Source organism: Parus major, chromosome 4 (assembly GCF_001522545.3).
Source record: "Parus major isolate Abel chromosome 4, Parus_major1.1, whole genome shotgun sequence".
Taxonomy (NCBI): Eukaryota; Metazoa; Chordata; class Aves; order Passeriformes; family Paridae; genus Parus; species Parus major.
Genome location: NC_031771.1, coordinates 39,494,824 through 39,552,999, shown reverse-complemented (window position 1 = coordinate 39,552,999; position 58,176 = coordinate 39,494,824). Strand labels below are relative to the sequence as shown.

Genomic DNA, 58,176 nt, shown 5'->3' with positions numbered 1-58,176 from the left:
AATTGCCTTTGTGACAAGTACTTCCAAAATACAGCCCCTGGTATCACAGACTGGGTACCAGCTACACACCACAACCTACTGCCTGTGCAGCACCTGGCAGAACTGGGCTGAGTTTAGTGGACCCAGTAGGTACTGAGATGTCTCTGGTCTGTAACATCACCTCTTCTCTTGCAAGAGAGATGTCTTGACAACTGGAACAGGTTTCTCCTTTGGTATGCCGTTCTCATTCTTCACAGGAACACAGCCCATCCTGTGCAGCGAGTCAAAGAGATCTCTGTAAAGGAGATTTTGGGATCATACAGACTGTATCTGATTCAGTTATAATATGATAAAAGAAAGGCTTCTGAATGAACGGTTTCTGTTCTTCTGGCCACTTCACAGCCTGAGTATGCTCCAAATGCAATGTACCTTGATTTTAAATCTAAGGAGCAGTTGCTTGATATATGTATTTTTAATTTCAGCATTATTTTCTTAAATAATCACTTTAGATCTACTGTCTCTCAGCATAATTTGAAAATACTTTATAACAGCAGTTGCTGCAGATGAGGAAGCACGTTTTGGTTGGAGATTCAGCTGACAGCAAAGGATCAGTAGAGGAGCATACTGAAGTTGCTAGATCTTCATAACCCGTCAGTATTGTCTGTCTTCTTGTGCTGTTTTACTTCTCTTTCCTTTAACATCTCCTGACACTGGCTCCTGCTCCTTTCACTTTTTTTTTTTTTCCCTTCCCCATTTTCTCCTTTCCATCCAGTCACTTTAACTTCTTTTTCCCACTTGGTTCACACAAAAGGCATGAAGGCTCATGGAGATGGACATGGCTGTCCTAAGAGAACTGTTTCCACCTGTCAGGGGATGGTGCATGGCATGTACACCTCTTGCAGGAATGTAAATGTTGCATTGATGCAAATTATATGTAACTACTCAAAGGTTTAAATACTGGTGCAATTCAGATGGTGGGTGTAGCCTGAGAAAAGACTGTGTCTAATCCAAACACCTGAATTAAAGTTCCACTTTAAAAACAAGATGGCAATGCAGCACTTTGCTACGACTCAGTGCTTGTGATCTAACCTTTTTTACTGCAGACAAAAAAAAATCTTACTGAGATGATCTGTTTTCACTGAAATATAAAGAGAAAAAGAACTATAGATGGAGTTTTTTTCTAAACTGTGTATCTGCCAAATAGAGAAAACTTAGCAAGTTTAAATGAAAGACAAGACTAATAGTATGAAGCATTAAGCAAAGACTAGAGTTACTTTAAGTGCATAATCTCCAGCAGAGGCAGTCTCACTACTGGGATCCTTCTATTGCTCATGTGTAAGCCTTGAGCTAGAACAAACTTTGCAAATCAAATTAGACTGAGATTGTCCCATATACAATTAATGTAATTCAGAGCTGATTCACTGTAGATCAGAAAATGTCCTGGGTATAGTGCTTCTTGGTATGTAAACAGGCTAGCTCCTTTTTAATTATTGTCCTCTCCTGCAACTGTGTGGGAGCAGACATAGCTACAAAGGACCATTAAAATCTTTGATTCTGCCAAGTTACAATGGTCTGAAAAACTAGTAGGCAGAGCCTGAGGTAACAACCGCATGGTCCGCTTGGTTCTAGATCACAGCCTTTGGCCAACTGGTACAGTCACTTTCCAGACTCTCTTAACTGTCAAAGGCTGCTTCTTACAAAATGCATAAATATCTGCAATTTTCTTCCCAAGGCAAACTGTGGCTTGTGCCACTTCTTTGATTGAGCATTACTCCTGGCTCATCTTGTTCTTCTGGTCCAAAGGATGAAAGGTTTTACTGCTCAGACAGCTTGGGTGTGCCCTTCTCACCAACAGTTCTGGTTCTCCAAAAGCAGAAGAGTTAATCTGATGATCCATGCCATAAGCAGGATCTTGCCATAAGCTGCTGCTGCCAGTCACTGAGGTGAAATCCAAGCTTTTTCTTTGCACTTTTTTCTCCTTGCACCAGTAGCCCGAAGAGCTGGCTACGTGAAAGCAGGACCCATGTTTGTGCTGGGAGGAGGGAGTACTTTGTTGTTAGTTGTGGAGCACGCATGAAGCTCTCACCTCCTTCTTGTCCATCCACTCTCCATCATGCCTGCTCACTCCAGTGAAAATTTTCATTTACTCTTGCTCCTTTCCTTGCAGGTATTTGCCAGGACATCTATGGGCCCTGTTCTGGAGTTTTGCTTCTAAGCAAAGCCTTGACTCGTAATTGACTAAAGCAAACTCACTTGCACACATGCCCCAGAACTACTGCTTGATTTTGAGATGATTCAAACTCCCGCCTTTTTCTGTCCTCATTAACTGACATTTTGCTTTTTAACATGGGAGATGACATTCTTCCATCCTCTGAAATGGTATGGGGCTTCACTGCACTGGTGTCTTGGCAACTTGACTTTTTTTTAAAATTTTATTTTAATCCCAAATATTTTGGTCTCTTCTGTAACCCCTTATTTAATCTAGTTTACAGTAAACTGGATTAACTCTTTGTATTTACATAAACAGTAAATCTGCTAGAAGCTAAGACTGAAGCCGGTTTTTCTAGAACTAGGCTATGCAGTAATAACCAAAAAGTAAGTATGTTTTTCCTGTTGCTCACATACTGATTTTTTTTGCAACAATTTGATTGTTTTTCACAACAGAATTAGGGAAACTGCATAAATCTCTCACGTAAACTTGAAGAGAAAAATATATATGGCTGGTTACTTGACCTGGGGGAAAAAAAAAACTAAGAAAAAGTAATCAGACCACCCCTGAGTGTTTGTGAGGTATTCCAACTATGTGTGCAAATTAATATGACAAAACCCACCCACTGTCATTGTGTCTTTCTATGTAAAATAAAAGGCAGCTAAATCCCAACATTGCAAGTAGCTGCAAACATTCCTTCAGTGAAATGGTCTTAGTTTCCATCACTGTGCCTAGAGCAGCAGCAGCAGGGGGAAAGCAGTAAACTGACATTTAAAATAGATATCTTTATCTGTAACAAATTAAAATGCAAATTAAACTTTTTGTCTGGCTTGAGAAAACTTGGTTAAATGAATAATGAATTGTTCACATTCATCCCTTTTTCTATACTAAGGCAGACACAGTAAGACAGTTTTTGGGGGTTTTGTTTTTTAATAGTTTTGTTTTAGTCAATAGCAGCATAGGCTCTGGACAGACAACCATGGAATTTAGATGTCCTTTTGCAATTGTAAAGCAATTTCAAGTGTGGAAATGTGGATTGTCTTGCACAAGGGACATTACTTAATAACTGTAAATAGTCTACACTGCCTTGTTCTACATATGCTAAAGTGGGACAAGACTAATTAAGCAAGTAAACTGATTTTTAAATTACAAAGTAATTTGATTATGGCTGTTACGCAACTTCATTCCACACAAATCCGAACAATCCCCTACCAGGCTGAGGTGTGCACTCAGAAATATGTGATGGACTCTTCACAGTATAGACTGCAATATCTGACTTGGTTTAATTGTCTTTTATGAATCAAATGGCCCAGGAGCTGCATTTCACACATGCATTTTTCACTGATTTAACCTGTGTTGTTATATTTGGTTTACATAGATTCAATATTATTAGTTGAGATTAAAAATGGACCCTGGTAGTACAGTCATGCTAAAACATGCTTCAGTTAAAAAAGAAATTAGATGTACAACTAGACTGGCCCTTGTTTAATCAGTGGGATGTTGATTTCTGTGCGCTCTCCATTTGTCAGTGTTACCTCCCTCTGAATTGCTTCTTGCTGTGCTGCTACAGGCATTGTTCTAAGGCCTATAATATCAACCAGAAGCTGTGTTTCTTTTTCAGCTGCTAAAAATATTTAGTAAATAGTTTCTGCATAGGAGAAATGCAGTAATAGTTATTAGAGGCTCCTGTTGTCCCTGCCTCTTCCACTGCTGTTGGAAGAAGAGCCTGTAATAAAAACTGAGTTTGCAGTAAAATGGTAACCTGGCTATTGAAAAAAAGGCATGATTAAAGGTTATCTTTCAACCATAAAACATGGAGCTTAAAAAATCTGAAAAGGATCAACTGGTCCAATTTTTTTGGCAAAAGCCCGATCTAGACAAGAAGGCCCAGCACACTGTTCAGCTGACTCTTAGGTATCCAGTGTTAGGGAATCCACTTCTTCCCTGAAGAGATTACTTCCAGCAATCACTTGACTCCTCTTCTGTAGACTTCTTAGTGTTAAATTTCTAATTATGGGGAAAAAAAATTGAATACCCTTCAGTGCTTGGAACAGGAAGCTGTAGTACACTGTGTTCTCAACTTCTGCATTACATTAATACTGTTATTCATGTCCTGGCTATCAAGAGTCCCATTATGACTGGATGTCATGAACTTGCAGGTTTTAATCGGAATGCCTTATCCAATACTCTCTCTGTAGACACCAAAGAGAGAGGAAACACTTCCCTTACGCTCCTGGCAACTTTTAATTCCTGGTGCAATGGGAATATGAATAGCACCTTGTTCCTAGGGGGTTAAGGAAAGATTACAAGGGAACCACTACACATACCAGCCCCTAAGATAACTCTGCAGTGTCCTCTCTCTGTGTGTTAGAAAACACAAGAGTTGGAACTGTAAACTGTAGTCCCAGCAATGCAGCCAGTGACACAGATAAAACTACTGCCCTTCTACATTATCTGCTTCCTAGGATATTAGGGTGCTACTACTCTCTAAAACACCTTTCTTTCTTTCTTAACTTGAATTCCAGACAATGGTGTATCTGATGGTTTCCTTTCCTCACTTTCAAAAAAAGCAACCAACCAAAATCTTCCTAAAACACCCCAATTATCTCACTATGATAATAGCTTTAACTACCGTTTACAAAATCAGAAGAAATCAGTTTTTCAGACACAGTCTATTTGAAAATGAAAGCAGTTTATGCTGTGTGGTATCTAACATGCATGATGTCTTAGACTGAAGTACAAAATCAGTACATGTGTTTTTTGGTCACAGAAAGTATCTTCTCTTTATTGTATTAGTACTCATTATTTTTTTGAGACAACAGAAAAACCTGTATTAAAAAACCACATTTGTTAACAGGCCAAGAAAGAGCAAAGAGTTATAGATCAGTAGCAAGACATTCTTGGCTCAGATCTAGCTTCAGATATTTCCCGAAGACCTTGTTTCTGTGACTAAATATGACACTTGGTAGGTTATTTTATAAAAGGGCATATCAGACATATCCTCATATTATACCAGAACAATAGCAATTAATTTTAAGTGCTTATGAAAGAATAACAGAACTGTATTGTCCCAGGTGGTCTTCTTATACCCAATTCTTTTTGATGGTTGGTAGGTGCCATTATAACTTGTGTTCTTTAGAAGGATTTTAATCTAAATAAACCAAACCAAAAAACCAAAAATTAACAAACCCCTAACCAACAACACACCAAGAATACTGCCAAGACTGCAGAGATCTAGAACTGACTGCTGAACTCATTTGGCAGAAATGGCTGAAATCACACCAGACACTCATGAGGATACATTTCTTGTCAGCAGAACTGCTGGTTACAAAGCAAGAAAGTCTGCTGTGAGATAGGGTCCTTCATTGTTAGAAGTGCTTTGCCATTTCTGTAGAGCCATTAGATTTCTGAAGAAAGGAGTTAGAGTGAGTAATCTCTTTCCAGAAGCGTTTTCTCGTGGAGGACTGCCAGTCTGGACAAGCAGCTTCCAACACAGGAGAGGTACAGGGCTACCAAGGACTGCAGGGATCTGGGCATTCCCGCAGGTAAGTCTCTGTATGGCCATTATACACCTCCATCAGCGTTGTGCACACAGTCAGCTAATGGGCAGGGGGGAGGAAGAAGAAAAAAGGAAATAAACCACATTACAGGAATTAGTGAAAAACTCTCTGATATAGCTGAACAGTTGTACTAAAATAAGCATTTACCTTCTTTAGTCAACAATGTGCAAGTATGAATTGTCTGCCTCCACTCAACACAGGAATTAAACTTCATCATTCAAAAACTCTTAAAAACTATTTCCTTCAGATTTTTTTCCCTAAACACCAAAATTTCAAGTTCAGACTAAAACCTCTTGTATTGCAAGAATAATGTGCCTGTAGTATGCCTAAATCATGAGGTATATTAACTTGTTTTATGTGAATTATAAGGACACAGATCATGCATTAATTCTGGAAAGAAGGGTGCTGCAGATGTCTGCAGAGCAGCTGCTGCCTCAAACCAGGGCCAGCTATGAGGAAAGGGCTCAGGCTACTGAGAATTTTAAAGCTGTAAGGCCTTTTGAAAATAGCTACTCCAATAATTAAATTAATTAAATTAATTACATTAAAATTAATTACATTAAATTAAATACAAGGTAATGTGAAATTTGTTTTTACATTCCTGTTTTCACCTAAAAAAACCCTGAATGTACCACTGAAGCCTCCTCCTTAGATGTACAGTAGTTAGTGGTCTGCTGCCCACTCTAAACTTTCTGCAGAAATAGAAGCATTACCTTATTGAGGACAGGCTTTGTGGAGAGAACATCATAAATTGCCGGTAGAGAGAGATTCTGAAAGAAAATATTACTGTTATTAAGGGCATTAATCTGTTAATGTAACTGCTGAGAACTAACTTTTTTACACCTCACTTTAATAACAAGATACAGCTTTAAGAGTACAAGATACCCATAACACTTTGGTATCAGAAGAATGTGGGCTGTAAAACTTTGACCTGACCAGATCTTAGTAGAGCATGGCACACTTAAGTGTGTTAGCTGCCCAAGAGTACGTGTTTGAATTTCACTGGTCAAACTACTGAAGACACCACAAGCCTTTCTCAGAGTATCTCTGAGTGTACCCTCCTGCACATGCAGCTGCTGAAAATACTTTCAGGAAACCCACCTAGATGAAAAGAAAATGCAAAACAAACAACCAAACAAACAGAAGCCCTCAACAAACCAAACCAATCCAAAAATAATCCTGAAAACCCAATTGCCCCTAAAACCACCACCAAAACCCAAACCAAAAAACCCAAAACAATACCCAAAAAAATCCCAAACAATTCAACTAATGAATAAACAAAAAACCTACAAACCTCCCCCACATAAAGAGCCAGCTTCTTATAACCCAGAAGCATAGATAAGTTATCACAAAATCATCAGCCACTTGTGTCATTACAGCTGTGTTTGAAAATAACCTGAATGTTCCTGGCTGTGTCAGGTCAGCACTGCAACTTGGGAGTTTCAGACCAGGATATTTGGTATTTGGAGGATCTTTACCTCTTGTGTTGTCTGGTTCAAGCATTTCATTGCAGGTCCTCTACGATTATCCAGCACCAGTGGAGGCTTCCAGCGATCATAGTTGGTTTCTAACACATACCAAGTGCCCTTCTTGATATCAAGGCTGGAAAAGAGGTCTAAGTTTGTGTTTTGCTTCTCTAAGTACATAATAAGTACATATATACAGCATATACTATATACAGATGCATTATTTTTTTTAGGCTTGCTGTGGTACTTTTCAATGATGGTAAAGAAGCGAGTTCTTGTACAACAGAAGACACAAGAAACAGAGCAAACAATTATTGGTGGAACCTGTCCTCTTCTGGAAGACTGAGTCAGGTGTCAGGTCAAGCATACTCACTCCCAGATATCCAGAGCAGCTGTCCTGGACCGAGTTATCACACACCCTTCTCCAGAATTTTTTCCACCCAGAATAAAGTAAGCTGGAGCCAGCAGTCTTGTTTTTGCCAGTCTGTCTTTTGCATCCTGGTAACTGTGGGTAAGACAGTGTTGGACTATTAAATGCTATAAATGGTTCAAGTACTGAAGAGCAAGTTTCACAGACACAGGAAGTTTTGGTAGTTAAGCTTTTCTTCCCCTTTCATGGACATGAGGAGACAGGATCACTATAAAGGAATACATTTAAACAAAGCCTCTTGTCTTATTTTGAACTTGAAGTATGATTGTTTATAGGTGCTCTTTGCACTTTTTCTACACTTATAACATGAGTAAAACAATGACATACTGTCTCATATTCCACTGAATTTATTTACAGCAAAGAACAGCTTTGCTTCTGCTTACTTCCTACAATGTACCAGTACCTGTTGGGTGTGCTTTGATGCAGAATGCTGTTATGCATTTAGATTACCAACAGGCTCATCCGGAAAAAAGAAATCTTTGAAAAAATATTTGAGGGATCATGTGTGATGCTTTGCCTCCTGCTCCAGAGAACTAGCAAATCCAGAACTATTTAAAGTTAAGGCCACTAGGAAGGTGTCTATATCACTGGATATTAAGCATACATCTACAGTATTCATGCTAGTTGAATGCAAAGCAGATTAAAGGAGCATAATATTTAGGGGGAGAGGGAATACCTTGTAGCATTCTCTAATACTGTTCTTGTAAGAAAGCCCATCCACATACCATCTCTTCTACCAAGAAACCATTCGAAGATTCCTGCAAAATAGGACAATAATTTGTTTTCAGACGGCTCACTCATGCTATTCTAACTTTCACAGCTGGTTTTAAAATGAGCTGTGTTTTATCTCACTCATCTGCAATCTTTTCACCATTTGTATACCTGTTTATTAAGGTAACTGGTTTGCCCAAGGTCTGGAAAACTTGTGCAGAAATAATGAAAAGAAATGAGCAATTACTCACCCACATAACCACCATCAAGACTGAAACGCTCATTCATTGTCAGAGTGAACAAGTTCTGAAAAGCATTAAACAAGCCAACCTTCAGCCATTGCCAGCCCACGAGTACCAGTAATAAACAAGAGGCAGTATTGCAACTTAGATGTCAACTGAGCTTCTTGTTTGTTACACCTTTGAGTAACCTTTGTTACTCAAGTACTACCCTTTCAGTAGCAGACTGCAAGATCAAGCTCATGTAAAGAAGAACCTAATTCATTACGGCTTGAATAAGTAGAAATGAGTTTTTTGACATGGCACATAATCAGCAAGGCATGCTTTTATGCTAAGCAACTCAAGCCTGTGGCCATTTTTTCCTCTTGGTCTGTGTTGTATTGCTGAATTAGCAGTTTTCCTTTCCCTGATGTATGTCACCTTCTCCTCAGACCTCTGAGTACTGTTCTAGTTTGAAGGCAGATTTTTAAGTCCCAGTGCTAAGCACACCCTGATATGTTGCTGTTATTTGCATGGACATGGCAGCTGCACACACTGGAGTCCATGCTACTTGGAACACACAATTCAAACTCAAATCTCAGTCTTCTCCAAGTAATGTTTCAGACAAAAACTGAATTCAGATACACTGAATCATTTTCAGAATAGAGTCTTCTCAATTTATTTGAGCAGAAGACAAAAATAAATGGATACAATCCAGGGATTTACCCCAGAAATGTTCTACAAGAAGAAAGACTACCTATAATAGAAGATAGAGCATGTAGAAAAGGAGAAATTGTGGTAAGTTGGACATCCTGATATAGTTCTGTACTACTGGTTTTTAAGATGTATATAAACCCCAGATTTCAAGCGCCTATTAAACAAAAACCCAACAACAACAACAACAAAAAAATCTTAAAATGCAGGACTGCCTTTTCCAAGAAGGACTGGATAAAGAATTAAATAGCACCAATGTGTTGTTTCACCTCTGGGATCACAGCATTAGCTATTAGCCATCAAGAAACTCTAACCACTTCAGCACTTTGTATTCACTCCTGTTCATATTTGAAATTCAATGCTGTTTTTAAGAACTTTCCAAATGAAAACATGTAGTTTACGCAATCTCCTTTCACAAGGAAGGGTGCAGCATTGTTTTCTTTTAACTGTCTTCGAGTAGCTGTGCTGTGCACCAGAGATCACTTATTGGAAAACATCCCAAGGTAGAACACAAAACCAGAAAAATTTAAATATTAAAGGAAAGTCTGAAGCATTTGTAACCAGTTGACAAGGCCCCATCCCCATACTTACTGGTTTGACTCCAGACACCATGCCTATGTATCCTGCAAAATTTGTGGACTTGAACACTGTTTTGTTGTTTCTCTGAAAGTCCAGGAGTACCACTAAAGGCTTCAGTTCCCGAGTTAACGTCCAGGAATTATTTTTAACATCCCACCTGCAGGAGACAGTACAGCATTTGAAATTTCCCTCTCTCAGTAGTTTTCAAGGCTTCCCTTCACAGCATGTAGACATCCCTGTGTGTGATGCCTGTTCTCTGATCTTACTCATGTCAGCCAGCATCACTGCTCTGTAGTTACCTGAGCAGCACCAGCAAGGAACAACTAAGCAGTCTAAATGCACAGGCAGGCAGTAAAAAGAACTAATTTTTTACTTGAACCAAGAGCATATATATTGATCAGGATTAAATAGCACCACCATCACAGCTAGTTTGTTTTGAACACATAACTTTGTTCTCCACCCGCTGGCAAAGGCAGCCACAGGTACTGCTTGTGACACCAAACCTCAAATTCTTATTTTTCAAAGGCAGAGAAGAAACCACGTACTACTGGATTTGCTCTATGTGAAGGGAAGTACCAATCCTAGTTTGTAAAATAAGCCCAAGCAGTTTGTAGGCAAAAGGTTGATAAACTGCACTTAGCAGACTGTTAAATTCTCTGGAAATAACCCAGACTCTGGGACCAGCTTTGAAAGTTTCCTTGATTTTCAGGAAGCATGTTCACAGTATTTCTAACAAGTGAGAGAAGTCCAACACAAGCCAAACCAAGGGATAGGTGGAATCACAGTAGACAACATGTGAGTTTTTAATATGCAATGTATTAATATGTAAGAATATTGTAAGAATTTTAATAAAGATGAGCATTCAAATTCCAATTGTGGAATTGTGAGCATCATCTGGAAGAGTGATGTTACAAAATACATTTTATTGGGGTAATAAAAGCAAATGCCATGGGGTATGAAAGGAGAACTAATGAGTGCTAGGCAACAAAGTTTGTATGGAAATGAGCATCAATAGGAAATGCTAGTGGAGCAGAGTACAATAACTGTGGGGGATGAGGGGGAGGAAATCATTAAAATGCCAAGCCCCAGTCCAATCCCCATTTCACTGCATATATTAAAATTGATGCTTCATCCCATCATGTAAAGAACAAGATACACTGTGCCTCAGAGATCAGGTTACATTTTTGGTTTGAGACAGTTTGAACTGGAGCTGAGAAAAAAATAAGTAGCAAAACACAACTGCTCTTGATGCACCTGGAGCAGTTTGACATAAGATCAGCAGAACATTCTGATCTTTTCATTTTAGCCTTTTTCACAACACACAATGGAGAATTACTTGTCACAGTCTTATGGACATCCAAAGAAGACTCAAAGAATGTGGGTAGCTATTTCAAGTTCAGCTTTCTTTTTCTTTGGGTTTAAAAAATGAAAGTCGTAAGTTTAAGTACTTACCCTAGGAAGAGTCCAAAATCCAAATTTCTGGCGTGGTACAGTTTCCCTATGAAACAATAAATAATTAATACAATTTTCCAAAGAAATAGAAGAATTTCAGCTTAGAAACTCAAGAAATGAGTAAGCAGTAAAATACCTGGAAAGTGGGCAGGGAAAACAGCATTCTCTACTTTCCCTTTTCATAACCACAATGTAACGATGGGTATTTTATTAGTCAGAGGTGTTTTGCCATAACTGAGATCAAGTAATCCTGCAAACTGCTGTCCATCTCAGCCTCTAATCTTTCCACATTATCTTACTGCAATGGCAACACCTTGAGCTTCCTCTAAAAGCAAGATGTTTGTAAACCCTCTGGGAATCACTTAGAAACTTCCTAGGTTGAAAAAGGTGCAGACAAGGGCTGCAGAACTACGTAGGAGGATGAAAGAGTCTCTTTTCTTAGAAGAGACTGTCCATTTTCTCTACCAGCATACACATGCAATATCTAGAAACTAGATGTAAAATCCTGCATGGCACTGAGAAAGTTTCAGGTGTGTAGATGGTGTTTCTTTCCCCCAAAAAAACAAATACCACCTATTAAAATACCCCAACCAATCACAAAAAACTCACCATCCAACAAAACCAAACCCAAATTCTCTTTGAAAGTATTTTTGTCCTTTGTTTTAAACCTAAGACACTTACGAACTCTTATTCCCTTTCCCAAGGAATACCTTTTATTATCAGTCCTTAGGCATTATTACCTTTTAGTCTCTTTAGTAGACCTTACTGCCTGAAGTTGGGGAGGACTGTATTTGCATAACTGAGGTGGACCCTCTTCTACATAAAAGAAAACTCTTAACATTATTTTGGATTGCATTACCTGTTTTATCTTCTGCCACTATTGATGTACATACAGTAAAAATTTCATAAAAAATGTTAAAAATAACGATTTCTCCTAGAAGAAAAAAAAGAAATAAAGTTCAGTATTTTGAAATTTGCCATGAACAGAAAAAAAATGGTTAGAAAAAAGCATAGTGCAAAGCTCAGTATCCTGTAATGTTTCTGTTAAAAAATGCAATTTAAATCTCTTTTGATCTTTAAAATGACTGGTTCAGAAAAAATCAAGACCTTCCTAAAAGGCAAATAGAGGGATCAGAATCAGACCTTTGTGCCTAACCATGTACAAAGCTGATAGTCACTGTTACTTCCCCCTCTGGAAACTTCAAAATTCACTATAAAATTCACTTCAAAGAAGGAAGCTGCTATATGTACCAACTGCCACATAAGAGTTGCTGCTCACAGCAGGTGGATTGGCCCTGTATGAGGGATGCAGTGCAAACAGGCAGTGGTCCTTCTCTGTCTCAGTTCTGGAAGAACTTGGTGCCTGGAACTCACCTGGAATGGCATTCTTTTGCAGGAGGTACAGAGGGAAGGCAGAAGGACATGGCAAGGACCACAAGGGAAAGAAAGCACAGCAGGAAACTGAGCCTTGACTTCTTTCTTTGTCAACAGCAGACACATAGCAGAGTGCAAAACCAACAAGAATAAATGATTCCCTCAAATTTTGGTGCACAAGATCTGAGACTACCTCCACTTCCCAAAACCTTGGAGTGAGAACTCACAGCTCTAACAGACAAGTCCCAGCCTGATAAAAGGCTAATATGATTTATTCCATGCTCCTCTAAAACACTGTTTTTGTTTAGTGTGAGATGTAATTTATTGCTTTAACTGCTTAATTTATGATTTGTTAAAGTAACAGATGTCTACAACTAACTGCATATTGGTAAACACATTAATTTTAAATGAGTCTGCATTCCTAGCTTTCCAGGATATTAATAAAGTCTTGGAAACTGTTACCCAAAGGAATCCCAGAAGAATTTGCAATCCCTTGGAGCTCTTCATTGAAAGGATAAGGAAGTGTGGCAGTCAGATGAGCCTGAAAAAATAAGTTTTGTATGACATATATTTAAATTAGCAGTATTTTGTTACTTATAACAAATGTCTCCTCAACAAGCACACTTTTCTCTCAACTACTGAGTGTTTAATTTCTCTGCAGCTCGTAGAACTTGAAGATATTTGCAGAGTCCTTTGAAGACAAGTATAAACTTAAGGGAAGTAAAGCTCTTATCAAAACACTGACGTAAGCAATGGACACGAGCACTGTCTGTCTTAGCACCAACAGGCAGAAAAGTGAAGTAGGACTTGTATATATTAAAAGCTCAACTGCAATGGAGCTCAATGTCAGTGTTTAAGGACACCTGTAATAGCTGCCTTTATGTCCACCCCACTCAGGCACACAGGGATATGCTGTAACTAAAGATGGGCTAGAGATCTGGCCTTTTGCTGTCTCTAATCCTACACTGCTTTCCCCTGTTCCATGCCAAAGCTTACTTTAATCAGAATCAAATTAATTTTGAAGGTGAGGCTTGGTCAAAGCAGTCCCTGTAATCAGATTTTCATTACAATTTTCAAAACCTGATTTCACTGTACTGTTTAAAAGAAGTAGAACATGGTAAAAAATTTCAGTCAAGTGTTTTCCTTCAGTAACTAAGTCTGTTACATATTTGTCTAGCGTTACTAATCCAAACTTGAAAAGATCTTAGGAAAAATTAGAGGAGAAAGAGATGCGCATTTTTCGTTTGATTGTTTCAGTTATTCAAAGTAGTCAAGAAGGCAAAATTTCAGAGTGACTGTTTGAAATAGCATTTTTGTTCTGTTCTGGAAGTGGAATTAAGAACGTGTAAGTTAATAACTTTGAAAGTTCTTAATTGCCAGATTTAGAAGCATTCTAATTCTATAGTCAGAGCATAGAGAAATAAAATAATTAAGCTGAGAATACTTACTATTTTGTTATCCACGATGTCAACAACTTTACCACTGGGGAAGAAGGTATTTGCTATATCTTTAATATTCTGGACCACAGTCTTCAGCTAAAAAGAGCAAGGGCTTTTGTTGAATGGAAGATCTTAAGCATAAGAATTACTAAAATACTAACAGAACTCCTTGACAGACTTCTGAAAAAAATCACTCTGTTGAGAAAAATACATATTTAAATAAAGTGCTAAATGTCACATTCTTGGTGAGACAAATACCCCCAGCTCCCCACTAGAACCACCCTTCAAGCCTTCCTTGTTCAAGTAACTTTCTTGACTAACTCCAATGTGTCCTTCTACCAGAAACAACAAATTACAGAAAAGCCGTCCTTGTCTTCTGCTCCTTTGAACACATTTTAATACTCTGCACTTTCAGAATGTTAATTTCAAGCTCTTTGCTTAAGCACTGATGTTAATGAAGACAAAAACACTCAATACATTTCTTACTAAATCACATGCTTTTGATTTGCAACATGTAAATGTCGCAATTAAGAGTTTCACTCCATGTGATCCAACTCCAAAGTACACAAGAGACAAAACTCTTCACAATTTAAGGTGAAACCTGAAGCTTTCAACACCCACTGGTTTAAATGAGACTTTAAAAATAAATATTAGCAAGCAATTAGAATTTGTCTGGCTTTCAGAGTGGAAAGGCCAAAGTCAAGGGACATAGCAAAAAGCCCTGGCCTTGCTTGAGAAATTAAAAATTACTGAATTTTCAGCCATCTTTGGAACAGCTGTTTTAATTAATATGAAATAGGCTCAAATATTAAAAAAATTATTTGTGCTATGTAAACACCAGTGGTACAACCAGCATTCCTGAAAGGAGGAAGTTCTTAATTTCTCCCTTGCCATTTCACCACCTCATACAGCGTTTTGAGAGAAGTAAGGAGGTGCAGAGAAAAGTTGCTGCCTCAGTTTCACTTCAGTTTACCAAGGCTGTTCCTTTAGTGTATTGCTCCCTCTTCACTCTGCACAACTTCACAACTACAGAGATTTGATAAATGGAATGGCACACGCTTGTTTATGGCACACTGGTTTTTACACCTCTACATCCCAAACACCAGTGTCTGTACTTGATGCTGCTAGCTTGAAGTGTTAAACAGAAAATAAAATTTATCAAAACAGTTATTTTGGACTGGAATCATATTAGAAAAGTCAACTGGACATATTATCCCTTTCAGATACTTTTAGCACGTGCATTCCTTTTAAAACTTTTCTCAAAATAAAAGGCTATGTGCTAGTCTGTATCTGCTGAGCTTCGGAGCAAGCTCTGCATTTCTTACCTCTGTCTTTTTGTCGCGCATCAAGTCATCCCACCTTTTGCTGGGAGGTAAATCAAGATTTATGACATATGTGGGTATATTCCCTTTGAACCTGAGAGATAAACACCAGAGATCAAATTTAAAGAAGGCTCCGAAAAAACATTTGACAAAATAGGTGCTTCCCACCTCTAACTAGCACTTTGTAAATCTGCAACAGGAACAAGTTTCAAGAAAAAAAACCCTGTTCAGACTTGCAAATCACAACTTCTCTGTAATTTGCTAGACAAGTTGAATCAGATTACTTACGTTGGTCCTGAAGGAGGGTACATTTTACTCCTGCACTCTTCTCCATACTGCAAAGACATTGCAATATTACTATATATTAGCTTCTTTGTTAAAACACTATTATTCTAGTAGACTTACTTTTGAATTAAGCCTTTAGGACTAGTCAATTAATTCAAAATCTTGGGTCTTTGGAAAGAGGAAAATAGAAGAGGAGGGACCAGCAGCAACTTCCCCATGCTGACATATCTTTACACAACTTGTCTAATGTAGTCCAGGGCAAGCAAAAGCGTATGATAAATATACAAACTGCATATATTTTTACTCTGTGTGATTTAACGAAGAACACTTCAAAAGCTTATTCTTTATACAAGTTCAGGAACCTTAGATCTCAGTATGGACTAGTCTGTTCTGTTCATCCAATTCATAATCCCATTTTTTAGTGTCATTCCTAATTATGTTTAGTGTTAAGCTGCACTGTGCAGCTGGGGCAGGGAAAGCATAATGAACTTTGGGCAATCCCTCAGCTGGTCAAATGAGCTATATGGCAGATTTTGGATTCAGTGTGGAGAAATGCTGCTGAAGTGCTGCTAAACATTATGTGGGGTGCAATCCAGGAATGTAACTAAAAAATACACCTTCATTCCTGGGAGCATGGCTAGTTACAAATGAAAGTTTGAGAACTGTTTCAGGTGTACTCAAGGTGAGGTTGTTTTTCTATCAATTACATAAAGCATGCATATAAATATATAAACATATGCATATACATGCCAGTTTTAATTCTATGTTTTACCCAGTGACATACAAGGAAATGCCTACTGGCCACCCACATTTGTGCTTCAAGCCAGTTGAGAGAAGGCCAGATTTGGTCCCAAATCCATGTGAGAAGTTCAGTGAACCCCGAGTATATTATATCTCACTAAGAAAAAGGAAAGGTACGTGTGCTGTTCTAACAGCCTGTAGAAAAGCTCCCAAAGCACAACTGTTTGGGAGACAGAACACAAACAAATTATGATGTGATCCTTCCACCACTTCCCTTCCTCCCCACCCTTGATTTCCAATATTTATTAGGCTGTATTAATTAGATTACTAGAGTGTCCTTATAATACATTCTGGTTCCAGTGAAAATTGTGACAACACCTCCAGCACCTATGTAACTGGGACAGAGAAGTTAACTTATGTCAATGTTCTCTTCGGGCTAATCTCATTATCTGTTTTTAATGCATTAATATAGAAAGCACAATATCTTACACAATGCCACAGACTTTAAATACTGGCCTAATGTGTTACAACTGCAAACAGCAATTCTAAATTTGGATTGATTTCTGTGTGTTGTAATGTTATTTCTTTCTAGTATTTCCAGTTGGTGATAGAAAGAATGAGATGAATTTCAGTTTTCCAATACATGCGGTGAAGGTATAGGACCAGCAGCTTAGTGTTTCCTAGATTTCACTGCAGTGCAGTTATAGCCTTTGCACAGCTGGAACACAATGTCAAACACAAAAGGCCATTTAATTTCCAAAGTGAGAAAGTCAAAACAAGGAGGGTAGGAGAGATATCAGATGACTAATTAGGCAACAAAAGTCAGAGGTTTTGTGCAAAGCCAGACAAATGCTTAACAGTATTGATGCAACTGTCTTGTGCAATTTTCCATCCTGCAATACTAAAATCTATCACATTACATATATATCCTACTGCAGTGGATGTACAGATTTGGACCTTCAGGAAATACCTCCATCAAAATATGTTTCCTGACAGATAAAGCTTCTAACAAAGAAGTTATCCAAAGTGAACGAAAATTCCGTTTCTGTGTCAGCAGAGCCCATGCTCACAGAGGAAACAGTGGCACCTGTGCAAAACTGATTTCAGAGGATTTTAAGCTAAAGGTGCTAAACGTTATGTCACTCCTGGCACCTACCCCTGAGATTTTAATCCTGTATCTGCAGCTATTTTTATCTTCCCAGTGCTTTGCAGCCTAAGCCACAAAAAAGGTGAAGAAATCAACAGTTAAAGGGAGAGAGAACAAAGAAAATGTTTCCTCCTTACATGTGGTATTTTTAGATTTCTAACCTAAGTATAAAGCAAGGTAAAGAAGCCAGTACATCTTTCAAAACTGAGCTATCTGAAGAAATTAAAGACTATTAACTATTTCTTTAGGTTAACTACTACATCAAAGAATCACAGAATATCCTGAGTTAGAGAAGGTACAAAGATCATCAAGTCCAACTCCTGGCCCTGCACCAGACAAGTCCGAGACACACCTACGCCTGAGAACATGTCCAAATGCAGCTTGATCTCTGACAGCCAGTGCCCCACCACCCTCAGTGAAAAACCTTTCCCTAATATCCCGTTTAAACCTCCCTTGACACAGCCTCAAGGCCCTTCCCTCAGGTCCTATTATATATTAGCAACAAGAAGAGATCAGTGCCTGCCTTGTGTTTCCCCTTGTGAGGAGCTGTAGACTGCAATGAGGTCTCTCTCCCTGCAGTCTCTTCTCCACTGAGAACAAACCAAGTGACTTGCAACAGCTCCATGTACAGCTTCCCCTGGCACACAGGCAGCAACTTAAAAAGATGTAAATAAAACCAGAAGTCGGGTGTTTTGCTGTTTTGGTTTTTTTACACCAAATTCTAACAAGGAACAAAAAAATTGTTATCTTTTGCAACCAGCTAAATATTAACTGCAGAACTTTATGAGAAGGTTAAAAAAAGACACCTAAAGAATTTTCTGGCAGCAGCAGAAAAACCATCAAGCACTTTTTATATCCAGAGTAAAATAAGCAGCTATGAAGTTATTCCTGTGGTCAGTGGAGTTCTCTCTGCAGAGGCTTGACAGTGGAAGAACAGTAAATGCTGTCTAAGAAAAGCAGGAATATCCTTCCAGCATGGCAGAATCACCTGCAGTTTCTAATGTGACAAGCCAGAGGTCGTCCCCTAGAATAAGCCATCGGAAGCTGGACCCAAACAGCAGGTTACCACTATAAATGTGCTTCTCATACATGCATTAAATAAACCCCCTAAGAGCAATACAGCTATTATTGAATGGTGCTTTAATGCTCCCTTTGTTTTGCCTTTTAAAATCTACTGTTACCAGTAGGTTGTATATCTTGATTGTCTTATATACTGCCAACTTTCAAATTGAGATCTATGTCACGACACAAAAGCAGACGTGTGGCAGCACAGGATCGAAACACTAACAGGAAGATAACACAGTGGAGGACAAGTAGAACATGGTATGGGGAAAGATGGAAATAAAAAGTGGAAGTAGCACAGAAGATTTATATTTTGACTGATTGTATAAAAAAAAAGTGGAACAGAAACCAAATAACTAGCAAGCTATTGAGACGAATTGGGTGAACTGTAAAAAAAAAAATCAAGTAGTAACAGTTATTATTAACTGCAGTACGGAATATTAATGTGTGGTTTAATGACTGCTGAGTAAATATTTTGAGATCTAGCCTGATTTCATTAATATGAAATAGACTGAATGTAGCTTGTCCAGTCTAAAGAATACCAGCACTTTCTTTATTTTTGAGGTAGACCATCGATAGTATCCCTCCTTAATATTTATGTATATTTTTCACCTCCCTATGTAAAAACGAATAGAAAATTACCTCTTTGAGCTATTAAATATAATTCCATATTTTCAGTCAATCTGTTATATTCAACATCTTTTGGTCTATGAACTCTGTGATCTAACACATTTTTCTCTCTGCTCCTCTTCCCTGATGGAATGATTCCAATGCAACACTAATGTGCTGCAGGAGTCCCAATGCTGTTCACCTTTCTGGACATAGAGGTTAAGAGTACTCTGTTAAGAGTTAAGAGTACTTTTACAATACTGAAGAAACAGTGACAAGACAACTTAAATCGCAGTTTGGACAAAAAAAGCATTATGGTTGAGGGGGCCTCAATGAAATCTAAAGGGATGGACAGTCTGCACCTCTAAGATTTAATTCAAGGTATTTATCTTGTGTAATCTTTGTTAATGAGATGAATCCAGTGGCACATAGGAAGAATTCTTCAGCACATGATGCATCCCTGCATCTCAAACAAAAATAAAATATTCAAGCCTAATAGCTGGCTGCACAGTAGCACAACCTGCAACCTGGATATACAGAGGATATTGTGCAAGATGTACCAAGTGAAATCAAATGCAAATCAAGCTCTAATGCTACTACTTTGCTGACAGCTAGCACTTTCTCCTACTACTCCACACTTAGGACATTTTTGGCTAAAATTCTAAAGGAGTTTTAAGCTGGAGATAGCTTATATTGTTAGGAAGCTGCTCTTGGCCTGTAGGGTAGGCCTGAGAGAAGAGAGGGGAAAAAGAAAAGCCCGATTCTGTGTAGGAAAGATGCTAAGGGAACACTGGCTATCTGGATGTCCACAGTCATTTCCTGCATCTCTTCCCTTTCACAAAACCCATACGAATTTTCCCAAAATCAATGTAATTTGCCAAAAAAGAAAAAAAAAAAAAAAGAAAAAAAAAGAAATAAAAGACTTGGAGCAAACAAAAGAATAAAAAATAAAAGAGGTAGTATGTTCCTAAAATATTTAAAAATGGAGTGCAAAAAAAATATTTTGAAGTCTAGAGATATTTAAAATCTGTCCTCTTCATAGAGGACGAATTAATTTAAGGAACTTGAAGACATGAAAGAATATTTCGCTGCTTCAGGAATACACCAGGAAGCAAAAGCACCCGTTTACATGCCCAGGAGATGGAAGGCAGCCTGCTCCCAACGACTACCCGCGCCTTCCCTGCTTCCCAATTCCACCAAAAGTTAAATACTTCACTTATTCAGTTAAAGAAACCCAAACAGCCGAAAGAGCTAGAAACGACCCACCAAGTCCACCTGCTCTACGCTCCTCGCCACAGGTGAACTACAGCAAACACACTCAGCAGATTCAGAACCACGCGCTTCTTTAGCAAGCCCCTCTCAACTTTGCTTCTGGAAATCGCTACTGCGGTGTGACAAGGCAACACCGACATTGCAGAGGCGCACGAAATCCAGTGCAGCAGCGAGCAAGGACTTGTACAGCACCGGCGCGGCACAGCCCCTCCCGCCGCCGCGCCGCTCGCCACAGGAGCCCTGCCCGAGCTGGGGAGCCCGTGGGGGCAGCGAGGCGCGGCCGCGCATCCACACGCGTGGCTTCACAGCCTCGCCCGGCCTCCCGCGTCGGGAAGGGCGGCGGCGGCCGCATCCCCCCGCCAGCCCCAGGGCGATCCGCTCCCGCCGGCCCCGCTCGCCCCTGCCCGCTCCCCGCCAGGCTCACCGGGTCCGGCGCCCAGGCGGGCAGCGCCAGGACGAGCAGCGGCAGGACGAGCAGCGCCCGGCCCCGGCCCGCCATGGTCCTGCCCGGCTGCGCTCGGAGCGGCGCTTCCCGGAGCGGCGGCCACATGACAGCGCCCCGCCCGCCGGGGGCGGGAGCGCCGGCACGGCTCGGCTCGGCTCGGCACCGCCCGTGCGGCCACGGGAAAGGCCAGCAGCTCATTCTGTTCTACAAAACTGCGGTGGAATTCTGGCTTCCACAAAAGGCAACTTCCGCACAGGAGAGTCCGAAATAAAATCGCCTCTCTCTGGTAACCCTGAGAGAAAACCCGTGGCACCAGTTTTCACTTTGGCAGTACTGAGATTTTTAATTACTCTGTGTCCGACGGAGACTTCAGGCAGGCTGTGTGGTGATGCCTATATAATTTAGGTCAAAGTTACAAGGTGTTTATATAGCTTGAATGATATGATACCAATATACCCAATAGAGGCATATAACCTGATATAAATATAACCTGAATCATAGCCTTTTATAGCTATGTAACCTATAACAAATATTTTTCTATACAATATAATGGCAAGTATATGGTTAACTAGTTGCTTAATGCTGAATAGGAAAAAAAAAGAAAAAACCCACCAGGAGGATGACTTTAGAGATAGAGAAGTATAGTCTAATGAGAAATTGGCAAATATAAAGCAAATTAGCCACAAAATAAAGAATTTAGACTGGTTGGGACCAGACAGACCATGCTCCGAAGACAAAGTAGAAAAGTTCAGATATGAAGATGACCTCACAAGCCTTCATCAAAGACCCCCGATGATCCTGAACTGGGGAGGCATAAGTGCAGTGCAAAAGAAGTATCTAACAACCATGGGATCATACTATGTAAACTAGTTCTGGCACCTATGTGATGATGTTGTAGTGACACAGTAAAACCAAGCAATACTTACTGTGTAAATATACCACAGCACCTGACAAAGGTGGGTGAGTCAGGTGGAGACATCCCCCTCACCACCAGTGCTGCAATGAACAAATACCTGCTCTACAGACATCAAGCTATGGGGATTTATTTCCAGCCTATCTTTTGAGCATCAGTGGTAAGGAAAGGTACCCCATGACAACAGGGTATGAGATACATCAGTGTATGTGCACCCTGCCTTCTAATTATTATTTAAATGGTATCTATTTCATAGAATTGGAGAATGGTTTGAGTTCTAATGGTTTGAGTTGGAAAGGACCTTAAAGATCATCTAGTTCCAAGCCCCTGCTATGGCCACCTTCCACTAGACAAGGCTGTTGTAAGATCATGTACAAACCAGCAGCCAAATTAGGCGCACACTGTCATTTTAGCATGAGCATTATCATTTTAGTGTGAGCAAATGAATGCTTGATGAGCGTGAACATCGGCAACAGTTGGTGAAAGAACCATGAGAAAGTACTCAAAGTACTCAAAATGTCCCAGGACGCCTGTGTTTTTGTCTCATGTGCTCTGTGCAGTGCCTAAGACATGTCATGTGCTTTTAGGCACACAGGAAATAAGTGATGCAGCCTTTACATCATAACTTAATTGCCTGTGCAATTAACTGTCTTACAAAACTAAGCGGGGGTGGCAAGAAAAAGAAGGGAAGTCCTTGGCAGAAGGTTGATTGGAAAGCTGCATGGAACTGCAAAAATTAAGAAACAGGAAAGGACAGAGAATGTACTGTAGTGTGGGAAAGCCTTGGGAGGACAGTATGCAACAGTGTAGGAAGGAGCCAGCTCAGAACAGAGCTGGCAATTGCACAGAGCTTTAGAGACAAAGGCAGAAAAATATTAAGCACTGCTGAAAGAAGATACAGAACCAATTTGTGGATTTAGAAACTCAGGAAAATTACAGTGTAACAGGATAAACCTTGAGATTTTTGTGGGAGTGTTCTTTAAAAACAGGAGATCAGGCAGTTTCCATAGGGTCTGGAAAATATTTTCAGTTGAAAACAAATACATGTAAAACAATAATCCTGCCTTTAGTTCCAGATATCTGAATATACTATTATGGGCTATGGGAAAAAAGAGTCTAATTAAGTTGGTCCTGTTATTTTCTGAACATCTGCAACCCCTTTTGCTCATCTTTTATATCTGGGGCAGACAGCTGTTAGAGACTATTATCTTTGTCTAGATGCTTTACCATCTTTAGTACATTTTTAACAGGAGAAAATAAACAATGACTTTGAAAAATTAAAAACTCTTTCCAAACGCTCTGAAGACAAAATGATGCCATTGTCACATTACACAGTGTACTTTTTTGAGGCCTTTTTGTGATTCTGGTTTAGAAACACCAGCACCAGTCACCTTCTCTGACTATGGCTATTCTGCTGTGTTCCTATCACTATGCCTTGCCTTCAGGGTCCACACCAGCACATTAGGCCCTCCGTTTAGTCTAGGTTTCTTCTGTCAGTTTTCAAAAATCTAGGAAGAAAAATGCATCTTAAGATGCACACTTACCAGCTGGTCTCACTGATATTTAGCACTTATGTCCACCCTTCTGCTCTCGCATACTCATCTATCCAGTACTGTATTACCACTCTCCAGATCTATTCCTTCTCCCCCAAGCAGAGGCTGCCCAAATTACTTCCCCCTTTTTTCTCTGTTTCAGTTCAATTAAAGGCCCTTGTGCTAACACTACTGTCAGGATGTAGTGTCTTCAAGATGACTCCATGAACACCTCCATTGGGGAAACATCCAGAAAGATTACTCATAGCAACAGTTAAATACACACACCAATATTCACTGTTTTATTATACCTTTGGTTTAATTTTCTTGGGACTAGATTTCCTGCAAATTCCTCAGATCCCTGTTTCTGTGCTATCTCAGAACACATTTTCTCAAGACTCTAGCGTATCATTATTCCCAACATACAGGGAAACCCCATTGCTACTAAAATACCCTTATTCTCTGCAAGACTGCCAGTCCCTTGCCAGTTCTAGTACTTCCTCTCCTACTTGGGACAGTGTCATTTCATGTGCTCTACCATTACTTTTTACTCCACTAACTCACCCCTCTCTGACAAACACGCCTCTCAGTTCCACTTTTCTCTTACTGTCACCTATAGCTACTTGCACCACACTGTAATCTCCTATTTACACTAATATGAAATGGGCAATTCCCTTTCAGGGGTAATCCTCAGGCTCTTATTCTGCTGCTCAGCAGTCCTTTCAGCACCCTTCCCCACCAGAGCATATATTTCTGCTTCTAGGTGTATCTGTGTTTGAGTAATCATTTTTGTGGGTTCTACCAGGCAAGTTTTTATTCAAACAATATATTCCTAAAAGAAAAACAGATGCTGTAATATCAATCTACTTCCACCATTCACTTCAGATGTATTTAAGATTCACAGTGACTGTGGATCAATGACACCTGCAGTGAACTTCCAATAAATAGTTACTCTGGCCTGCAGCCTGCTCCTCGCAGTGCTGTCTTTTTCTCTGTGTTTCTGAGAGTGGTTTTGGCAGCAAGCCACTTCCAGGACTGTGATATTCCAATGGTTTGTTGTACATCATTCACTTACATTTCTGGGGAGGGATATGGTACCTACAACTAGTTAATGAGCCCTAATCCCCAGTCCTAGACCGAACTAAGGACCTTTGGAGAAAAATTAATAACATTTTTTTCCTCCTTCTCTTCTATAGCACACCTCACAGCTATGCATTTTTATCCAAGAATTCCTCACTCTGGCCAGGAGCATTTGCCAACAATCATCTATTTATTTCTAGATTTTGTCCTAAAGGCAGCTAAAAGCCAGGGAGCTTTCCCTCTGGACTAAATCAGCCCTGTGTCCCAGGGCTTAAGTTACATGGCAAATAGCTTACCACTGTTAATTGATATACCTTTAATTTTTGTTGGAGTCATTCCCTCAATACAAGCCAAGTATTCACAAGTGATACAGTTAACAAGATTTTATAACTGGGTTATTAATATTTGAGAAAATTTTAATACAATTCTGAAGATACTTTAAAAATGCCTTAAATAAAAAACAATTATAAAATATTTTACTCTTTTTCAATTTGCTGCTGCCATCGAAGTTGCAGAAGAAAATGGACCAGCTGGGTGTCACTTGCAGTATCTATCTGCTTTCACTTTAGCTCTCCTGTATGGGAAGAGTGGATGAAATAAGATTTAAATTAAGACCAAATACAATTACACCTGGGTGTTTTATCTGCCTCAAAGTGTAAAGAATGCATTGAAAGCAATTTTTCTTAAACTTTCGTTCAAAGTATATATAAAGGCCTAGCAACACTTTGGATTTGTTAATTAACTTTGTTTTCCTAAGGAGACAGAACTGCAGTGTCTAAAGCTAACCTTGACATTCCCTTCAAATCATCATAATTGCATTTTGTCTCCTTTCAGGAATGGAATTCAGATTCAGTGTGATCTGAAGTTGACCACCTAGGAGAGCCCAGGAGTGTTCTCACATCACTTGCAATTACCAGAATAGTTTTCTGAATCCACTCATTGAATTAATGAAAATATCTATACTATATACTGACATAAAAGGTTTTAAAAATTCAAGACAGTTTCCTTAGTCTCAGCTCAGGGAAAAAAAATTCACACTAAATAACATGAAGAAGGTCCTTAATAGACACTATTTCTCTTTAAAATGCAACTTTTGCCTTCCAAAATGTTTTAGTACCATAGGTATTGAAAAAATGTTAAAAATTAGCTCAGTTTTCATGATTAAAAAGATTAATCCCTCAACAACTCCATACTAAACAAATTGAACAACCTAGTTAAAGATTTCCAAAAGAACTAATTTACATGTAAATTCAAAACTATAAACTTCAGGTAAAGAAGGGAAAAATCTAGATAAAAAAAATAAAAAAATAAAAGGTGGCCCCCCAGGAGTCAGGCACAATACTCACCAGTGGAAAAATGCTCAGGAGCCTGTCTCCCTGAAATCTAGCCCTCTTTTGTACCCCAGGTTTTACTGTAATTGCATCTCCCAGTAGTTTTTTAATCAATACATTATTTCCAGCACTTTGAAGTACCTGTCAAGTAGCATTTCATGAAAAGTGCCTTCTTTCCTGGCTTTTCTAAGGGCTTTTGTATCTTCTTGGCTTATTTTAAGCTTTTTGTCTTGAAAACTTTGGAATTTCTTCCTGTAAGGGGGAAGAAAATCAGAAAAACAGTGAAACTTTTTTAAAATTTTGTTTTCCAACAGAACAGCTGTGGAAAGAATCTTAGCTGCTATTAAAGCAGCAGATAACTGACCTAATAAAATCCAGAAAACCATCCCAGTACTAAAGTTGCACTAAGGCTTCAATAGGTGAAAACTATTCGGGTTTTATTTTTTTGGCAGTCTAAGTAGGAATGAGCCCCTATGTGACTAGCATGAAGTGGTTACAAATTCTAAAGAATCCCTTCTTCAACTACTAGCATAAGAAATCAGGGAGCAAAAGTGTACTGGAGGTAGGTGCAAGGTGCTGACTGTAGGGAAGCTGCAAGGGTTTTCTCTCTGCCCTGTGCTGGACAGAGCTGTCTCTGAAGACATCCACTACAGGACACAGCCAAATCTACCAGCAAAGCTGGTGGCACTCCTAAGAAAACATATTTAGGATAAGGCAAAATGCCACATAGGCAGAGAAGGGTAAAAAAAAAAACCTCAAAAGTGCAAAATGGCAGTGTGAACATCAAGCACAGAGGAGAGGAAGGAGATGCTTTAGGCACTGTATCAAATAGTACCTTCCAGCCCATGAATAAGACCATATCAGAGCAGGGGAAACATGGGAGAGGAAGGGAATGCTTGAAAAAACCCACTGTGTATTGACCTATAGCCCATCTGACCTGAAGGAGGAGGTAGAAGAGTCAGGAGAGAAGTTGAGCTTGGGAGATGGGAGAAGGAAAGATGGTGTTTTTAATTTTTGTCTCTCAGTATCTACACCCATTTAAAAGGAAACAAATGTAACTAATTTTTCACAGTTATCCCAGGGACAGTATCTGGAACATCATCTCTCCTTTATCTCAACCAAGGAGCCTTCTCATCCTGTTTTCTTCCCCTGACCTGTTAATGAGAAGTGAGTGAAAGGCTTCGTGGGGGTTGGGCCCTTCCACCAAAGACGGTCCCATTTAGAAACAAAAAAAGGTACTTGAACCTGCTACCAGCTCTAAAGTACATACACGTAATTGATTTCACACTGTTTAACGTTTCCTTTGTCTTCCTGTGGAACTTCATCTTTCTTCTTAGCTTCTCTTTCAGCACAACTACGAATCTAATAATTGAAAGAAAAAAGAAAAAACAACAAAACACAATAGAAAACACTTGTATTTTAAAACCCGTAAGTTACAGGTTAAAGATGACTACATACCCTTCACAACAGAATGAGAGTTACAGTGACTTTTCAGGTTCACAGTTTTCAAACTGGTTAACCAGAGACAACTGCAAAAGTAAGAGCTGCATGAAATATGGGAAATGTAAAGTACAATCCTTGATACTACAGTAAGACATAACTGCCTTCATCTCAAAGGAGCACTACTACATTTCTTAATTTTGGCAGGGACAATTCAGAGGTTGACTTTGAAATACTATTGTTCTGACTGGTTAAAACACCTGTCTCTACTTGGAGAGACTCATGTATTTTCCATGTTCAGATAAAGTCAAGATAGTCTTCTTAAATTCTCTTATAAGATCTTCCATTCTGAATCATTCTGGTAAACCCTTTTCTGTCCCTGATTTGGCCAAAACTCCTCTCTTTTGTCCCAAGCTGTTTAGAACTACCTGGAAGATCACATAGACTTTTTTTTGTCCTCCTGAGTGGTAAAGTATCTTCTTACCTCTCTATAGGAAGTACTGAGAATTTATGCAGCCTTGGAACTAATTTACCTTTCTTGTGGCCAGATCACTTGACAACTTATAGGAAGAATTATAACTGTATTAACAGAAAATCACAGTACACAGACACCTGTTTGTTTGAGTATTCCTACCAATCCTGTATTAATTGTAGAAGTTATAGATTACCTTTATCATTTCTTCTTCCCCTGCAGTTTTGCTTTTGGCTTCTATGTCCCCCTCTTCATTACATCTAATAAAACGGCTGTTTGCTGCTAGTAATGCCATTTTCTTCTGCAGAAACAATATCACACATTGGAATTATAATGAGATTGTATATAATCCTTGATATGTAACATTTATCTTCTACAATACACCAAAAGTCTCTGTAAATGGGTTTAATTCTTTTATGTATGGATACTTCAATAGCTATCCAGCAGACTTGCTGACTCCTTCATTTTTAAGATGTTTATAGCTGCCAACATGCAGCTATTGAAGCATTTAAAAAACTTTCAATTACAGTAAATGCATTGCAGTTGGAAAATCATAAGTTACAATATGAGATTGCAAAAGGCTTTTATTTCATAGACAAAAAACCATCCACATAGATTAATTCAAAATATAGTGGAACACTAGCAACATCAAATAAACTATCCCAAACAGCTTACATCTTGGAAAACAGGCTCCCACTGCTCTCTTGATCCTATTGCATCGGAACGTCCAACAACAAGTCCGTCTGAATTTATACCAAGATATTTGCCATAACCAGACTTGAGAGCAATCCTCAAAGAGAAAGTATGTGAAAATGAGTGTTTTTGATTCATGCAATTCACAATATCTAACACATCACAGACACTTTAAGTAGTAGACCATGTATTTCAAAAGAGTATTAAAATGCCCTCTCACAAAAATCCAAAGATAACAAGTAACAAAACTTGAAACGTTAATTACCTTGTATCAGACAACTTTACTGCTGTAAACTGCTCAGGAGGACTAGGGCCTTCATCACCTGAGGAATGGATTTTCCATTAGTTAAGTATGAAGTATAAGTACAAAATATATTAGCCTATTAATACTGCAGTATCAAAAAGAATTAAACATTGACCATTTCTAAATACTATGAAAAGTGTTTATTTCATTAAAAATTCATTTTTGAGCATTCACTTTTAAAAAAGCAATGCAGGTGCTCGTTTATGTACATATATTCATATATTTACAGTGCTTAAAACAAGACACAAAATAAAGATGACCTTCATTAAAAAAAAAATTATTATTGAGAACATTTTGTAATACTTCTGGTGGCTTTGAAAACCTTAATCCCCTTGTAATATTACTTCTTTCATAACAGAATGCATTATGGTTCAGCTATGGTAACTCAACTCAGTATCCTAAAAGACACTAGCTTCTCCATCCCTCAAAACTGAAGGAGAAGAATATGGCCATTGCTGCTCTGATCTTACTCTGGAGATGAAACACACACACTGTCAGGTTCTGGAACAGCCCATCTCAGAGTCATGGCTCTCAAATTAAACGAACAAGTTAATTATCCCAGCACATTAGTAGTCCTCCTGTGCAGTGACTAAACAAGTATATTAAGACAAGGATGCAGTAAAAAGCATTAAAATTCATCTACCTTGAATTTCACTCTTCAAGTGATGCCATAAACATTTTATAGGTTTTAATAAAAATTATACTGCTTTTTATCCAGCAAGTGGTATTGGCCTTTAACAGGTAATCATCTCCAGTGCAGTTCAATTTATTGTACACATAAGCCAGCATGAAACTAGATGAGTGAAACTGATTGGCATCAGTACTGCATTTGGTTTAAGTCATCTGCATGCTTCGGCTAGAATTATTGCATTTTTTGTAGTAAACTGGTTTTAGCACTGCTTGCCTTGAAGTGATGCTAGTTCTATGCTTTTAGGCACTTCATTATTACAACTCTATTATTTTCAAATTTCCTGGAACAAACCTTTGTGTGGTGCTCCAAGTGTAAACAAGCCATTGTCGAGGGCATGGATATAAGCTCCTTTATCCATTTCTATAGCTATAGTTCCTGTAATTTCACCAAAATTACTGACAGCCCACCAGTTTCCTGTAATACAAAACCATGATAGTTTATTAGAGTAATCACAATTTCTGATTATAGTTGCTCAAGAAATAATATTTGTGTATTCTCTGATATTTTAAATTCAAAAGATAAAATTGCTATAGCTATCTCACAATCTTTGTGCATTATTTATAGGTCAGAGCCAATCTAATGGTGTTGCTGCTGCTGCTGCTTCAGGAACTCCTGTTCTTCTACCTGCTGTCATCCCTAGTTACAAGCTCCAGTGCTTTATCCCTTCTTTGTGTTAGTCTACAGACCAAGCTGATTCATTTGGCTGATGCAGCAAAGATACATGTCACAAGAAAAATATTTTTTCCCTTTGGATCTTTCTCCTGAAGTTTTGGGGTCGTACTCATTTATTAGATTCTCCGGCGTAAGAGAAACAGAGATACTATTTCATCTTGCTGTTATATATGTGAGTTGTAATCCTTAGACCTCAGTTGTTCAAATCAACCCGGGTTTGAACAGTTGACTCCTACAGAATTTTACCAGAGTTAAAGGTAGCCCTTCCCAAGTGCACAACTTAGAATTGTGACTTTTACATTTTTTGAACAGTAAAATTTTCTCCTTGGGTACTGTCTTATAAATATTTCCTACCTCATTAAGACAGTAACACTTCCTTTTTTTTTAATTACTTATAAAAATCTGAATCCATCCCATCGGTGTCACAAGTTCCGTTTGGAATCTAGGAAGATCCCAAGGTACAAATAATATGTTGTGAGAAATAGTTATGTATCTCTGCAGGGGTTATATGCTTTACAATGTCCTGAGGCGACCTCTTTAGCTTCTGCCACATCCCCTCCAGTTTCCACACTGTCAGGTAAATCCTGGAAAGCAGCTCACCAACAATATCCAGCTGCTCTGCCGCATCCTCTTCCCTTTTCCTTTTCTTTTCCTTGTGCTTTTTCTTGCTGCAAGGGGAGATGCAGAGGTGAGGACGAGCCGCCGACCCAGCCCTTGTCCCGCACGGCCTCACGCCCGGGCCCTGCGGGAGCGGGTCCCTGACCCCGGCCGGGAGCCAGCGGCTGCCAGCCCGGCCCCTGCCCCGCCGGCGAGCCCGGGCTGTTCCCGGCCGGAGGGAAGGGAAGGGCCGGGCCGGCCTCATCCCTGCCTCATCCCTGCCCAGCCTCCGACACCGGCCCCGCGCGGGTGCCGGCCGCTGCGGCTGCCGCAGCGCGGGGCAGGGGCGGCGCGGTGGGCAGCCCGCTCCTCACCTCTTCTCTTTGGACCCTTTGAGGACGAGCTTGGTGGATTTGACGCAGGAGTACTCCGCCATGTCGGGATCCGGGAAGGCGGGCGGACGCAGCCGGGCCCGCCCCGGCCGGGCGGAAGCGCTGAAGCCGCGGCCCTGCCTCCGCCCGGCTCTGGGCGGTGCCGGCCCCGCCGCGCTCCAGGCGTCGGGCGGCCAGGGTCCGGGGCTCTGAATTTGAGCGGGAAAATAAAACAAGAGCGTTTAAAATTAGGTTTAATCAGCTCGTCCCTGGGCACCTTTCCCTGCGAAGTCTGGCTTGGCTCCACGGGTGCAGTGCTTGCGCTTTGCCGGACTGCAGGCAAAGAGCCCTAAGGAGTGAAGAACCCACAGCTTCTACAGCCTTGTGTCCGTGTTTATTGTAAAAGACGTGTCACGGCCATCAGCAGAGCCCTCGGACGCGGGGGCAGCAGGCCTCGCCTCTGGCAGGGATACGCGGAGTTGGACACCTGGATATGCTGGTGAAGGAGTGAGATCTTAGGGATGCCTAAGAGCAGCTGGGGAAATGCAGCTCGCAAGTCAGCCAAGCGTACCATGCTAGGGGTGGAATGAAATATGACCATTTTTTGCCCATCCTGCTAGCCACTTGGTATTCCACAGAATAAAATATACCTCAGACTTCCTCCTTGGCATATAACAAACCTTTTCTCATATTAACCTTGTGCCTTCTAGACAGGTACCAATACTCTTTAGGGAACAGCCTTATTAGCACATGCGTGATTAGAATCCCAGTTACAGTAGTAATTTGTGTTTAGTCTTCAAAAGTCTTGTTCCTCCTTCACACTCACGAGAAGGGGAGCTTCGTGCCCCCAAAGTTGCCTGTTGATTATCTAGCCTGGTTAAATGAAAAATACTATCCCTCTCAAGGCTTGTTGTACCTGTTTTATGTACAGGCACAGAGATGCTTACATTGGATTGCTTCTTTTTGGTTTCCAAGTTAATTTCCTATCTATGCTTGCAAGTCTTCAGCACCTCAGAGGTATCGTCTACAAGTAAGAAATTAAAGTCTCGTACATGTTTATGTCAAGGCATTTAAAGTCACTGAAAGCATGACCAGTTGATAAAGCTTGGTGTGCACAATGAATATCCCGGTGAATGACCCTGGAGTTGGTGGATGACTGCAGGTGTCTTCCACAGATGCTTTGGTTGGATCCAGAGCACTGCCTCTTCTCACCAAAGTACTTTGAATTTTTCTCTGTGTGCCTAAGATGACACTACCTTATATTGTTATTTGTGAAGCTGGAGAAGTTACACTTGCCATGTAAAATGAAAACAACAGTAATAAACTTCAAGGAGGTTTTGGCAAGCCCCCCATTTTGGACCTTTGGGGGCGTTAAGTTTGTCAGCAAAAGCAACACCTCAATTGAGGTGCTGGTCTATGTAAATTCAGAATACTTTTTGTGTGTGGTTGTGTGTTGGATATGCTGCTTTCCTGCTAGTCTTGGGTATGCTGCTTCCTACCCTCTGCAGGGTTCTCTTTTATGTTTCACTTTGTCCAGGAGCTGCTTATCCAGGCAGGCATCCTGACATTTTTTCCCAACTTCCTCTTTGTTGGGATGCATTGCTCCTAAGCTTAGAGGAGCTTGGCTATTAACCATCTTTCTTGGGTGCCTCTTCCCTCTGGGGCTGTATCCTGTGGTACTCTCCCAAGCAGATCCAATAGAAGAGATGGAAATCCTCTTGTCTGAAGTCTGGGGAAGCCAGCTTATTGTTCACCCTCCTTAAGGATCTTGAACTCCACTGTTTCATGGTCACTGCAGCCAAAGCTGCCCTTGTGCTTCACATTCCTCTCCTTATTGGTGAGAACCAGATCCAGCATTGCACCTCTCCTTGTTGGCTCCTCTTTCACTTGGAAGAGGAAGCTGTCATTTTAGCCAATATATTCATATGTCTCCAGCCCTTTGGGATTCACTTCAAGCCAACTTCAGCAGTGAGCAATTTTAGCAAATACAGTTATACCTGTATTTGACTCTTAACATTAAATATGTTTTTTGCTGGTTCTAAACAGATATAAGGCAGATATTTTAGTAAAAGGAATATGAAGGAGGAGAGAGCGATTACATTAAAGTCAGAACAAAGTATAGAGATGAGTGAAGCGGGAAAGACTGTCTGTCAGCATGCTAACTTGTCCTTCAGTAGTTATTTTGGGGGTCTGAGTTCTTTTAAGGCTTTGATTCTGTCGAGAGAAAACCTACAGGAATTAGTTTTGTTCTCTTAACTATAACTTTACAACTTTATTTATGATAGGTTCTAATTTTTTGACTGCTTAACTGTGCAACCTTAGTATTTCTGGGGTATTTGTACATTTTTATCAAAGTGGGCCTGTGTTCTCTGATAGACTATAACCAGCAATTCATAGTATGCAAGCACTTAAGTAAGAGGTCAAATGAGGGAGGAAAAGGTAAGAATAAAAAGCATTTATAAGAGATGTAATAACTTTAAAGTTATTAAGAATTATCTAAGATGAATTATCTAAACCAGATTTTTGTTGTGATTTTTTTTTCTTTTTAACTTTAAAAAAAGCAAGAGCAGTGAAGGCAATTTATTTTAAAATAGATATATTTTTATCATATGCTAGATTTGCATTTTGCTATTTGTCCACCAGATGTTGCTGTAGCCACAAAAATAAATGCAGATTAAGAAGTTTTTTGGGGAAAAAAGAGTTAGTTTTATTTTCCTTACAGATGACCCTTACATAATCATGATCCTGGAAAGAATTATGCTTGTTCTTACATTTTGTGTAGGGAATAGTCCTGGTGAGTCCAATTAAGCAGCTCATTTAGTGTAAAGTTGATTGTGGTTGCAAGCTTTCTTAGGATGGTGCTATATCAATTATGTTTGCTATTTTCTTAATTTGCTGTTCTGTTTCCCTTCTTCTGTTTTATGAAGAGAAAATAGGAAAGACAGAATGACAGAGACAGTAAATATCTTATTTTAATAGAAATGTAGATTTTTTTTTTCAGGGTCCTTTAATGCATGATACATTTTCTTGTTAATGAGTATAATTGTATTTAAAATTCACATATCCTAGGTTTCTTCTTAAATTTAGTGACACCAGCAACAAATAGGCACCATTACAGTTTATGCAGAATATAATAAAACCTTTTTCTGCAGGGCAAAGTGATGAAATCAATCCCAAAACTGTATCTAAAATGGTACCACTTTAGAAAAGCTATTTAGATTCTAATTTGCCAGTTAGTATTTTTGAAATTAAAACATTTCCAATATGTCTGGGTTGTGGTTGTTTAAAAAAAATATAACAGTACATTTTCTTTATGGCATTGGGAATAAATGGAGGTTTTGTGTTTGCAATTCTAGAAAACAAATCACTTTTTTAATGGCTGGATTTTCCTGCCAGCTTAGAATTTGCCTCATGCGCATTTTATTTTGAATGCCTAAAGAGTGAAATCATTTGCTGTCTTTCATGCAGATGGGGCAGATTGGCTGAGGTGTCATTTGCAAAATGTACACTTTAATCATTCAAGTTTGAAGGGATTCATTACAAAAATGTAATAGAAACTCAGGACTGATGGAAGTGAAGGGCTGAGATTGAGCATCTATGGACATAGTCTAGTGTCATAAGAGCCTGGACCCAAACTTGGGTGCTTTGGAGTTTTCTTCCACCATGTTTAGTTATGCTAGGAAATATTAAAATACCTCCCCAAACCAGAGAAACTTGAAGTGGCTCTCTTGGTAGCCAAATTCACAGATGATATGGGTTTTTTTTCCTCTTTTTTTTAGAAGTGTGGGCACCTTGTGAAAGCTCTTGGCTGATGTAACAGCCAAGATCGATATAATTTTGTTTACTCATTTACAGAAGGAGTGAAATCTGATGTGAGTTAGAACCAGAGCAACGATATTTTAGTTTTTCCCCAGTGGACAAAGTACATACTCTGGAATGTTGTGGTGGTTTGTCATAATGATCAGCAGTAGTTGTGCCAGTGTTGAAGCATCCCCAGGACATGATGGTGCATACCACCGTGGCATGACAGATGTAAATAAAAAGCTATTTTGATTCTTAGCATTTTTAATACTGTATGCTGAAAAATGGTTTAATTATAACTTCCAAATCTTAAATGTGACCATAAATGATCTTTTTTCTTTTTTTTAACTGAAAAATGTTTGTGTTAGATTTTTAGATTTTAGCACAGGTAAATAGATATTCTCAAAATTACTTAGGTTATGGTTCAGTTCTCAGAGTATTTGGGAAATAGGAAGGGTTTGTCAGCCTGTCAGGGCAGGATGGAGCCCCAGCTCAGATCCCCAAGTCCTCAGCATCCCTGGTACAGAAAGTGTGTGTTGGTTCTGGCTTATCAGCTGCTTCTGCTTTGCCTGATGACTTCCTCACTTTCTTCTGCTGTCACTCCGTATGTTTTGTAGTGAAGTTTTTCTAGCTGGCCAGACCCTCAATATCTGCTTCTTCAGACATTGAGATCCTGCTCTACAGTTTGTCAGTGAGCACTCACCAGAATAACTTTCTGCTGGATGCTGAGGGAATGCAAAAGAGAAATGAAAAAGTTACTGCAAATGTACAGTGGTTTCATGCAGATGCCAACTCTTTATGGTGTTTACTTGAACCCAGACCTTCTGGTATCTGCTTGTCATCCCAAATGATGCATGTGGGATGTTATGTTATGATGTTATGTATGTATGTATGATGTTATGTATGATGCATGTTATTCTTTTCCACTAAGTGCTCTGCATTTTATCCTGATGTACTAAAGAAAATTTTTATATGCATATAAACACTTCTGTTTCTCTGTCTGTTTGTCTGTTTCTTTATCAGTATTTTTTTTTGAACTGGCCATATTTGCACCTTTTTAACAGGCGCAATCACAACAATGATTGAAATCTGATGAGTTCTCAATCTGTTGTTAGATAAGTAGGAAAAAGACCTGTAACTTCCCTGATGAGGGGAAGGGTTGCAGTATAAATTCCCATCTTACTAGAGATTGGAGAGAACACTCATGCAGAAATGAGTCCAGGAATAAAAACTCCTAGTAAATCGAGGGCACTAATGAGTGAAAAATCAAACTGCATTACTTCCAGTGCTTAAAAAAGCAACCTATTTCTCTGTACTGTAATTTCGTTTTTTATGGGATGGAAATCTGATTCTGTAAGTTGAGCATATGATTTTTGACATTTCCTGACGAATAGCTGGCTTGTTTGATGCAAATGTAGTTGAAAATGCCTTTTCTTATTCACTAATACTGTATGGAAAATCCAGACTAAAATGCAGAGTATAAATTAAACACAACAGAATTTTTGTGGCAAGTTACCTGCTTTGTGCTATGTGTTCATATGCAGACTTTCCTCTCTCTGGGACACACTTTTTTTTGCCACCAGTGAACCTTATTTCCCTTGTTACATGTGGCTGAGTTTGTATCTCATTAGGAAAGCCATAGAATCCATGGGGAAAGATTTTCTATTACATGTATATGTAGCACTGTTGTGGTTGTTCTTTGTTAGCCTATAATCAAGTTTACTTTAAATACAGTTTCTAACTAGTGCCTTTTAAAAATTTATTTAATTCAGTGTTTTAAAAATGTTTTTTTCCTCTTTGTTACTTTGTGATTTGGTAGGGAATAAACAGATAGTTGTGACTAGTTGGGCAGGTTTTATTTGCCTTCACAGCATTTCTTCTGAGAAGGGACATACCAAGGATAAACCCCCCAAACCCACAATAATATGTGACTTCCTGTATTTTTTCTTACTATATATTTTTTCTTACTCTGCTTCCTCTGAGACTGCATGGGTGTCCTTTAAATTTTTTATGGAGATATGGATTGGCAGGACTTAAAAGAAGAATGAACCTGTGGCAGGGTGTTCATTTTCAGTGCTGCTGTCCTCATTGCCATAAAACTGTACCGTTTCTCTTTGTAAATTATGTTTCCTCTCCCCTAGGATTGCCATATTGTTTCTTTCAGCATTTTCTTTCTCCTAACAGAACTGGAGCATATACCTGCTATGATTGTTTGCATTACCCATTTGAATTTGAAGAGCTATTAGAAGTGATTTTCTTCTTTTATCCTCCATAGGTTCCAATTCTGTGTAATTTGTCCTGAATACAGATGCTCTTCCAGAAAAATGAAATTTTTACTAATGCAGTGGCAGTGAATATCTTGTTAAAAAAGCTTTTGTGTGGACTTAGGAATTTTGGAGGTGAAACTGAGACCTGTAGACCATTGCATAAAGAATAGGTATAGTCTAGGTAAACACAGAAAAACTTTTTGCTCTGGAGGGAATTCTGAACTATTCATTATTCTCGTCTGCTCACTTCTTTGTAAATGTGTAAAATCTAAGTTACAATGGATCCACTTTTGGGTTTTTCCCCCCTCTTGGGCCAAATATTTTTATATTTGTAAATATATAAATAAATACACTTAACTCTTGTTCATTTTTAGTGTTCTGACTCAGACTGTTTTACTTGTTTATTCATCCAGAGAACCTCCAAATGTTGATAATATTTATTAGATTATGAGGCAGTTTGAGATGAAAGGAAAATGTAGAACGTCCTAGTCATTGCCCTCATCAGGACTGTCTTGTAATCTATTTATTTTTTAAATATTGCCTGTCACTTATCTAGTAAGGCTGGTTTGCCCAGCTTCTTATCTTATATTTTCTAAAAGCAGCACGACTAGGACAAAACTGGTTTACAATCATCACATCCTTTTTGACACAAGGTAAATAAGCTTTCTAACCCATAACACAGTATGGAAACTGGTTTGAAAAACAGCAGCCAGAGGTGGCAGCATTCACCATCCTAATGCTGCTTGACTTTTTTTTAAAGCTTAAGTAACTCAAAGGAATGAATGATGTGAAATTTTTAGCTTCCACTGAAAAAATACAATGCAAACTAGAATGCCTGTACCCCATGGATATGAGCAGACATAAAACCTGATTGTAAAGGTTTAAAAATTTGAAAGGCAGAACAAAAGAAGAGCACACCTTTATTTCTTTAAAATTCTGCATCTAAAGCCATTGTTGTGAGTTTTGGAGCCTGACTAATGATTTTTGAGTGCTTTGCGCTGGCAACATCTGTTGGCTTTTGTCCTGTCACAGTAGGTAAGTGAGTAGGAGTTGAAAATGCTGATCTCTCCGTGTTCTGATCCTGAGAGAAAAGGAAAGGGAACATTTCAGTATGCATCACCTGTTTTCAGGCTGTTTTTCCACACCATACTGTTGGTGTACATCAGTGCTTTTCTTATAGTCTAGGTGCAGCACAAGATATTTTTTCCCAATTAAGCTTTATTTTGCTGAAGCGATGGCTACTGCTTCTGGAAATCCCAACTCTAATTTGGCAAAGATAAAAATAGTGATTTTGCTGTCACAGCTTCATGAAACTATGTTGTGACATGGCATGATCTTGTTTAGATCATAAAAGGTGAAATCTGTGAGAGTAGCTAAGGTGTTTCAGTGCATCCCAGAGTACTAGGGAATAATCCAGGAAGGATTTCTGACATGTGCAGTAGATGGGGTGTAATTTATACAATTAACTTCTTAACAGAGTATTGAGCTGTATCCTTACTTTTCTTTGGCATGTTTGGAGAATGGAATTCCTGGGAGTTTTTGTGTGTGTGTGTGTGTGTGTGTGTGTGTGTGTGTGTGTGAGGATTTGCTATAACTGGACCAGAGCACTAGATGTGAAATTTTCCCTGTCCTGTTCAGGTGTTTACTCCTGTGATAGATCGAAACTGATCTCAGTTTTAGTTACATTGAGGTCTGGGGAAAAATTCAACATTAGTACTATCCATTGATGCTGTTGCCTTTGTTGCAGATGGCCAAGATCTAGATCAGGTTTCATCACTTCCTGAGGTGCCTAAAACTGCCTTTTCTAGGAGGTACAAAATGTCTAGCTCTGCCAGACCCATGAACGGGACATGCTTTTTTTCCTAATATCTAGTGGAAAGCTACAAGTAGTCCAGTTAAAAAAAAAAAAAAAACCATACTGCCCTGTGATAGCAACAGTCAATCAATCTGTTTACCTATGGTCAGAGATGTAGGTTATGCACAACATAGCATTGCACCTCATTTCCCCCTGGAGACAGGAAGAAAGAGTCCCTCTATCCTGAGCAAGGCAAACAGTCCTCCCCGGAGAGCGCAGATGCCCCCTCACCTGAGGACAGAATGCAAGAGGACAACAATTACATCTGGTTGAAGTTAGAGTGAGAAAAGAGTCATGTAGACCAGTTCACCCTCCCCACTCCTCACATTGTAATGGAATTTAGGGAACATGGTGATGTTGTTAAAGTAGAGCAAGCTTGTAGCGTAAAAATAACATTGGTAGTCCTGTGGTATAAGACAAGGAGTCCTGCAAGCCAGGCCACTTATAACTCTTCAATGTTCTTCTGCTGTGCTGGGGCATTAAAAAGAAGAGAGGATGTTTATGTATAGGTCAGTCTTCTTCTCAGGGACTGGCAGAGTGTGTAAAGGACTGTCCTTCTTGGTAGGAGTATGTAACAGTCAAGATTCACAACCACATAATATTTTCAAATATTGTTTGAAACACTGTTCATGCAGTTTACTGCAACAATCTGGAAAGCTTCACCAGCAGTTCAGACTTGCTGTACTCGTATGTCATGCTTGGGTTATGGCCTGAGACAGATTACACACAGGGAGACAACAAACATAAACACTGATCACATTCTGACCTGAAATGGTAAAGGCAATGAGAAACAAAAGCACCCTGAGGAATCAAAATGAGTCCAAGGCAAGACATCTATTAAAAATCAAGGGTTTCTAGCAGTGTAAGACCCAGCTTATCCCTACCCACTCCTGCAAGCAGAGCCTTTGTCCACCAAAGTACCATGACAACTCTAAAAACATAAAAATGATAAGAGTCTTCTTCTGTGTGAAACCCCCTTCCTTGCTTTACCTAGCAATTATCCCACCTTTCTCACCTGAAGGTGCTAGGTCTTTTTCTCTCTCTGCTTCTCAGGATGTGGGTGCTGATAAGAGATGCTAAGAATATGTGCAGGTGATGCCTCTTGTTTCCTCTCCCAGAACTCCCCCAGCTTGTTGCCAGTGATGTGTATTTTTAAAAGAGCATCTAAAAAGCAGTTAGGCTTCAAATGTGATGCTGGATTGAGCAGCAGTCAACCATTTTATTAGTTCTGCTCTCCCCAGCAGGTAGACATATAATAAGACTGGCTATTGAATTTACACTGTCTGTGTTAATTCTGAATTTGTCTGTATCAGACTTACTACTGTGACTATAACTTCTAACAGGTTGACACCTGCTTTTATACCTTAGTCTGCTCTTCTCTGGAGTCGATGAACTTGAGAGTAAATTATGTTTAAGCCTTGGTAGCAGTAATATGTTCATGGAAGGGCATGTCAGTGTGGAACTGCAATTCAGGTGGAAGTAACCTGGGGGTGCTGGTGTTTCTTAGAGTGAGTCCCTTGCTAATGGAAGAAGGAGGTGCAGCTGGAGAAGGCTATTTTTTCAAATGCCTCTTTTGATACTGGTTACAGAGCACTCATTTTATCTGGATGCGTAGTGCTGTCCTATGACTCCACAAAGCATCTCTCTACAGAAAGGCTGGGCAAGAAACCTGCTTGGATTGATGATGTGTTGCTGGGATCATGGTCTGTTCTTGGCATGAGAAACGCAATGTAGATATCCTCTATGCTGACATCTGCAGGGCAGATCCTTGGTCTTTCCATTCTCTTCCTCTTCCTGAAGTGCAGTAAGATTCTCTACACAGGCTGCATGCTCTATGGTGCCTTCATTCATCCCTTAATCTCACAAATATTTTGCCTTCTATGTCTTCCCATCTCCCATAAAGCTATGGAAATATGTCTTTTTGTCTTTTTTTTTTTTTTTCCAAAAAAATAATTTTAACATTAATTTGGCACAGATTTTAAATCTTTTACAAACCTGAGAATGGAATCAGACATTTCCTCAACTGTGTGCCAGTTTCTGGACTATGATGTGTGCATCTGACTCAGATCCCTAGTGCTGGGACCATACAATACATCAGGCTATTATCTCAAAATGGTTAAATGGTATAGTAAGATTTTGAGTTTTTGAGAGGTTGTCTACATAAACACATAGGGTGTGATGGACAAGTGGGGATGGAATTACTGTCAAAGTGAATCAGCAGCCAGCTCTGTCTTGAGGGGAAGATACTGGCAGACTTTAAATGCTGAAGGCAGTAAGCAAGTGGAGAAAAGAGTCATGAGAATACTAATGAAGGGATGTTTATAGGGCTGCTTAGGTTCTAGTGAAATACCAGTAATTTACCTAGAACAATACATGGATTGGATTCAGCCCTTTAATCATACCAATAAAAATGACATGGATCTTTAGGCAAGAACTTTCAACTTAAAATAGAAACAAGCAAAAGGACAGTATGTGATTGGGTTAGTATTGCTCATATTTATGAGTTTCAGTTAGCAGCATCCTGTAGATGTATTTTCTCTTAAAGAGAAGTTGTAAAGGCAAAGAACTATTTTTTGAAATATTTTGAGACTTCAATCAGAAGACTCATTTGCCTTCTGGTAGGGTAACTTCGTAGCTTCTAATCCTGTGTATCACATCATGACTAAACAGGATAATGCAGACCTGTGGATCAGCCCCATTTGTCTTTTCCTGTATTTCATTGACTGCACAGGAGGGGTATGTATGCTGGGAAGTTCAGATCGAAAACCTATTCTGTAGCCTGGTTGGAGCACAGCTCTCTAGTAAGCACTCAGTGTTTTGCCACAGGAGGTGCATGCAGCTGATAGTTGGCTGCTTGGTTTGTAGCTCTATCATCTTCCATTACCTCCCTTAGAAGACCAATAAGGGTATTCTGTTTTTCCAGTGTTGTGCAAAGCAAAACAATGAATGCTGAATCAATAAAGTAATCCACAGTTTTACTGCTCTAAGGCAAAGAAAAAAGCATTTTAAACCTATAAATTATTTATTTTTATTAAAACATTTTAGTGGCACCATTTTTTTGTGTTTTACTTGAAATATCATGTGGATCACTGTTGCGTTCTGCTGCAACAGCAGGCTCTTGTCCAGGGAGGTTACAGCTACTGGTGACCATCGTGGGAAATCAACGAGATAATTCTCTGCTTGGTTAAGCTCAGGAATCCATTTATTAGGGTGTCACTAACACAGGAACCAACTCAGCTTAATCCAGAGATAGAGGACCAAGGCAAGGTGGTGGGTTTTGGTCACAGCAAGGAAGAAGCCCCAGGGGGCACAAACCAATAGGGTTACAGTAGGAGGGGTTAATGCAGAATAAAACAAATTGCAACACAAGAAAGGCAGAACACCTCGGGCTGACACCCCACAAGGGATTTTGGGGGTGGAGCAACTTTTCTCAGGCTTATAGGGCACATCCCCAAGGCAGAGGAGTAGAATCCACTCTTCCTGGGACTTAAAGCCACACCTCTCATTTTAGCACTGCTTATCTAAAATTAAATCCTCATGTCTTTGGGTAGGGGGCACTCCACAGATCACATTTATGTGAAAGGCTTTATTTGAAACTTTTTTCAGACTTAATGTATTAGTTTTAGTTGAGAGCCAGTTGGAGTTAATCAATGGAGAACAACTGCACAGAGGTTGTCTAAACTAGGCTGGATTTGAAGGGTTTAATTTTAATCATAGTCTGAGAGCTACAGCTGCTTCATGTTTGTTTAGTAATAGAGTTGATGAGCAGCTAATTTGAAAGGAAAGCTCAAGCACAGGTGTGAAATTCCTCATGGGTGTAAGAGAACTGGCCTTGAATGTAAGAAGATGGTGCTGAACATATTGCTCTACAGTAAGGCTAAGAGATCCTTGTTTAAATATTTCTAAATTGGCACATAACACAAATCTTTTGATTGAAACATCCTTCACTGTTTTATCATACCATTTAAGTGACCATCCAGTATGTCAGAGACCAGGATTTAATACCCTACTCTGTCTGGTTTTGGGTATGTATCTTCAGGTTCCAGGATTTGAGTCCTAGTGAGAACAGTGCTCTGAGCAGGTCTTTAATTTTTTCCATATGATGCTATTCAGATTGCCTGTAAAAACTAATAGCAATTTGATTTGAGGAACACCAGATACTACTGTGTACATATAGAGGATACAGAGACATGAATCCTTATCTGGTCTAGTTGTCTTCATGCACCTTGTGGGGAGGGAGGATGTAACTTCTGAAGAAAGGCAGAATTGAAAACACCTTCTCTAGCATTCTCCACTCCCCAGGTTACAACTCTGTGGGCTGTGTGTTCAGTCCTAGCAAACTCTACTCTTTGTAAAAGTTCTGATCTGTGATCCATGTCATACTTGCTGTGATCGCTGCAGTGCTGCGAGTGATGGCTCAAAGATGAGAATATTGACTTTGACAGCTGTCTCCTTAACGTCATGTGAGTGTACAGGCTACTGAGTTAGGAAAACTGATAACATGATTTGCTCCATTCCCTAAGCGACAAAATTGGTAAGCTATGTAGCAGAGGAAAGGGCTGCCACTCACAGGTGCTGCTGTCAGAGTTGAACACTTTTACAGTTAGTGTGTGGGTGATTTCTATGGAGCAGGATTCCCTAGGAAGGCAGGATGTGTGAGACAGGGATTGTAACACAATTGCTATTGCAATGTTGGAGTTCCTATGGGCAGCCAGTCCCAAAGCTCCATTTTACATCAGGCTAACATGGAGGAAAGAGCTGGATGAGATTCAAGAAAATGTCAGGAGAAGTCTGAAATCATCCTAGAAGATTTTGACCAGGATATATGTATAAAAACCAGAGCTGGTTCTCTAGTTCTGCAGTGTAGGCACAAACACATGTTGGTAAAAGTATTCTCCAAATTTATGTGAAAAGCAGGAAAATACTTAACACATTAGTTATTTTAATGACCTCTGGATTTTCTTGGTAAGATCATAAGCAAAAATACTATCCATTGCTATTGTAGTAAAAATTTTCCATATGCTCCAAAATGATGGGCTCAGTCTTGGAGGTTCAACAAAATCACCAGACTGGGGGGATAAAAAAAGCAGTTCTTTGGCTTCTTTCAATTAATTAAAAAATTAAGTTCTTAAAATACTTTATTATTAGTGAGGAATGCTAGTGGAATTTCTGTTAGGTAATTAGATGAGAGTGTACATCTTATTGCAGACAGTACATGAAATGAAGGCATAAAGAGATGTACAGATATTTTGAGACTATGCAAGTCAGTGACGAGGTGAGGCAGTGATGCAAAACTTCCTGAATTTAGTCTGTAGTGAAGTAATCAGATTCACTTTATTTCCCAGTGCTAAGTAATGCAAATCCTTTTGGGGTTCATTGGACATTATTATTAACTGTATTTGAGATGAAGATCAATGAGGAGAGGGACATACTTTTTCAATTACAAGAACCTGAGTTGCTGCTGCTGCTAATTGACTCAGTTAAAAATACTTTCCTGTTCTGCAAGAGGAGCTCTATGATTTGAAACATGTTTAGATATTTTTATAGCTGTGGATTACTAAGGTGAATCATGGATTCCACACGGCTTTAATACTGTCCAATTCTGATGGAAGAGGGGAATTTTTCTTTTCCAGCTCTTGATATTTCTGGTTGTCATGGTTATTGTACTGTGACAAAATTGATTTAATTTCACAGAATTTTCTTCATTTTACAAAAATGGAGAAACTGATTTTGCTGATATTTTCGTTTTGTAATGCCTGTCTTTCTTAGAGAAAACCGTGGTATGAAAGGTTTTGGATGCAGTAGTATGAATAACATCCTGTGCCTGGAAGGCATTGTGAGCCACCAGAATCAATCCAAGAGCCTTATCAAATACAAGTAAACAATAAAATGAAACCCATTTATCTGAACCGGCAGTACAAATGGACACTCAATTTAACCCTGTCAGTGCCAGCACAGCAGCGGGAAAAAGTTTTAGGCTTCTTCCCATATAGTTTCTCTTGTACCCCGTGTGATGCTAGGTTTCATGGAGGGAAGGTGTGTGCATCTCTGTGCACAGACATGCATGTAGATGAACTCTACAAGTCATCTTCTGTTTCTAACGGAAAAATCAAAACTTTGTTTTTAACTAAGATTCAGAGAACTAATACACCAACATGAAAAGAAGATTGTTTTTCATGAGATTTCTGACTCCTAATATAAAATCAACCCAGTCTCTGACACAGTTTTAAACAACTCTGCCTGTACAGATTGCTTTACAATAGGAAAAACTAGATGGAGTTTGTGTGTCTTGAAGGAATATCTGAAAAGCAGTTTTGTCTTCAAATGTTGTGGAGCCCAGTGGGCTGATTAACAAAGAAAATAGAACTCTCCCTTGGAGAGAAAGCTCTTAGTTGAGTTCCTTTTGTTGGGGCAACAAAAGGAGTCACCTCCAGCGTGCCTTGCAGCTCATTCAAATTTTATGTACCCTATGCAAATTCTATATACTCCATTGTTCCCTCCCATTTACTTTGCCCCTGAACCCTCAGTGGACAGATGTTCCTGTATAAACCCCTGTTTCACTCTGAGTACCTGGTGTCTTTTATCCCTGACCCCTTCATGGTAGCTGGAGTTCTTCTTGTCCCTGGACTGAGAATAAAGGCTCCTTGCAGAACACCACACGAGGTTCCTGTCCCTCCTTCTGTGTTGCCCAGACATCTCCTGAAGAGCTGCAATCACTCACCAGCCCTTTTCAGGGCTCAGAGCTGGGACCACTCTCGGCAGGGCAGGGAGTGCCTGTGTGTCCAAGACTGTCCTTCTAAGGATACTTCTCTGGGAAGGTTGTGGCGCCCAGACTACCACCCAGGTTGCAACAAAATGTGATGTTAGATTGAGTAGCAGTCATCTGTTTGATCAGTTCTGTTGTGTCCAGCAGGTGGATACATACTAAGACAATATTGAATTTACACTATCTGTTTTTGTGCTGCATTTGTCTGTAGCAGGCTTACTACCGTGACTGCAACTTCTAAGAGGTTGACTGTCTTGAGTATTTGTCTGCTTTTGTGTCTTACTCTCCTCATCTCTGTAGTTGATAAAACTGAGAGTAAGTTAAGTTAATTTGGCTATGACTTGCAGTAACTGTGCTTTCATAAAGCCCCAAACATACAGATAGGTTTTTAGACACAGCACAGATGCTTTTCACTGTGCTCTTGGTAGAGTAGTTGTTTGGCTATAGGCTTCAGAATCCGGGAATTTTTTTTAGCTGTGTTATTACAAAATTATTAAAAGAGAATTTTATATTAGCTTTTATTAGTGCTTGCATTCTAGGATCATTTTGCTGCCTGATAGCACTGTTAACTTGTTTTTGTTGAGTAAGAGTCCACCCTGGTCCTGGCAACCTGCTCTAGCTCACCCTTCTTGAGCATACAGGTTGGACTTGAGGGATTGGATCTCAGGAGATCCCCTCAGAACTTAATGATTCTTGGACTATAAAACAGTAGGCCAGAGAAAGTAACTATGGATTATGTTATCATGAGTAAATTTAGTTTAGATACAAACATATAATAAGAGTGATTTTATCAATTTTATCAATTACAGGAGAGAATACCTAGTACATTCAGCTGTAGTATCACAGACTCATTGGTTGGAAAAGGCCCTTAAGCTCATCAAGAGAAACCATAAGCCTAACTTTGTCAAGTTCTCTACAAAATCCCAAGTGCTGCATCTACACCTGTTTTAAGTACCTCTAGGCATCATGACACAACCACTTCCTTGGGCAGCCCATTTCAATTCTCAGTAATACTTTCAGTGAAATTTTTCCTAATATTCAATATCAACCTCCTGGCATAACTTTCTATTGTTCTCTCACCTGATACCTGGGAAAAGAGGCTGTTGCCCACCTTGTTAGAACCTCCTTTCAAGTAGTTGTGGAGAAAAATATGGTTCTGCTGAGTCTCTTTTTCTTCAGGCTAAACAATTCCAGAGCTCAGGAACTTGAATGAGAACTTAGAGTGTATAAGTATTTAGCTGGCTGAAGCACCTTGGAGAGAATGTAGAAGTTAAATAGCAGTGCCTGTAAATGTACATGAAATGTAATTAATGGAAGTGTAAATCAGAAGAAAAATTAACATATTTTAGGATGGTGTTTGACAAGTTTGTAGAAGGCATTCCTGGGTGGGACACCCATGGTTTCAAGGGAATGAACTTAATTACCCTGGGTAAGTCTTTACCCATTTGTGTTCACATATATGATTCTGATGAGAATATTGGGAGAGAAAGATCTCATTTTGTTTTCCAAATCAGTACCAATAGACAAGTAGGCTGTTGGCCATTACAGGTTTGTTCTATCATTTTCACAGTTTAATCAACAGTATAATTTTGATCTGGTAACATCTACATGTATGATTTTAACTATATTATAACATGTGACCTCTTCAGAAAGCAAAATAGCTATAGCAAGAATTTAGTTGTCCCAGCTCTAGTAGTTAGTATTTAAAGTGACTTATCTTACTATGTAAAAAAAATAAATAAATGAATAAACAATGGGAAGATGAGGTTTTCTAATTTTATTTCTTGGTTATAATCAAGTCATAAACACTTGAAATGGGGATTTGGTACAAATAGAACACCTAAAATTTTTGATGCACATGAGAAAAATGCTATGTATCTGTAGATTGCCTGTATCCAATTACAAATATTACTGAAGGATCTGTATGCAATTTCAGATGTTCATTATTTTATCTCCTCAGAGAAAGCAGTAAATGCCACAAACACATTTGATGATGCAGCCCTATGTAGCATGTATATAATTATAGGTGAAGCTACATGGGAAAAAAAAGTTTTTAAAATGATGTAAATCGAGGTAAATGCTGACCATGTTCCAAATGAAAGTATTTAGTGAAGGAAATATCATGGTATGTCTAAGGTATATGTAGTAAATGCCATTTTTGGGATTGTTCTCTGTTGCTAATATGAAAAGAGGGATCCATGATGGTGAGGTGTGCAGAGAAATCTAGCCTGTCAAAGTACTTAAAGACCTGTGTCAGTGACCTTGGGAGATTTTTCAGATGCCCTCCCAGTTGCTCTTTAAGTCCATCTTCTCAACAGCACAGAGGAATTAAAAAAGATGGAAAAACTTGTGGCTGAGATAAAGATGGGGGACCACTTACTCATTACCATCATGGACAAAACAGACTTAGCTTGAAAAAAAGACAAATATAACACCACCTTCCCCTGTTCCCTCTGTTGTCAGGCTCAGTTTCCATTCTTCTACCCTCCCAACCCCCACAGATGCAGGAGGATGGGGAATTGCATTACAATCAATTCAACACAGTTTGTCTCTGCTGTTCCTTCCTCCTCACATTTTTCTTGCTATAGGCTGAAGTTCTTCAATAAGAGATTGCTCCAACCTGGGACCTTCATGGGTGTCAGTTCCTGCCAGTAGCTTGCTCCAGCAGGGGTTCTCCATGGACTGCAAGTTTGTTCAGGGCACGTCTACTCACTGCAGTGTTGTCCTGCATGTGCTGCTGGGGACTACCCGCTTCACTCTGGTGCTTTTCATGGTTTGCAGGGAATTTCTACTTTAATATGGTCCTCTGGGCAGGCTGCTGGATGATCTCAGTTCCAGTCCTGGAGCACCTTTCCTTCCTTCTCCACTGTCCTTGTTTGTGGGATTTTTTTCCTCACTTCTTTGTCTCCTAACTACTGTCATGAATTTCTTTTATCCTTTCTTAAATAAGTTATCATAGAGATGCCCATAACTTGCCTGATATCCTCAGCTGTGTCCTGGAGTGGGTTTGGAGCTGGCACTAGTTTCTCCTCACACCCTTTGCCATGTGAAACCAACACAGAACATCTCCTCAAATCTCTGACATCTGCAATAAAACCAAAGCAACTTGGAATAATAGCCTGAAAAAACTGTTGAAAGGGCAATACACTGAACTACTGAACTTTATTAGAAAAATAAGGAAATTAAATGCTTTCTCTGGTCCTTATTACAGGTTTTGGCATTAATCAGTTTCAGTTCGTTTCTTGACTGGCAAAAGTAATAGGTGATTTTATTTTTTTTTTCATATGCAAGAGTAGTTTTGATGACCTATTTTATGTAACACTCTCAGAAATTCCTTCCCAATTTGTAGTCTCTTCAAGTCTGGGATATTCTCTCTTTCTCTAGTGCTATTAGAGTTTATGGCACTTGAACATATAGCAGTAGTAATAAGATGAAGGACTTGAGTTCTCTTAATTTGAAAGCTATTACTTTTCAAATGAAGTTCCATTCCCATCCTGGTAGCTTGTTTTGTAGATGGGAAACAGCTGAGACCACTACAAGTATGGCCACAAACACAATATGGAGTATGTATTTTCCCAAACATACTTCATATTAAAAAAAAAAAATAATTTTTTTTCATTCTTTTGGTAATATGTGTTTTGATGACAGTTTGTTTTAGAAGGCACTTAAAACTAATACAGGCAAACAGTGAGGATTTCACACTGTCATTTGGATAAGCTCTGTTTGGCAAGGCAGTTATCATACTTATGTGTCCTAACACTTTGAAACATGGCTTTGGTCTCTTATCTACTTAAAGTAAACTCTAGTTTAAAAATTGCTTTTCATGCAGTAGTACTGAGTATACAAATTCTCAGCTAAAGGGAATACTTGCTATTCTCAGAGGGATTACCCCCAAAAGTTCTTCAGGCTCTCTCCTATGTTATGACACATCTGCTTTTTCAGTCGTGGGAATACACTGAAATGTTTGGGCAGCAGTTTATTTTTCAGAATGATTTGTGAACCTGAACTATTAAAAAAAACCCTAAAAATCTTTTCTTTCTGACCTTCAGGTAAAAAAGCTGAAGACATACGTAGATATATTAACAGGCTTTTAACTGATACTTTAAAGCATTATTTTGCAGGTTTTCTCTTACCAACAAGTCAGTTTCTCCAAACTGAATGATTGAGACAGAGGTATTTCCTTTTATCAAGGTAGGTGGAAGTGATTAGAGCAAATTCTGTCATCAATCCCTGCTATTGTACTTTTATCTTGAGTCTTTAATAGGTTGGTTGTGTCAGCACACACTCTAGGTCAGCCCTTGATCTCTTCAGGCAGCTGTAGGCCACCCATGTGCTCAGAGAGATGAAGTGAGGTAGAAGGGTTTTTTGAGACTGACACAGCATTGCTAGCTGTTACCATGCCTGGTATTTCTCCTAAATTTCCATCTTTAGGAGTAATTGCAATCAGAGCTTTAATTTTTAATGAAACTTAAAGACTTCTAGTCCCTGGTTCCAAGTTAATTCTGTGCACCAATATTGCTGCTGACCATATCAGAGGACCACATTCCTCCTATGAGTGCTGAGTCACACCTTTTCAAAGGCAGAGAATTTACCATGTCCTACAGCGTAAAACTGTAGATCTCTAGAGAACAAAGGGTTTCTCTAGCACTGCAGAGGATCCCTGAAAAGGGAAAAGGTGCTTTGGTTCCATGTAAGACATGTCTTGTGCCTTACAGCTGTATGTACTGCCATATGATGATACCTGAAGTCCAGGACTGGACAAAGTGCATTATCTGCCTTTCTTGTGATTTTTTTTTTTTTCTCCAGTGCGTATTAAATCTTGAATATGAGTTGAGAAAAACTCATTATGTTGGAATATTGCTGAAAGCAATTCAAGACAAGAAAAGTAAATGTTAGAAAAGAATGGAAAGGGAGCTTGTGCAAGACTTGTCTTTGAAATTGCATTTACAGTAAAATTCCTGCAGCTCAGTATTCTGCAGCTGACTACTCCATCTTTACCTTTCTATTAACCTACAGGTAACTTCTGTCAGAAAATCAAATGGGGAAGAATGAGTGTTTAGAAATAAATCAATTTTAAAGATTGAATGTTTGTACTCATCACAAGTTAAGTAAATAGACCATCCATTTCCAAGTCAGTCTTTTGGGTACATGTATTTAGGTAAACATTAGTTAAGGATTATTGATATTAGTAGTTGAAGTCCAACACTGTATGAAGTGCTTTAGCAACAAGGACAAAAAAGTTTCTTTAAGTGTTTACTGTGTGGTTGGAAAGTTTAGATGAGGGGATAAATGAGTTATATTGAGAAGCACAGTAAATGAGATTGTGTGGATACTGCTTTAGAATTTTATGATTTATTTTAGGTGTTTATATATTTTTTTAGTTTTGATGGTTGGTTCAGTCATAACTTTTTTCTGTTCTAGAGCATTGTAAGGTACAGAAAGAAGGGCAGGTATTTATGTGAGCTTGTGAAAGATAAATGATAAATATATTTTTGTTCATAACTTTCATCTAGTTGCAGCCCGCTTTGTCAAATATTCATATGTTTGCTAGGATTCAGCATTCCTGGACCAATGTCAGCCAATTTGTGATAGGAGGCAATTTAAACGAATGGAGACAAGTAAGCCACAGTAAATATGGTACAGATGCAGCTTCTCTTCTGAGTTTGTGAAGTACCAGCCAGTACCAGAAGATACCTAAGGTGATGAAGTGAGGAAGGTTCAGTCTTCAGTAAAAGTGATCCAGCACTCTAGATGGAAGGCAGTTTTCTTTAAAGACTAAAAAATTCAGTTCAGAATTAATTCTTGCAAGGAATGTGAGAAATTCTCTTGTTGCTTTTTATTTCATGAGCCTTTTTCTTTTGGAAATGGATTATCCTCAGAACAGTCTTCTTCTAGTGTGGTAGCTAACCTTGGGATTACTCTTAGAGCTTCTAAAATAAACAAATGTGGATTTTTAAAAGATTTGGTTACTTAAACACTGGCACTTTATTTTCTGCCAGGGATTTGGACAGTCCCATAGCATATGTAACAGAGCATTCCTGTCAGAGCTAAACACTGCCAACATTTGCTTGCACTGGCAATCCCAGCTGTGTGCTTTCAAAATGGAGCACACAGTGGGCCAAATCCTGCTTCCTTTGCTAATCAGCTCTGGGCCAACAGATAGGAATTGATAAAAGGGTTTTCAGGATTGAGTGCATAAAGTGCTGCAACTTGATCACCAAGTCACAATTCTGCTACTGGGGCCTGTGTCCATTTGTCTTTGGATGTGATCGATGTGAATCAGGCATAAAAGAGCCTGGGAAATGCACCCTCACCATTTATTCAGTAACAATTATTCCAAGCTGTTTTAGTAATACAAGCAGGATTTTGTAAACAATTAACAATTTGAGTTGATAGACGTTAAAATCTCCCAAGGGCAGATAATTAAGCCTCAAGGAAACTGCATAGACGATGCAATAGGCCACAGGGGGGCTCTGGACTCTGTGCTTCCTCAGCTGACTGTCTCTGAAAACAAACAAGAAATGGGGTAACATTTTGTAAGCACAGGCACATAGACAAGATGTTACTATTGTACCTTGAATCTTGTGTAAGAACTTTATTTTGTCACTAGGTGATCATCTATGTAGCATAGACCTTGGGTTGCAACTGTGTTAGTGAACAGTTACTGCATAGCTGCTGTTGCCCACTCTGCACACTAATTTATCCCATGGTAATTAGAGAATGAACAGTACCTGTATGAAGGATAATGGTATGGATCGCAGTCTGTTAACAATTAGCTCTGTGAAGACCTTCTCTTTATCCCAAGTCCTCCACACTTTCTTTTGCTTCATTGAAGGTGTTCTGCTACTTAAACTTTGTGCAAAGTAGATTGAGCTTCATCCCCTGCATTCAAAGAAAGTCTATTCAGCCTATCGAAGCCCTTTGAAGGTCACTTCAAAAGCAGTACTTGACAAACCGAGCTAAAGCAGTGGTTGTTCCGATTTATTAGTTTTCACATCAGTCTGCTGCTACACACTTTTAGTTTTCTCTTTGGCATAATTTGTTGCTTGACTCTGGGGCATGAATGGATCATGAACAGCCCTGCTGAGAAGGATTTGAGGGTGGATGAGAGGCTGGACATGACCCAGCCGTATGTACCTGCAGCCCACGAAGCCAAACATGTTCTGGGCTGCATCCAAAGCAGCGTGGACAGCAGTGTGAGGGAGGGGATTCTGCCCTTCTGCTTTACTTGTGTGAGATGCCACCAGCATTACTGAGTCCAGCTGTGAAATCCTCAGCAAGGGGAGGGTGTGGACCTGGTTTGGACTGGGTCAAGAGGAAGGCCTTGAAGATGATCAGAGTGATGGGGCACCTCTCCTATAAAGATAATCTGAGAGAGCTGGGCTTGTTCAGCCTACAGAAGAGAAGGCTTTGGAGGGATCTTATTGCAGTCTCTCAGTGTTTGAAGGGGCCTTAAAAGAAAGGTAGGACGAACATTTAAGCAGGGCTTTTTGCAATAGGAAAAAAGTTATAGTTTTAAACAGAAGAAGGGTTGATTTAAGTTCGATCTAAGGCTTTTACAGTGAGGGTAGTAAAACAGGTAGTAAAACAGTGGAACAGGTTGCCCAAAGAGTGGTGGATGCCCCATCCTTGAAGACATTCAAGGTCAGATTTGGCATGGCTCTGAGCAGTCTGGTCTACTGGAAGATGTCCCTACTCAGTGCAGGAGGGTTGGAGTACATGATTTTTAAAAGTGCTTTCCAACCCAAACCCATTGTATAATTCTATGTCTCAGAAAGCAAAAGATAAATTCTCTAATTTAGCTTGAGGCACTGCTTTTAGAGTATAGTACAGCAATGTGCCTGTGCCTGTAAGTGCATACATACATCCATATCCTGTAAATACGTGCAGGACACAGCTTGATGCAAACTCTTTCCCAGTTTGAGATTACACATGGGAAACACGGAGAGTTTTCTGTATTTATTTATTTATTTGACTGGAGCAAAAGGGTTATTTTCTTTACCTAGAGTAACTGTACTTGACTTACAAAAGAAAAAGTTGCACAGGAGGAAGCTAGAAAAGGCAAAAAGTATGATGTGGCCTGCTCCATGAAATATGACTGGAGTAGAATGGAATAGTTCAGTTGGAAGGGACAACTGTCATCAGGCCTGACTGCTTATCCACCTCAGGGATGAACAGAAGTTTAAGCATATCATTAAGTGTATTTTCCAAATGCATCTTAAATACTGACAGGTTTGGGGCATCAACCACCTCTGTAGGAAGCATGTTCCAGTATTTGATTATCCTTGGGAAAGAAATGTTTCCCAGCATATGAAGATTTTCCTTCCTAACATATGAAGATAAAAGGAAATAATGACTGGATACCCAGTGGTTTCAGCAGGTGTTTTTACACAATTGAGAAATCTGATGGTAAAAGTAGTAGATAAAAATATAACACTGGATCTACTTTCAGTTAGAGGGTAATGGGATGTTGCAGAAGAGGAAATCCAAGAAGAACTTCTATTTCCCTATGGTATTCCTAGTTTTCAAAGCAATTTTTACCACTGGTTTCTTAGCTTTTCCCTGACTTATATTCTGTCCCATCTTTGTTGCTCTTCTCACCTGTTTCTCAATTCTTTATGAGTGCATAAGGATTGGCAACATATGAGAAGGTGGAAAACAGAAGACTGGAAGGATGTAGGGGGAAAAAAAATCAGGTATGAATTATGAGAAATCACAGCTTTTTATTGTTCACTTCCCCATTCTCAGTCTTCAGTCCAGTATTCCTGTAACACTCAACAAATCAGTGTTCATCTTTATTTTTGGTTAATAGTCAGTTGTCATACGTGGTGAATATGCCAACAACCACACAGCTTCACAAGTTCCTCTGATCTTTAAAAGTGACAGGGTGATGCCATGAGGAATCAAAGCAATCTGTCTTTGAACTGCAGAGTTTAGTTTTATATGTCAGGGATGCTTAAACAGTTCTCTTTACTGCTTTTTCTTCCTCAGAGCAATGCAAACATCCAGATTTCTCATCTCTGGTACTTTAAACAAGTCCAAAGCTGTTATCTGAGAATGCTTGTTGACAAGACCAATTATTCCCACAGTTATAATCTCTCCTTTTTTTTTTTTCCTTTGGTAAAAGATGATTTTGGAGGGCAAAGGCTTTTATTTACTCTCCTCTCTCCCCTCTCTGGCAAATGCCAGAACAGATCCTAAGACTGAAATAGAGATAGCAAAGAAAGTTTCAGATTTAGGTTTATATTCCATTCTGTGTATTCATGTGCAGGCATATATGTACAAGATTCTTGTCATTGTACTGTAGGATAGTTGTGGTTAATCCTATTTCCCTAGCAAGTAATTTAAGATAGTTACCTGCAGCTTTAATATCTGCTTGCTCTCTTCCCTGACAACTATCAGAGAAATATAAACCAGAAAGCAGTAGCTACTTTTGGCATTAGATCTGTACTGTAGGCAGTTCATGCAGTAGTGCCAGGAAATGATTTAAGAAGGATGTCCAAGAAGTCAGTATCAAATTTCGGTCTGAGCACTCCCATATCAACACTATACCAGTGTAGATCATAAGCAGAGGCAGAGATGACAAACAGATGTTTGGTGGAGAAAATAACAGCTCAGGCAGATGAAATAAAACCACAGGACCATAGTTAGCATAGTGTCACTCTGAAGCTACTGTGCCATCTTTTCACCTTTGCACTGGATCAATTTAAGCTTTGTTTGACATAGCCTGTTGCTCAGCATGGCCGGGTGTTTTGTCTCACTGCTCCATGGCAAGGCTATCAAAACTCTGGCTGTCTTCACCTGCTGCATCAGCAGCATTCTTTCCTAGTTAGCCCAGCGTCTGTTGTCTGCACTATGTTCAATTGCAGGTGCTCCTGCTTCTTCTTCTCATAAATAAATATTGATGTCTGGTTTTGTAATGAATGTGCTCAGAGACAGAAAAAAGCCTTTCTCAAAAAGATGTAAGTTGGCTCCACAAGAATTTCTTTGCTGTCTTACAGTCTAATTGCAGTTACAGCAGGAAGTTATGTGTTATCTTGGAGCTTAGAATCTCTTAACTCCTGGCAATCAGTGCAATCTTCAAGACACAGGAATCTGAAATGTAGAATACGTCTGCCTTTTCACTTATGATGCAAATAAGATGACAATATTACTTGAACCAGGAAATATTTACAGGATGCAGAAAATAGTAATAAAATATACACAGAAAGTTGCAGGTTTAATTCCTCTAAGTTATCTGTTACGATGTCTGCACTCTAAACTGATCTCTAGGATGGGTTTTGAAATTCTTTGGTTTTTCTCTATGGCAGATGACAATGTGCTGTGACAATGTTCTTTCCCCTGGGAGAAGTCACTTCATTGTGCTTCTTTTTTCTTCTGTGGTGATGGGCACACACAAATCTGTACTTTTGGCCTTTCAGCTTCTGCATAATGATAGATTCTGTATATATAGAACATAATATAACAAATTAAAGATTTATTAGATAACTTTCTAAAGCAATGTCTTTTAAATTTCCTAACAAAGGAAATGGTAGAATGACAGAAATGCTCAATTGCCTTTACCTACAAGGAGCTTTTTCCTCTTCAGGATGCTAGGAGGAGCTTTGAAATTCTGGCAAAGATTATCCTGCCTACAGCAGAAAGAGAATTGCAGTAATCTCCTGCAGAGATGTAATTCTTTAGGTACTAATGAACTGCTTTTGTATTATAATGCAAGTAACATAAAGATGGTCTTTACTTTTGTAAGAGCTATTTTAAGATTTTCAACGAGTACAGTCAGACCTATTAGATGAAAAAATAAGCCTCCCTCTACAGAAACTGTTACTAAATGCATGTATTTTTTCCTTTTTTTGTGAAATTTTGAAGCACTAGAGGCTGATGGAGTAGAGCAGAGGATATGGTGCCATAAGTTATTTCTTATGGAATAAGAAATGGAAGAACTTGTGTTTTGAGCAAGAGGCAAATGAAGATCTGTGTATATTCATTTTTGACTTGACCTGAGAAGCCATGCTGTAGCTGCAGAGTGATGTCTCAGTGAAAGACTACTTGTTAATTCAGTGACCCATATCCTGTTCATCAGACATGATGCTTAAATGATTGTCTAGATGAAGATTGTTAATGAGCTCCTGGAAGCTTAGCATTTTAACAAAAGAAGAGCAAGTACTGCTGGTTGTTCACACAGCAGTTGTAATAGTTGTAATATCCAATTAATATTTAGAAAATACTTTGGTCTTGGATATTTGCCTCATGCTAAAAAATAGTTAGACAGGGAAAGTATTGTTTGTCTGGAATTGAGCACAAAAAAGCATAAAGGCCAGATTGATTGCATCTGAATTTTTCAGTAGTTTAACATGCAATTTAATATTTGCTAGGTAAAATACCGTAACTTTAAATACAACAAGATCTAAAAATATGTGCCATTGTATATCAAAAGGCTGTTAATATACATTATACTTTCCAGGCAAATATGCATGTGGAGTTACTAATACAAGTACAGGAATGTAATTCAAGGGCCTTAGTACAGGCTTAGGTGAAAGGATATTCTGAGAATCAATGTGTATTCTGAAACTGAGCCCTTTTGAGCCCTGGGGCAGAAGTAATGGGTTTTCTATCCTAAAACTCTCCAGAATAAAGACCTTATTGAACAGATGAATGAAAGCGGATTCAGCACTTTACACATCTTGAAGAGGATTTTTTAAATGGGAATCATAAGAACCGATACTTACTTGATGCTTTTTTGCCCTTTCCACTTTTCTGCTGCCCCCTCTATGGGTATCCCACATACATTTTTTTCTTCATTCCTTCTTTGCAATTTCATGGTTTTTTTTGGTTATGATTTTTAAGGGGAGGATCTGCTTCCATCATTTCCTCTGCCTTTTACTATTCTTAATAACACTATTAATGCAGAGGGTTTGGGCAGGTATAAATTTGAAACAGCAGTGTACAAGGTACTAAACTCACACCTTTCTCTCTTTACTCCCTTAGGTAAGTAATATGTCTAGAGAGAATACAATGGCAGATAACTGGGAGTTATTCCTTACAACTACTCACTCTTTTTCTATGTATGTCTGTACAAATATTGGGTAGTAGAAACTGCGAGAGAAATTTTTTGTTCTCCTCAATATTGAGAGACAACAACTAAGAGGGAATTAATTAAACCTGGCAAAGGCTACATTAATTACCAATGATTTTTCCAAAAAGAATAGCTAAAATCTTTGTGCTTACTTTGCTAGGAATTGGACTGTATGTTCCATTCTTAACAATACTGATTGTTATTATGACCTGTTGTGTTGCTGTGAGTGCTGTCTCAAACACCCCCAAGATGTGGTAAATAAAGAAATAAACTAATTCAGGAACTGTGAATTTGGATGCTTCAG

At 39.1% G+C, this 58,176-nt stretch overlaps 2 protein-coding genes across 3 annotated transcripts; both read right to left on the bottom strand.

The window, feature by feature from the left end:
• Positions 1-4,859: 4,859 nt before the first annotated feature.
• ASAH1 (N-acylsphingosine amidohydrolase 1) lies at positions 4,860-21,118 on the bottom strand. The gene is made up of 14 exons (XM_015625676.3): positions 20,994-21,118; positions 15,742-15,788; positions 15,457-15,547; positions 14,141-14,227; positions 13,155-13,233; positions 12,178-12,252; positions 11,319-11,364; positions 9,879-10,023; positions 8,607-8,661; positions 8,321-8,402; positions 7,588-7,719; positions 7,227-7,350; positions 6,462-6,518; positions 4,860-5,787 (listed from the first exon to the last, which is right to left on the bottom strand). Exons 1-14 carry the CDS (start codon positions 21,066-21,068, stop codon positions 5,698-5,700), a joined length of 1,185 nt encoding a protein of 394 aa, XP_015481162.3. The 5' UTR covers positions 21,069-21,118; the 3' UTR covers positions 4,860-5,697.
• Positions 21,119-23,738: 2,620 nt separating this feature from the next.
• On the bottom strand, positions 23,739-31,244 carry FRG1 (FSHD region gene 1). 2 transcript variants are annotated; one of them, XM_015625823.3, is made up of 9 exons: positions 31,114-31,243; positions 30,743-30,810; positions 29,762-29,884; positions 28,741-28,798; positions 28,458-28,572; positions 27,979-28,083; positions 27,141-27,232; positions 26,012-26,122; positions 23,739-25,113 (listed from the first exon to the last, which is right to left on the bottom strand). In XM_015625823.3, exons 1-9 carry the CDS (start codon positions 31,173-31,175, stop codon positions 25,077-25,079), a joined length of 771 nt encoding a protein of 256 aa, XP_015481309.1. In that variant the 5' UTR covers positions 31,176-31,243; the 3' UTR covers positions 23,739-25,076. The 2 variants fall into 2 exon arrangements, with proteins under 2 accessions (XP_015481309.1, XP_015481310.1); XM_015625824.2 differs by lacking the exons at positions 23,739-25,113; positions 26,012-26,122 and adding an exon at positions 26,287-27,024 and having other exon boundaries at positions 31,114-31,244.
• Between the last annotated feature and the right edge of the window lie 26,932 nt (positions 31,245-58,176).

Excerpts from the sequence above, each read along its gene's own strand:
- FRG1 (XM_015625823.3), bottom strand. The coding sequence starts at position 31,175 with ATGGCGGAGTACTCCTGCGTCAAATCCACCAAGCTCGTCCTCAAAGGG. Across the intron at positions 26,123-27,140 it reads CAGTGTGAAATCAATTACGT|GAAGAAATTCCAAAGTTTTC; the intron begins GTATGTACTTTA and ends TCCCCCTTACAG. Across the intron at positions 25,114-26,011 it reads CATGAAATGCTACTTGACAG|GAGAGCTAAAGTGAAAGCAG; the intron begins GTACTTCAAAGT and ends CTTCCCATACAG.
- ASAH1 (XM_015625676.3), bottom strand. The coding sequence starts at position 21,068 with ATGGCGGGCCGGGGCCGGGCGCTGCTCGTCCTGCCGCTGCTCGTCCTG. Across the intron at positions 13,234-14,140 it reads ACATCGTGGATAACAAAATA|GCTCATCTGACTGCCACACT; the intron begins GTAAGTATTCTC and ends TTATTTTTTCAG. Across the intron at positions 7,720-8,320 it reads GTATTAGAGAATGCTACAAG|TTACCAGGATGCAAAAGACA; the intron begins GTATTCCCTCTC and ends TCTTACCCACAG.